The sequence below is a fragment of the Mus musculus genome, chromosome 3 (assembly GCF_000001635.26).
Source record: "Mus musculus strain C57BL/6J chromosome 3, GRCm38.p6 C57BL/6J".
In the NCBI taxonomy this organism is placed as follows: Eukaryota; Metazoa; Chordata; class Mammalia; order Rodentia; family Muridae; genus Mus; species Mus musculus.
This window is the reverse complement of record NC_000069.6, coordinates 88,178,057-88,247,541: the sequence shown is the minus strand read 5'-3', so window position 1 is coordinate 88,247,541 and position 69,485 is coordinate 88,178,057. Positions and strand designations below refer to the sequence as shown.

Here is a 69,485-nt window from a genome sequence, read left to right as displayed (position 1 = left end):
TGGGGCCTACTTCGGGCTGTTCCTCTCATGGGTCCTCTACAGATCCCAGCTGGAGAAGAGCAGGCATCGCCAGAGCTCTGTCTACAACTCTGACCTCTTTGCCATGATCGGTGAGGCCTGCTGGGGAGACGTGGTGGGGGCTACAGAGCACCCTGCCTTAGCAAGGTCTTCTGGCACTGCCAGGCATGCTTTGGGTCCTTCTAACTTGTGTCCTGAGGGCCTGAGATCTGTGCTCATCTCTGCCCCTAACTTATGACCCAGTACTGGGGTACACATATGTCCATACCAGGCCCTGGGGTTTTCCCAAGTTCACCTCAGTCCTACTTGAAACTTTCTTGGGCTACGCAGCCCATGTGTTTGGAGCTATTCCTCACCCCTGCAAAGTCCTTCCTCTTCCGTGGCCCTGCCGGTGCTTGACCCTGCTTCTCCTCATAGCCCCCAAGCCCCCACATTGTCAGGCAGAAAGTCGGGGCCCTGGATCACCCCCAGGGAACAGTAGGGCCTGTTTCCCCCAGGTCCCACCTCTGCTGGCCTCTGGCCTCTCTGCTCTCCCAGCCTGCCATCCGCAGCTCATGCTTCTTTGGGGGTGTTGAATTTGGCCTTTAGTTCCTGCTCTTGCATAAGCAAGGCTGGCTCGATTTCCTTGCCCACATTAGGCTCACTGGGAAACAGCTGAACCCTCCTTGCCCTTGGCAACCCTTCACACAGGATACTTCCAGGTAAAGGGGTCGGGAAGGGGATGGAGGGCTCAGGTGGTCTGAAGCCTGAGAACTGAGCATGAGACACTGCGGTGAATGTCCTCTTCCTGAGGCAGCATAAGGACTTTGAGTCAAGGTGAAGGACACAGGTCACACACACAAGCTCCTGCCCTGCTGGCCCACCCTGCCGAGTCTCTGCTTCTTCTTCCTACTCTGAGATTAGTGCTGGAAGACTTAAAGTAGGACCTGGAGGTGGTGGCGCACACCTTTAATCCCAGCACCTGGGAGGCAGGCGGCTCTCTGAGTTCGAGGCCAGCCTGGTCTACAGAGTGAGTTCCAGGATAGCCAGGGCTACACAGAGAAATCCTGTCTTGAGAAACAAAACACAAACAAACACACACAGAGACTTGAAAGCAGGGATCTGCTTCTTGCCCCAGTGCAGAGTCTCCTGCACCCCAGCCCAGACTCCTGAGGCCTGTAGGGGCCACCTTCTCTAGAAGGTAGCTGAGTTGGTACAGCCCCCCCCCAATATATGAGTGCCCACAGCTGCTGTCTGTTAACAGCCTCTGTCTGGCTCCCCTTCTTTTTCTGGTTTAGAGAGGTGGTATGCTGGGGATGAAAGCTAGAGTGTGGTGTGTGCTAGGTATGCACTGTTCTATTGAGCTCTGCTCTAGGCTCTTCTTGAGCAGTTAGGTCTGCTGGGCCATGAAGCAGACATTTAGGGACATTAACTCTCTCAACTCTCACCATAGGAACTGGTGCGCAAACAGGCTGCTTAGTAGTGACGGACCTGTAGTGCAGCGCCCCCTGGTGGCAGGGCCACTCACTACCAGATGCTCACCGTGGCTACCCACTTGTTTAGGGACCATCTTCCTGTGGGTTTTCTGGCCCAGCTTCAACTCCGCGCCGACAGCGCTGGGGGATGGGCAGCATCGGACCGTGGTCAACACATACTATTCACTCACCGCAAGCACCCTCAGTACTTTCGCCTTGTCAGCCCTTGTCAGTGGAGATGGACGACTGGACATGGTATGGGGAAGTGGGTGAAGAGCCTGACCAAGGGAAGGGATACCCAGGGGCAAGCACTGAACCGCTATCTGCAAGCGGGGGAGTGGAATTAGATCAGGAGCAGAGAGTATATGAAAGCTGGCGAGTCGGTGGCTAGGTGATGGAAGGATCTAGAAGCACTAGGTGCCACTGTAAATGAGTATGGCTGGGATGTGTGGGTGTGATGGTCTTATAAGATACCTTGGCGGTTTTTTCCTTTAAGGTCCACGTCCAGAACGCAGCACTGGCTGGAGGTGTTGTGGTGGGGACATCAAGTGAGATGATGCTGACACCCTTTGGGGCGCTGGCAGCTGGCTTCCTGGCTGGGACTGTCTCCACACTGGGGTATAAGTTCTTTACGGTATGGTTGCTTTTCAAGACTGGGACTAAATATGGGAGGGAAGGAGCCTGGACCAGTGACTCAGGATTCCCAGACCTTCTGCTACTTCTCCACCAGGTTCTGGATACGGATAGATAGATTGATTATCCACTCTGTTTATCCAAGCCTGACTCTCCACCCTATCTTCCAGCCTATCCTTGAATCCAGATTTAAACTGCAAGACACATGTGGTGTTCACAACCTCCATGGGATGCCAGGGGTCCTGGGGGCCATCCTGGGAGTCGTAGTGGCTGCACTGGCCACCCACGAAGCTTATGGAGATGGGTGAGTCCTCCCTCATTCTCTCCAAAGTGACCTCTCTTCTTCCTCGAGAGCCAAGGGGAAAAAGAGCCTCTCCACCTGTTCCCATCCACCCATTTGGCCATTCACCTACCAGTATGGTGAGAACCGAGGGCCTGCTGTGGCCTGACCTCCTGGTCAGGGCCATGGATGGCCATAAAGTAAACAATTTCAAGAGCACTGAGCATTCCTTCAGGACCAGCAAGAGGTAATGACCTCTGGGGTCTACATCTCACACTGTGAGCCAGGAGTAGGGCAGGCAAAAGAGACCTTTGACTGGGTTCTGACAGGTATGTGGAGGTGGCTGGCTTAGGACAGGAGAGCACTTGAAGTGAACCTGACTGAGCAAAGGCCTGGGTGAGAGACGCTGGGGATCCCTGCACACCCTCTGGCTGCCCACAGGCACGAGTGACACAGGACACCCTGGCTGCCTGTTTCACATCCATCATTCCCTGTCTGGTCTCCCTTCAGCCTGCAGAGTGTGTTTCCACTCATAGCCAAGGGTCAGCGGAGTGCCACGTCTCAGGCCGTGTATCAGCTCTTCGGAATGTTTGTCACACTGGTGTTTGCCTCTGTGGGTGGCAGCCTTGGAGGTGAGTGGCTTTAGCTGGGCAAGGATGTCAGGTAAGAGCCCCAAGGAGGGGTACCCAGGAGGAAGGGCAAGGGATGCTTGCCCTTCCTGTAGGCTCACTTCCACCAAGATTCTCTCAGAACACCTGCCTGTGTCAGTGACTGGGCAGCATGGCCTCAGAGTGAGGAGGTACTGGTCTAAGGTCACACCGGCCACTGGGAAGGAAGGCTCCTCTCTGGGCTGTGTGCTGACGTTCTTGTGTTGCTCCCCTATGCCACTAGAGGGCAGTCTAACCCCAGCTGCTGGGAAGAGGCCAGGTTCTCCCCCACACCCCACCTCACCCCCAAATCTCCTCTGGGCAGCAGCAGACAGAAAGAAGGAGGCCTAGCTCACCCTGGAGTTCAAAGCCTTTCACAGAAGCTGTCTGCTCACTGGCCCTAGGTCAGGCATCCCCTCCTGATATCTGGCCTTAAGAACAAAACCTGATGCTGTAACATCCCTTCCCACTCACACCCACCCTCATCCTGAAACTCTCTATGGTCTAGTTCCCCGGGTCATGCTTCATGTGATCACTGTCCCTTAGGCCTTTCCCATGTGGAAGGCCACAAGAAAATGAGCATCTCTACTTCACAATTGAATCACGATACAGCTGCAGACATGAGCAAATTCTCTCACTTCTACCGGCTGGTGTCTTTGTGGGTAACTTGAGGGGTGGAGCCACCTTGCAGGACTTTCCCTTCTCAGAAAGGTGGACTCGCAGACCTTGGCTATCTGGAGTTCACCATAAGCTTATCAACCTGTGGCCCTAGGTGACAACCTCCCCCCCACCCCCCTGGGCAGGGACCAAGGGCCCTTACACACCCTTCCCTGTGGCTACCAGGGCTCCTGCTGCGGCTCCCCTTTCTGGACTCCCCTCCAGACTCCCAATGCTTCGAGGACCAGGTTTACTGGGAGGTGAGACACCGATACAGTTTGTCCCCCTTGACACTCCCTCTCTGCTCCCTTGCCTTGCCTTGGGCTACCACTTGCCTCTTTCCTTGTTTATGGGCTCCTTCTCAAGATCCCTGGAACTTTTCTTCATCCCTCCCTGCTTTGCAGGTACCTGGAGAGCAGGAGACTGAGACCCAGAGGCCTCTGAGGGGTGGGGAGTCAGACACCCGGGCCTAATTGCTGCCAGCGTGAGACTGTTCTCAGAGAAGACAATGGCTCCTGCCAAGAGAGCCTTCTCTGCCTTTGTTACTGTTGTGCCTGGAAGCCTGCCGCCCCTAGGCAGATCCCCATTAGCTGTGGCCAGAAAAGGCCAAAGCCAGCCTAGGTGACTGCCACCCCATTGACCAGTGTTACTCTGTTCCAGTGTCACCCAAGCCAGCTCCACTCTGGGTGGGAAGCTGGGTGATAAACAATGTATCACCAAGGACTCTGACACCTGTGTGCGCCTCTCCCTTTCACTGCTGAGGCCAAAATCTTGTGACAATCAAAGACCTTAGTGTTGACAAACCCTCTTTGGGTCCACAGAACTCCACATTCTACTGTATATGTCCCAACTAGTCCCATCCTCTCCAGGGAGAGGCATTATTGTCCAGAATGTCTGTGTCCACTTCAGCCATCTGATGCTGTCCCCAAATCCTTCCCTCAGCTGGCTTTCCAGTGCTGGGAAGAATAGGAAGAAGCCCAAAAGGAGCGTCTAAAGGGTGGTCTGCCACAAAACCTCAGCAGTTCAGCACCTGATGCCAGTTCATGGCCGGGTCCTGACGATGGCCAGGGTCATGTGGTTCTGGGACTGTGGATGAGGAAGGCAGCTGGGCGCGCGTTGAGCTGACTCATTTGAGCACAAGAGGGCGCTCTAAACCAACAGACGATGCCACCTCTATGCCTTGCCCAGGTCCTTGCCACCTAACCTTCCTAGCCGCCTCCATGTGGGTCCACAGGCATCCGTGCAAAAATCCGTTCAGGTGATGCCAGAAACTTCATATCTCATCCCACTCTTGGCGACTTCATCCCTTCGGCAGGTGGGAGCCCTTTCTGCCAAGAGCTGAGCACAACAACAGACACTTCTGCCTCCAAACTAAGGCCCCTCTGCGGGAGGAACCCAGAAAGTAAGGACACATCCTGGGCTCCACTTGCCCAGTGTGTACCTGGGCTCCCCCGTGCAGCTGGAGGTGGTGGAGAGAAAAGCTCTCTAGGGAGCTATAGTCACTTGTTCTACAGCCCTCTCCCCTCCGTACTTCCCTGCCCATTGCTGGCTGGGCTATGTAGGCTGGAGGATCCCAGGATTGAAGCACAAGGCTCCCAGTCACTGTGGAGAAGTAGTTGGGAGAGTTGGGACCCAGCTCTGGATGGGTGATGGACAGCCAGCTGGCTTGGCCTGCCCCCAGCTGTTCTGGTGAAGGAGAGCTGTGAAAATTCCTTCACTCATGGTACCGAGATGTTCAGGCTGGCCCTCCCTGCTGCTGGTTCATTTTGAACTGCAACCAAGCCTCTTCTTCAGGCAAAAAAAAAAAAAAAAAAAAAAAAAAAAAAAAAAGGCTCTTCCAACACTGGGAGAAGCCATCTCAATCCAGGGAGGCTTCCCCATTTTCCTTACATGCAGGGGCACACGATGGGTCCTGCAGAGTATGCTGTTTCATCCTTTGTGGTTTCCAGTGACGGTTTGATAATGCAGGAAAGATGGGTCCCTCTTTCAGGAGCCTCAGCCTCGTCATCACTGGTCCCCCTCATGGTGGGCTATCTATTCGGGATGGGTCAACAGGGTGACAGGGGGAAGCCAGGGACAGGGGCATGTCATCCCTCAGGACAATGAGGCCTCTGCCTCTCAGGACCAGCCCCTCTGATCAGCATGCTATCACTCTCAATGAAGAACAAGGGTATCCTTGCCTGCTCACGAACTCTGTCCAGCCCCAGTGCCTGAGCCCTGGGAACGATAATGACATAATGACGTATCCTCACCTCCTGCCTGCTTCTGGAAACTAGATTGAGGCGGTGCAGAAAGTCCCCTCAGAAGTGCCGTACTCTGGATTGGCACACTGTATATGTACTACGAAAGTTAAGTGTCCAAGAACACGGAGCAGGAGGCCGGGACCTTAGGATGTTCTAACAGCTATCCTCTTTGGTCTGGGTGGGAGACTACCTGGCCCGGAGGAACCTTCGACGGGCCGTGAGCATTGGGATTCGCGTCACGGCTCAGGCCGCTCCTTGGAGGAATTAGACACGGCGCGGCATCCGAGGTGCGGCCCAGTGGCTGCCGTCGCCCTCCCTCCCCCGGCGGCTTTGTCTGGCGAGCTGCGCCCACCGCCCGGCGCCCCCGTGCGCAGCCAACAAAGCAGGCTACTGTCCCCGGGCCATATGCAAATGCTCCAGGCGGCCAGCGTCCCGCCGCCGGCTTCCAGCCTGAAAGGGTCGGCCGGGCAGGGGGCGGCCGTGCTCCCGGGATAGAGCACCATTGTCTGTGCCGTCCGTGGCGAGAAGACCTGCACCGGCTTCGGGAGCTTCAGCTTTGGGGTCAGACCGAGTAGGCACGCACTGACCCCTGACCCCCACTCCCGACGCAGCGTATGCCTCTGAGTCATCGTGGCTGGGGTTCAAAACCAGCAGCCGTGGATTCTAGATGCTCACCCCTTAACCCATCTCTGCCCTCCTGCCTGTCCTTCCTTACATCACACTGATCTAGGGGAGTCTGGTAGATGCTTCTGGGGCCAATTCTCTTCCAGAGCACAGAGCAAAGTACTCGAGATGTCCTTAAAACAGAGCAAGTTACAAGGCAAGATGCCATGTTGGGTCGTCTGTGATAAGTGAGCTCCGGGACCACACGGGACTCCTTCTTGCCAGCCACCACGTTAGCAGGCCATTTTTACTGAAGGAACCATCAGCAAAGGCAAAACAGGTAACACCCAGTGACACTGGGGGTGAGAGAAAGAAGCCTGTGGCCCTCTAATCAGGGCAGTGGTTCGGCCAAAGAGGGATGTCCCAGAGAGCAGCCAGAGTGTCCGCTATGGGGACCCAGCCCTAACTCCAGGTCCCAGACACAGGCTTCCTGAGGCAGGCAGGGCCAGAGTTCACCTTTTTTCAAGTTCCTACCAAAGACTTACTTAGGTGAGAGGCACTCACCTAAGGGACACTCTGAAGAGTCTTAGAGTCTGCAGCACTGATACTTGTTAGTAGTTTCAGGCAAAAATTATTCTGAAAAATCTCAAAGTGACAAAAGATGCCTCTGAGCCATCGTGGCTGGGGTTCAAATCAACAGCCACCAATGCTCGCCCCCTTAGCCCATCTCTGGCCTCCTGCCTTTCCCTCCTCGAATCACATTGATCCAGGGGAGCCCGGGAGATCCTTCTGGGGTATCAAACTGTTCATCCCAGCTTTTAGGAGGTAAAGGCTGGTGGATCTCTGTGAGTTCTGGGCCAGCCTAGTCCACATAGTGAGTTCCAGGAAAGCTAGGGCTACAGAAAGAAACCCTGTCTCAAACAAACAAACAAACAAACAAACAAAATAAAACAAAAAAAAACAAAAGAAAAGAAAAAAGAGAAAAAAATGGAGAAGAAAGAAAAAGAAAGAAAGGAAGAAAGAAAAGAGAAAGTGCCAGGTGTGGTGGCATACACCTGTAATCTCAGGACCTGGCAGGTTGAGGCTAGCCCCAGTCTGGACTACAAAGGATGTTTCAGGACAACCTGAGATACAAGATTCTGTCAAATAAAAAAGAGAAGCATCTAGGATTTCCACAGCAGTGAGTGGACTGGCTGCTACTGCTGAGAGGTGGGGGAAGGCACTGGTCTCCCAGGACATCTTTGAAGGGGGAAGCAGCCCCGGTACTGGAACTTAGGCTGTTCCTTCCTGTCTTGCCTATTTTTGGGGTAGCATTTGAGACACTTCAGAATGGGTGAGAAGTTGGCCAGGAGAGCAGGGTAGAGGCTGTAGCATTTCCTGGTGCCAAGGAAGAAGGCGAGCTCTGCCTTCCTAGCACCTTGGAAACCAGTCCCTCTGTCCAGGTCTCTGACCCATCTCAAACATCTCCAGTGTTAGCCTCGTGGAGGCTGCTTCGGGGGCCCTCACCAGCTACCTCTGGAAGAGACCAGAAGCACAGAGCACACTGTTCCCCCCCCACCACCACCAGGGCCCGACGCCATAGGTGCTTATAGATGCTCTGCTTGCTTGCACAGCCCCAGAGGGTGCCAGGGTGGTTTCTAATGCCCTCTGGCTTGCATCTCCAGGGCTTTCTGGGCAGGACCCGAGGAGGACCCTCTTGGCTCTGAGGCTGAGGGGAAGGAAGCAGCCTTTGTTGGGAAGCCATCCTCTGGGTCCTAAGCCTTACTTTCCCACCCTGCTCTTGGCAGGAGAGCGCTCAGCAGGAGAAGCCCCCCTCCGGCCCCGCCCCAGCACCCCTCCTTCTCAGCTCAGCACCATCCATCTCCGTCTCCCCAGAGCAAGGAATGTGCTTCAGGACACTGTGGGACTTGTTCCCAATCCCTTCTAGCTCATTTCACCCGAGCTTTTACAAACTGGCCTCCATCCCATGGCTGCTGTCTGGGTTCTGCTTCTAAAGAAGCAGACAGAGGCCCCTCCTCCCCACCATTTCTCATGCTTTACTTTGCCCCAACACCGGAGGAGGCTGTATCATGGAGGGTCAAGGAACCCTGGGGTGGGGCAGGGTCCCCCCAGACCCCAGCTCTACTCAGACACCCAGCGCTATGGTGATGTCTGCCTATGTTATGACCCAGGCTACAGGCCATTCATCTCGCCTAGCCTTCCTGCACACCCCAGTCCCAGCAGGGAGCTTCTTGTTGGCAGTTGCTAACCAGAACCACGAAGCATGGGCCTTAGTGGTGCCCAATTGCTAGTGTACACCCATTACCTGCCCTTTGGCAAGGTGCTGAGCAAGGGGTGCTGCCCACCTGCATCTGGGGAACCACTGCGCTCTCTCTCTCTCTCTCTCTCTCTCTCTCTCTCTCTCTCTCTCTCTCTCTCTCTCGGACTTGCTAGCTGAAGGTTGGCAGGTACAGAGGCTTGGAAGGCATTTAGTAGTGAGCTTTCCTTAGAAGTGGAAGGGTCAAGCTGCATTTCCAGACGCCCCATCCCCACCCCAATCCAGGGAGGCCAGCGTATGAATGTGAGCTGGCCTCATGCTAGGGTCTTTCTTCTTTAGCATAGGCAGTGGGTCAAGATGCTGTATGCAGAGACTGGTTTTCCAGGAGCTTCAGTGTGTATCCTATTGTATCTCTCTGCTCTGGGCAACTGTGTAACTCCATGTGCTGTCTGGTCGGGAGTATGCTTGCTTTCTTCTCTGGCAGATACATGTTTGAATGTTCACCATGGGTTTTCAGCGCCTGGCCTAAGGAGGGCACTGAGATGTCAGTGGGACAGCAAGATAGATTGTAACAGGACTGGGTAACACACTTTTGATTGCAACAGTTACCTGATAATCACCAAGCCGCCACCAGGTGGCCAGAAGAGTGTAATAGGGAGACTCAGAAATGTATGCTGGTCATCTCTTCCAAGGGACTGTCCTTCCTGTCTTCAGAAAGAATGAGTCCTGCCTGCTCTGTGGGCCTCCTCATCTGTATTTGTGAATCCCCGTGCTCACATTCCACGAAGTGACTTCACTGTGTTCTGCAAGGCAGAGACCATGACTCAGTGCAAACAGCGGCTCTTCCTGAGAAACCCTTCCTTGACCTCCGGCCTCTGGCTAGTCAGAAAAGAGTGGCTCCGTTTGCCTTGGGAAAGGGCAGAGAGCCTGCCTGCCCTCAGCTGGAACCAGGGGGCGTGGGAGAGGCTGAGCCCTCCGGGATCTTTTGGAGGAGCACAGGGCACCTGCTCCCAGGGAGCCTGTCTGGGCTTCCACGAGGGACCCGCTGACCTCTGCACCTCTCTACTCCCCCTGTGGAGGTGCAGGGCAGTGCAGGCTAGCCTGAGAAGGAGCTGCCAGCTCACACCTGCTTGCCTCACTCTTCTCTTCTGGCCAACTGAACATAACTAGGGGGTCTTGATTCCCTGCAGCTGTGAAGAGAGGATCCACCCAGGGTCTCCCCCAACCCAGGGAAAAGTCCTGAAAACAAGCTCTGGCAAAAATCTTCGAGGAGGAGAGACCTGTTAGAAGGCCTTTAATCCTTTAATCCCTCAGATGGGCCTTGAGACGCTAATGGCTTTCCTAATTATTCTCTCCTATTTTCCCATAGCTGTGAGGACTTCTCTCTGAGGACTTTTGAGCGGAGAAAAATTCTGAGTGAGGAGTGTGGAATGAATGGCGTTCCCCCACCAAATCAGTTCTGAGCCTCCAAGTGGCTGAAGAGGTGGGGGAAGGGCCAGGACCGCCCCAGCTGGGGTGTTAGGCTTCCCATGGCTGACACCCGGGTACAAGGCACAGTGGCAGGCTTGGGACAATGGGGCAGTTGGGGTCTGCCTAAGAGAGCCAGGTGTGGGACTGGGGTTCCCTCAATGTGAATGGCCCATTATCCAGCCAGAGGATGGGAGCTGAGGGCCTTTTGTGTCCTTCTCCCTATAATCACCCTGGTGGTGGTGAGGAGGGTCTCTTTGTGTCCCCTCTTCCCTGTAATCACCCTGGGAGGGAAGTGACGGTGAGGAGTGTCCTTAAACCTTCCTTAGAGAACAGTTGGCCATTCAGGCCCTTGGCCCTCCTTGTCTCCAGCAGTCCAGGATTCAGGGGTTTCTTTATATTGGGGTTCAGAAGCAGCAGACATGGCCAAGATCTGGGTTCAGACCCCTCCCCTTCACTGTGGCCTTCTTTGTAAGACAGCCCACCTTCCCAGCTACCACCCTACCTTGGGCACCTAGGGTCCTTGTCTGACCTCTTCAGTTATGGCTCCCAAGGGCTCAGCCCTGCCTGGGAGCAGCCTGACCCTCGTCTCTGGCCTCTGCTTTGCTTTAGTGAACACTCTCCTACAACCCCCCTGTGGGATAAGGCATCAGCTCCCGTTTCCCCAGCAGCTAGGAGACTTCTCAAGTACACTGAGTGAGGCAGGCCGGAGAACCTCCAGACACACGCAAGTCATTTACAGTGCCTTTGTCCTGTCCCTTCACCCTTCTCCAGATGACTGCCAAGACCCCTTCCTGGGATCCCTTGAGCTAGGCTGTAATCACACCTCTTGGAAAGGAGACAGACTCAGAATGTGCTTAGAAACACCAGAGGGAGGAAGAGGGGTCCAAAGGCAGCCAGGCTGGCCGCTGCTGATGCTAACCAGTAGATAAGTGGGAACATGGAGGCTCCCCACACAATTCTGTTTTCCCTGTGACTTGCCAAAATTTTCCTCAAGAAAAAGTTAGGTAAAATCCAATTTTTCTTATGTACCTCTCTTTAAACTGCAGCTCACCAGTCCTGTCGGCCCTCCCCTTTTCTCCCCATCCCTGCCCCCCCTTTCCTTCCCACCCCTGCCCTCCCTGCCTTCCCCTCCCCTGTACTGTTTTCATGGGTGTTCTCTGCCTATGTCATTTTGATCCTCATCAGCCTCTCCCAAAGGTCAGAGGTCATGGGTTCTGGTGGCACAATCCTGGACTAGCCATTAGCCCCCCACCTGCCACTCCAGGGGATTAGGGCAGGCCTGGCTGGCTGGAGGCTTTTGCAGAATTGCTTCAGAACAGGGAAGGTGCTGTCTTCACATTCCTGGCCTGCCTGTGTGCTCCATAAACCCTTGGAGCCATAGCTGGAGGGTCCTTCCCCATGGTTCCGCCTGGGCTAAGCCCCTAAGTGTCCCATTCTGCACCACTTCTAACTTTGTCAGGCATCAGCAGCCATTGAGTCCTGTCGCCCTGTTGGGGGTGGGGCTGGGGGGACTGGTTGTGAGGGCTGTTACCACAAGGCCCCTTTATTCCCAGCAAGACTAATGGTGACAAGTTTCTACCCTAAATCAGCCCACATTGTGGGGTTGCTCCTGATTAATAACAATCCTAAGAGCCACCAGTTGTGAATCCTCAATTCCTGTCCTGCACTGGACCAAGTTGTTCACAGACTTTAGCTTAGTTTGTTCCTTAGAGGCTCTGAGAAATAGCTACTGTTTCTGTTCCCATTTTTCAGATGAGAAAGGTAAGGTGATTCCCCAGAGAGCCTTTGTCTTCAGCTCAGTTGTGTAAACAGAGGAAGGGAAGGGTGCAGCATGTCTTGAATGGATGCCTTCGGTGGGTGCTACAGCAGCATGCTTCCCTCTGCAAGGCCTTGCTCCCCTAGCTCCCGAGGCCGGGGCTCACACACCCCTCTAGTGGTGGCAGAGGGACTGCTATTGCCTGCCACACAGGCAGGTACAGGTTGGTTCTTTAGAGACCTGGGGAGAACCAGGTGCCCACCCACAGTGCCAGCTACAGAGGTTGTTGTGGGGACAATCCTGAAAGCTTACAGGAAGATATGGGAAGGCCTGTGACCACAAGACAGATGCATGGTGATGAATGAGAGGGGCAGGGGGAAAGAAGGGCGAGAAACACTGTGTTCCCTACCCCTCCTCCTCCAAACCAGGGCACTAAGGGAGTCTTCCTCCTCCCTTGCTCCTCTCTCCTCCTCCTTCTCTTCCTCCTCCTTCTCCTCTCTTCTTTTTCTTTCTCTTCTTTTCTTTTTCCTTTTTTTTTTTTGTAGGAGAACAAGTGTAAATGTATTAAGAAACAGTGAGTAAGAACTGAGCATGGGAAGGGCTCCAAGAGAAGAGCTTTTTACCGGACCTCTCTGGTTCCTTGCAAGTCTGAGGGTCTCTGATATCCTGACCTTCACAGCCAAACACTATTCTTCCATCCCCGCTTAAAAAAAATTTTTTTTTTGTTTACTTATCTTGAAAGTCAGGGTCTCACTATGTAGCCTTGGTTGACCTGGATCTCCCTAGGTAAACCAGACCTCAAACTCACATAGCTCTACCCGCCTCTGCTTTCTGACTGCTGGGATGAAAGGCATGTGCAACCAACCCCAGAGCACCTTCCTTAATTTTAAAAATAAAAATCAGCTGGGCATGGTGGCACACACTATTCATCCCAGTGCTTGGGAACTCCATGAGTTCAAGGCCAGCCTGGTGTACAGAGAGAGTCCCAGGACAGAGAAACGTCGTCTCACAAAACCCAAATAAATAAAATAAAAAATAATATTTTAAATTAAACTGAGATGAGTACAAATACGGCACTGGGTTCTATGCCCAGGACAAGGAAAAAACTATTTCTGAATAAACACTTATTTCATGCGGACCAGAAGAGGCTCCCACACCTTCCCCCCACAGGGCTCTCAGAGTTCCTGCCCCCAGGCCTCTTACTTATAAAAGTAAACAGTCACCCGTGACCAGGTCACCCATGACACGAGGCAGCCACTGATGCTCAACTCTCAGGGGAACCCAGCAGGCAAAGAGAAGACTCTACATGAGTCACCGAAGTGGTTGTCACATGACTGTTAGTGGGCAGAGGTGACTGTCTAAGGAGAGGGCACGGTGTGTGCACAGGCTTGGAGAGGGGGCATGGCCGGCCGTGTCTCCGGGACTGTGCTATTCTTTTGGAATGTGAGCAAGGGGGAAGCAAGCAGGCTGGCTGAGCTAGAACCCTACAGCCAGGGGCTTCTGGGGTACAGTCAGCTGCAGACTGAACTCTCTCAGCACTGATAGAGAAGGTTGGAAGACCTGTCCCTTCCTAGGAAGATGGAAGGGTCTGAAAGGAGCCAGTCCTGATCAGAAAGACCCTGGTATCTACAAGGAGTCCCTCAACCTTTACTGTGTGTTTGGGAGAGTTGATAAACTGATGAAAGCTTAGTACAATACCGACATTGAGTGTGTGCCCAGTTAATGCTGCAGAGATCATGATCTCTCCCCTGGCTCCATACCTACTTGGTGGGGACCTAGGCATCCTTCTGCACAGGCTGTATCTTCTCCCGTGGTTTCCCTGGGTAGGCACAAGGCAGGGGCAGAGCACATGAACTCGAGGTTCTGTACTTGAGCACAAGAGTTTGATTCCCTTCAAGAGAGGAAAAAGACCTTCCTGACTGGCCCCTCGTTTCTGCACCTTCTCACTTACCTCCCTTGTAAAACACCCGGACTCATTAGAGATCTACAGCCAGGCCTGGCTCACACCCTGCTAAAGGCAGCAAGCAATTAGATCGTTAGCACGGGGCCCCAGCCCACCTGCTCCAGCCCGACCACTTTGTTTTAACTCTAATCCCTTAATCTCCCTCCATGGCAGGCTGGCTCTGGGTTTTTTTGCCCTGCAGAGCCCCTTCCCTCTCTTTCTCTCCCTTTCTTCCCCCCAATTAGGAGCCCTTCTCTTTCACAGAGAGCCTATCTCAGCTAAAGGCCTCCCCGCCTATGAGAAATAAAATGCTGGGCTGTCTCTGGTCTTGAAATGACTCCCAGTAACCATTTGACTCTCCCTAGAAGTCTTTGCACAGAGGAAGCTGCCACCCTGTGACCTGGCCTGGGTACAATGGCTAGGATGTCTACAATAGGATGTCTTTCCTTTGTCTCTTCTTGATCCAGTTTCTCAGAGTTCTCTGGAACTCTCTTCCCTTGGTCCTTTCATAATGACTTCTACATTCCTTCCAACTCACCCACACTGCCTGGGCCAGAAGCCACCAAGACCTGTCATAATGGAATTTAGGCCAGAGCCCTGATTGGATAGATACCTTCTACTAGTAGCCCCATGTTGATTCCCTGTTCTCGGGCCCTAGGGCCTTTAGCCACAGAGAGGTCAGGAGAACCTCAAGGGTTTTTTTTTTTTTTTTTTTTTTTTTTGTCCTTGGAGCTTCGAGCAGAGCAGAATTATGGGGAGGGTTAAGGTGACCCAGAATATATGCCTGTCAGAAGGTTTCCTGGGAAAGGTCTGTTACTATCCAGGTTACAGGCCTTGTTTGTACCCAGATTCACAATCAGTGCTGAGGACAGCGCAGGGGGGGAAGGCCCTGTTCCTCGTGCCTTCTCTAAGGTCTGTGGGCTGAGGGGAGAGCCGGGCACCAATGCCCAGCTGCTGTCCGGCGTTCCCACAGGTCTGGTGCCAGTGTGTGAATGAGGAAGTGTGGGAGGTGGGACTCCCCACCATCTTTTGGCTGGGATCACAGCCAAACCCCTGAGGCCCCAGGAAATGATAGAAGTGGGGGAGCAGCCACGAGGGGAGGTGGGGGTTGCCTGGCACCTCCCAGGAAGGAGAGTCCAGCGAGTCTGGCATGGGCCAAGCCTCCTGCAAGATGAATGGATGACAAGGGCCCTCTCTTCCCCAGGGCCTCTCCACAAAGGCCTTGGCTACACCATTGAATGGTGGGGGGTGGGGTGGGGGTGGAAAAGGGAACTCGGGCCACCCGAGGAAAAGTGAGATTTTTCCAAAGGCCTCTACACTCCTAGGAGAAGCCCTGGGCTCAGGCCCAACTTGGCTTAAATCAGCTGAAAGAAGAGGCAACTTTCTTAGCATTTCTGGGTCTCAGTTTCCCCAGGCCCTGGTGTTCTCTCCCCTCTTGATGTCTCTGCCCCTATCCCCTGACGGAAGTCCTAAGACCTATGCAGGAACTGTCATTCCAACCTGCCCACCATAGCCTAAGTTGTTGCAAATCAGTGGCCAGGGACTTGCTATTTGGGATCTATGTGACCTGCAGGAGCCCCAGGCCTGTCTGTGAAGGGTCTGAGGTCAGGAGCCAGTGACCTGTGAGGGACCAGGATGGCACTAGATCAGCACAGCTGCTCTCTGGGGCCCTTTCCTCTGCTAGCCTGTGTGTCCAAGAGCTTTCTGCCCGTCTGTGAACTTAGAGCCTGGGTTGTTCTTTCACGGTTCCGTAGGGCATGGTTTGGTCTCACCTATTCAGAAACCTCTCTATATTCTCTTCCATCTCTAGTTCCTCCCCAGACTGATTAGTTTTTTCCTTTGGTCAGTCCTTCCTGAAGTCTAACCTTTTATTTGTAAGTTGCCCCTCCCTAGGGGCTAGCCTTTTTCCCAAGCTACCCTGCAGCTGGAACCCAAAGGGAAAGGGAGGGGGTGACAGGCTCTATGGTAACCCAGAGAAGAGAATGCCTTCTCTCCTCATCTGCATATAGACAGACTCATCTGCATACAGACAGACTCATCTGCATATGCTCAGTGGGACTCTGAGAGCATATAAGTGAGGGCCTGCCTGGTTCCTCCCACTTCAGTCAGTCTGTGGAATCCCTTTTTAGGGAAGAACTCCTCCCTGCCCTCTTGCCCTCCTGACCCCAACTGGGTCTGGCTAGGTCTTTCAGTTACTAAAAGGCAGCTCACCCCCTGCCTCTGCTTGCTGCCACCCCAAACCCTTTCCTGGTTGGGCGGAGACCAGCACACCCACCAGATTCTCTACAGATCCCATGGGCTTCCTAAGGAGCTGCTAGTGCAAGCATGGGATTGGCTCAGGGCTGACCACTACTTCCCACCCCCATGTCCCTGAAGATTGATGCTCCAGCCTAGTAGGGGGAGGGGGTGGCAGCTTTCACTTGCTCACACAGGGACCTGCCCTTGGGACCCCAGTGCTCACAAGCTTGCTGGACCAGTAGCATCCATAGCCCTGGTCAGATCCCAGGCTCTGTCCTTTTGGGGAACGCTAGGGCTCATGGGGCTTTCCTGATGCTGAGGAACTGAGGACCCTGAGGCTGGTCCTTTCCCTCCACAGCCTCAGTTCCTCTGGAAAATGAGGGCACTTTTTGATTTGCTGAACCATGCAGGGCCTGAGCGTGCAAGGTAGACTCTCCACCCCCGAGCAGGTTGAGGTTGCGGCTGCTCCGGAGCAGTCAATGTCCGGTGTGTGTCTGTGAAGGAATGCTGCGGAGAAGCACTGCAGTGTTGGGTGTGAGTGCCCAGATGCGTGCGGATTGTTCCTGGAGGGCTTGGGGCTAAGGGCTGCCTCTTGGGAGGGAGGGTAGATGGTGGTGGATACCCCCTTTTGCTTTCTAGGTCGTAGCAATCACGCCACGTGTGATCCTGTATTTTCTGTGTTTAGACAAATTCTGGGATTCCAACTGAAGTTTCAAGGAGGTGTTCAGACAGGAAGAACTCTGGGTGAGGGCAAGAGAGCTCGAAGAGGGGGAGTCTGGGCTCTGCTCCTGCTCCCAGCAACGCGTTCAGGAGCACAGCGTTGGATGTGGGTGTTACAGGGGAAATGAGGTCAAGAGCACAATTGCTTGCTGTGGCTCTTCCGTGCTCCCTTGAGCTGTGTCAGGTTTATGGCTGACAAGTCTTGCCTGTTGTCTGACTTGCTAGCCCTATTCCTTTCCTTCTGTGTCATGGAGAGGCTAGAGAGAATGGTAGTGTGTAGCCTGCAGGACAGCGGTGTTCCTCATCTATGGACTGTCAGACCAGGAAGCCATTTCTGAGAAAAAGCCTCTACTGAGAGAGGCAGCAACCCCTGCCCCTTGACTGAAGAACAGTCCCGCTCTGGCTCTTGCCTTGTGCTCCCCTGGAGACGGAGTGATCCTATTGCTCTGATGATCTCGGAATCCCATGATTAATGGAGTTCCCATGAAGCTGGAGGCTAGCAGACAGGGTGGGGAGAGCACACTGTCCTCGGACCACGCTGGCCATGCAGGTAGGCTTTAGGGAGCCCTGCCTGGTGTGACTATGTTGTTCAGTAGTGGTGTTCTAGTATGGAGAACCCAGCACGCCCCCGACCCTGCCTGGCACACCCAAGGCAACACTGATGCACAGTATGCAATGTTCTTTATTGGAGATGGGGTGGGTCTCAGGGACCCAGATAAGAGACAACAGGGGAAATAGAGGGGTCAGGCTGGACAACTTGCTGGAAGTAGCTGGGCGGTGGGGGTGGTAAGGTTTTCTCTCCATGGCTTTGGGGAGAAGCTGTCAGGCTGAACCTCCACCTCTGTTCACTTCTGCTGGCCGGAGCCAGCCCGTTGGCAGTCTGCGAACACACTCTGCATGGCGGGGGTGCTCAGGATGACGTCAGGTCTTCTTTTTGGTCTGTAAAGAGAAATTGTCAAGTGTGGGGAAAAGGCCTGTTATCCCAGCATAGGGGAATCATAGGAGGAGTGCTCTGAGTTCAAGGCCAGCCTGAACCACACAACAGGACTTTATTTCAAGACACCACACACACACACACACACACACACACACACACACACACGATCTCTCAGATACACACTCAAACATGTATGCACGCTTATACTCACAAGATAACATACTCAAACATATATACACAATATGCACACTGACATTCAACACATACTTATGAATAAAAGTACTCTGGAGATCTGTTAGGAGTAGACAGAAGAAAAGTTACCTGTGGTCCAGAAAGGGTGTGTGTCCCCTCCACCAGCAGACAAGGAGCCAAGGCTAAGCATCTCCCCTGGGCCATCCCAGAGCACAGAGGGCAGGATGTCAGGATGAGGCTTAGATCTGTGGCAGGAGCCCAGGAAACTTGGCTAGGAAGGCGGATGCGTGCTGGACAGCCGTCTGGGAGCATTTGCCTTCTGCAGCCTGGCTAGCCGCTTCCCCAGTCCTGCCTTCAGCCCCTGGAGACTGCTAGAGCTTTCCTTGGAGACTTGCTGTGCTGCTGGGTCTGTTCCCTGAGCTCTGGCCCTCCACTGTGCTGGAATCTGGTCCACAGGAAATCAGCACTGGGAGGGAGGGAAGCCTGTGTGGAGCACAGAACAAGAAGCAGCCCATGACTCTAGGGAGCAGACAGAGATTTTGGGGGACCTCTGATTGCTCTTATGGAGCTGGAGACAGGATCATTTGGGTTTCAGCCAGGGCAGATAAACTGAGACAAAAGCCTGTGGTAGCCAAGTCAAGGCCAGTGCTAAGAAACACAGGTAGCCATGACCTGCAGCTTGAGAAACCTTCGAAGTTCCTGTACCAAGCTTCTCTTCAGCCTTACTGTCTAAGAGAACTCCAGAAGGAAGAGGGGATCCCAGCCACATCCCTGGACCACCCAACTCTACTCACGGTCACCTTCCTGTGCCTAGGCTCTCCTCGCCTTTTTCTCCTCAGCTTCTCTTCCTCCACCTTTGCCAGGCCTTAACCTTGACTGGAGGGAGTGGGCTGAGAAGCCTGTGTGTTCGATCAGTCTGCTGAAAGATCACTCTCTCTAAGATAAAGATTGCATTATTAACTTAGGTTCTTCCCAGGCTTGGTTCCCAGGGTCACCTGCAGGCCCTCAGAGTGCTCCTCCATCCTCAAAGTCTATCTCCTGGCTCCCTCCATATCACACACACACACACACACACACACACACACACACACACACACACACACACACACAAGCACTTGCTCGGTCAGGTAGTCCCACGCCCAAGCTGGCTGAACCTGAATGGATTCATAGGAGACACTGGTGTGTTTAGGGTCTGTTGTGACTCAGGGTAGGGCCTACTCTGGCTGAGGAGGAGTTTTCCATTTGACAGGGCCAGCCAGGATCTCCTAGCAACAGTAAAGTGGCAGGGGGCTGGGAAGAGGGGCGGGAACAATGATATCATAAATTACCCAGCCTTCCCACCCAGCCCCCTCTTAAGCAGGGTCCTTTCCCTCTCCACCTGCTTCTCAACCAGCTGGCCCCCTCAGCACCAACGCGCTCTTCCAACCACGGCAGCCATTCCCCACCTTCTGCTGTGTGATAGAGGAAACTGGGACTCTCAGGGACCAGTTGGAGCCTTCCCAGGAGTCCTGAATATTCCACCAACCAACCTAGAGAATGACCTCTCCGTAGTTAGACTCTCTCTGTCTCCTCTAGGGCACCGACAGGGAGTAAGGAAATAAGGAAAGGAAATCCCCAAACATTGGGAGACACTGAATGGAAGTCCCCATGTCTTTTTAAAAAATATATTACATTTTCGGGGGGTGGTGCACAGGCCATGGTCTCTGTGTGGAGGTCAGAGGACAACTTTTGGAAATCATTTTTTTCCTTCCATATGTGGGTAGAGGATATTAACTTAGGTTGTCAGGCTTAGAGGCAAGTGAATCTATCCACTGAGCCAATCTCACCGTCCTCGACCCCCAAGTCTTGAAGGGGCATTTAAACTTCATACCAAGTCAATTGGGTCTTCATCTCCATTTCCCTTCTTCTAGGGTCAGGAGCTGTTTTAAAACGACTAAAGCTGGGTGGTCGCTCCCTCCTCGCCTCCTCTCCTCTCAGCCAAGGCAGGCTAACAGTTGGTGTGACAGCTCCGCCCATCTTCACTCTCCTGGTTGGGGAAAGCTCCCAAGACAGGAATGAGAAAAAAAAAAAAAAACCAAAAAACCTTAAAAAAAAAAAAAAAAACCAACCAAAAAAACCAGTGGGACTTCCTGATGGAGTGAAGAAAAGTCTGTCAGAAGCAGGAAACAGGATCAGATCCCCCACCCCCTCACCCCTTCCCCCACCCTAGCCCTGAGCCACAGTCCCAACCCAGAAACAGGATCTGAACTCCTTCAACTCTATCTCACTGATTCTTTCTTAGACGCAGAGTACAGAGAGCATAGCATGGAGCCGGACCTAGTGGCCTATTTTGACTGTTGCCATTTTATGTTTCTTGGAGATAGAGCCCAGGATGTCCTGGAACTCATAACACACCCCGAGCAGGCCTCAAAATTGTAGTGGCTCATCTGCCTCAGCCTCCAGAGGGCTGGGATTACGCGCACGCGCCACCAAACACAGTCTGCGCAGTACTGGGGGTAGAACCCATGGCCCTGTGCATGCTAGAGAAGCACTCTACCAAATGAGCTAGCCATGCTGATTAATTCATTAGCCTTTTTTTTGTTTGAGATGGGGTTTCACTATGTAGCCCTAGCTGGCCTGAAACTTGCTATGTGGACCAGGCTGGTATTGAACTCATAAAGATCCTCCTACCTCTGTCTCTCAAGGGCTGGGAATAAAAACATGGGTCATCATACCCAAAAATTTGGTTTGTTTTTGAGACCAGGGCCTTACTCTCTGCCTCAAAGTCACCGCCCTTCTGGCCAGACGTCCATGTGCTGGGACTCCAGTGTCAGCCCTCCTGCTTGGTTTGCCTGGCCTTGTTCCAAAACTGGATACTGAGATGAATTTTTTTTGAGACTTTTTTTTTTTAAATAGTCCTGGCTGTCCCAGAACTTGCTCTATAGATCAGGCTCGCCTCAAACTCACAGAGACCCACCTGCCTCTGCTTCCTGAGTGTTGGGTTTAAAGGTGTGTGCCACTACTGCCTGGCTCTGATATGAAAAATTGAGGATCTGTTTTCTGTCCCTCAGGAGCCCCACAGGAAAAGTCAGAGAGACGGTAGTGCCCTGAGTACCAAGATGGCAGCCAATTGTCATAGCAACAGCCGAAGGAGTCTGGTTGGCTGTGGGGGCGGAGCTGGTATGCCAGCTGGTGCCAGATGGACAGCCCAGCAGAAGGCAGCCCTAGCAGGTGAAACGCCAGCGCACACACGCTCTCTCCCATATGCCAGCCTCAGCCTGGTCCTTCCCTCCCGTCCTGGAGGCCCTGGTACTGCTGGCAGGGGGCTAAAGCCAATGTCATTTGTCCCCTGACTCTTGCTTGCACAACAAGAGACAACCATGTCATGACAAAAGATCTCCCTGTTCAGAGTCTCCCTGGACCACGGGCTCAGGGATCCCAACAGATCCAAAAGTAGCTCACTGCTGACCTCGCTGAGGGCCGGAGAGTCGGAGGCTGGAAGACTGTGGGACAGGCCTTGGAGTTCCTCAAGCAGCTCACCCAACATTCCATAGAGCCTGGCTTATGCTGCTCTGGAGAAAAGGGAGAGAGGGAAGGAACATGGTCAGCTGCAGGCAATGTGGGCGATAGCCTCAGCAGAATGTAGCACTAATACCAACCAGATGCCCTATAAGACCTTAGACCTGAGACCCAGACAGCTCCAGTCACTAGACAAGAGCCTAGCGTGACTCTGCTCTCCCCAGCTGCTATCCCAAAGCCCAGGCTTCTGGGAAACTGTCCCTCCAGTTCTAGCCACCTCCTCTTACTGGGTCCCTCAGCATTCAGCACTGGACACTGGACATTCGCACACCACCCTACGAAGGGCTATAAGGTCAGGGCCCAAAGGCACTAATAACTCGCCTCCCCACTCCTCCAACTAGCAAGTGAGGGGAGCCAGAATCTTACCCTGTCCAGTCTGCCCAGCCCTGACCCTGTCTTTTGTTCTCCTCCCTGTAGACTGAGCCGTCGACAGTCACTTTACTGTTTAAAGCGGTCCAAACCCAAAGCGGCAATGAGGGAGGTGGTCTCTGCCCACTGCTGATCAACAGGAAGAGACCGTGAATTGAGGCCACCAAGAACTTGTGCTGAAGAAGATGGAGAGCAGAGTGCTTGAAACAGTGACCCCCTTCCTCCCGAGACACCTTTTTGCTTCTGGTCAGTGGTTTCTCTCCTTCCCAATACAGTCCTCAGTGTAAGAGGTTCCCTGTGGTACTTGCTCGGGCCCAGTGAGACCAGACCCATAACCTGGGAGGGCATGTGTGGGCTGAAAAAGGAGATGCTAGAAGGTGCAGGGGGCACAGCTGGAAGAATAGGAGGTGGGCAGAGGCTGAGCCTAGACCTGGCGGCCTGACTGGGCAGTGGGCAGGAGCCTGGCCTGGAACCAGCTCTATATAGCCTCTGTGGGAGTTCTAGCCAGGCTTAGAGTCTTTCTTTTGATGTGGACCTGCTGGAAGTCTGAGGCCACCTCCAGCCCTACCCCCAATGCCCTGAAGGCCCTGAGAGCTAAGTCCCCTCACCTGACAGCCACTGCCAAGGCCTCTTACAGAGAAGCCTTTGTGTAAAGCTTGGCATGTTGCTTACATTGCAGCCTCGGGACCAGCACGCACACGGCTCTTCTCCCTACCTCAGTTGCTCTCACAGAATCCCCTCAGACTAAGCCCTGGATCTCTCTCCTTGCTCTCATTATCCCCTTTCTTCTTCTAGAAAGTTTCTAAGTAGAACTTCCTCTCTGTCTCCATTCTAGTACCAATTGGCCTTGCAGTACTTAACTTCTTCAAACCTTTTTGCTTCTAATGTGAGAAGCCAGTAGGTTGCATACACGTGAGCCTCCTACACATTACGAAGCACCACCCAGCCGGGTGCCACGTCCTAGCATCTCTGAGCTAACTCATGGCTGACTTCCTTAAACCCCAGGCCATTAAGCCAGTTTCTCTGCTTCAGCATCTAAGGCTCCACTTCTTTGGAGGGTCAGGCAAGTCCCCACATATACCATGTTCTTTCTTACTTCCTTGATATTTCCCCTACCCAACCCCCTGAATACCTTGAGTCACTTCCTCCAGGAAAAGTGTCCTCCAGAAAGCCACTGGGCTTCTTGCAGGGAAACCACGGGCCTAGGGTGGGTTGTGTCTGCTTTCCCACCAGAACGCTCCCTCTGCAAGGCCATGGGTGTCTCCTCCAGCCAGGCACATAAACCAAGCATTCAAGGAACCTGCTAAGCATCAACATACAGATGTAAGAAAAAGCGCGAGCTGGCACAAGGCGGGAAGGGCAGGGTTTGATGATACTGTCTTGGACACAGGACTAGTTCAGACGGTGCTCAGGATTTGAACCTGGGGCTGGAGAGATGGCTAAGGGGTTAAGAACACTTTTTGAGGGGATTCAATGCTTTCTTCTCATTTCCACAGGCACCAGGCATACATGTGGTCCACATAGATACACGGAGGCACTTATAGATATGCAAACCTGAAAATTAAAAGCTTGAACCTGGGGGCCCACAAGTTTAGAGGAAAGAAAACCAGAGTGTGCACAGCCCACACCAGTGAGCATCTCTGCTGCCTAAGGAGGAGTCCCTCCCGAGCTTTGCCACCCCAGAGGTTAGACAAGCAGGTGCCTTCCCACTGTCCTTTGCAATGGGGCCTGAGCATATGACCATTTCAGGCTCTAGGCTCTGGTCTGGGAACCAATGGCAGGACATTGGGCAGTGGATAAGGTGTAACTCTGTGGGGGTTTATTTGATTTTCTTTTTGAGGCAGGGTTTCTCTGTGTATCCCTGGCTGTCCTGGAACTCATATTGTAGACCAGGCTGGCCTCGAAATCACAGAGCTCCACCTGCCTCTGCCTCCTGAGTGGTGGGATTAAAGTTGTGCACCACCACTGCTTTGCTCACTCTAGTTATAAATAGATCAATGTTAAGAAAACAAGGGAGCTGGGTGGTGGTGGTGGTGGTGGTGGTGGTTCACACCTTTAGTCCCAGCACTCGTGGGGAGGTGGAGGGGGCCAGGGGGCAGAGGCAGGTGGATCTTTGAGCTCAAGGCCTGGTCTATAGAGTGAGTGTCTACCTTTAGCAGAGGTTGAAGTTACAAAAGTGACTAAGAGGGGATTTCAGAAGTGCTGTCACTTCTGTGTGAAGCTGGCTGATCCAGAGAACTGAGTGGATGAAACCAAGAACAAGTTGTTTAGGATATAACACAAGAAGCCAGGTCAGTGCAGAGGTTGGGGAGATCAAATAAGCATGAAATTATGCACAGAGGGCAAAGAAGGATAGCCCAGTCGAGAGCTGTGAATGGCCTTAGAGAAGGCACAGTTTCATAAGCGTTATGAAGATAGTAATGGTCGGCTGGGCCAGAGAATATACTGCTAGAATACATGGTTTTCCACAGTCCTGAGACCTCCAGCTGGCAGATGATCCCGCCTGACCATACCTTACTCTGTCTGTCTCCTGCTGGTCTTTCCAACTTGATTCTTCCGCACCTTCGACATCACCCATAGCCTTGAGTCCTCTGGGATCTGTACACAGGGATGAGGCTTCTACTACCCTGCTTAGATGCTGAACCCTAGAACTCTTCTGGGAGACCCCCCCCCATCCGCCTCCCTTTCTAATCCCACTGATAGTGATATTCAGGTCTGTTCTTGGTCAGCTGGGAAACCCTTCCTTCTGTTGTCATTCTCCTTCGTGCCCACCACCCTGCCTGGCACTCAGCCCACATCTCTCAGAAGCGGCCATTTTATAAACACTAGCTACCTAAGATGGCGGCTTCCCTCTTCCCTTCCTATGTTTCCATTCTCACAGCCTCACATCCTACCCAGCTTTCTTTCTGAAGCCTGATTCCAACAAGGTGGGGGGCCCCCTGACTGAAGAGCCAAGGCCGGAGGAAGCAAGACAAAAAAAAGGACAGAAAAGGCAGACCCTTGGCACCTCTCTTTGGCATTTCAGTCCAACTCGGGGAGAGAGGGCGGAGGGAAGAAAGAAAGTAGTATGAGTTTTATTTCCATCCTCTTCCTGCCTCCCCCCCAGCTCTCCCCCCACACTTTGATGAAAACAAAATCTCTCCCTTTTTCTCTTCTCCACCCCCCCACCTCTTTTTTTTCCTGGCTTCTACCATGAGCCTCCTGCAATGCAAATGAACTGTATTATGCAAATATATGCAAATAAGGCTTAACGAGCGGAAGGAGGGGGCAGAATGCCTAATGAGTAATGGCGAGGGTACAGATGGAGGGTGTCAGGAATGGCTCCCTCCTCCTTGCAGTTCCCACAGCCTGGAGGTTTGCTAAAGGTAGCAGGTGTCTATTTCTGGGAAAAAGCAGAAGGCCGGGGTCCCAACATAGCCCACTGCTTCAGTTGGGGAGTCCTAGGATGGCGTTGGCTGTAGTGAAGGACGTGAGTGCTTGAGGAGAGAGGGGTTAACTAGAAGGGATGGATGCCCCCTCTACATGCCTGAATACTGAACGTACCAGTCTCACTGCCCTATGGGTCTTTGGCGCCGGGTACTGAGGATGGTGCAGACACAAGAATGGCATGGCTGTGCATTAGAGAGGAGGATTCTCAAGGGAAGATTCCCAGGCAGACCCAGGTTTCTCCTAGAGGTGGGGGTGAGAGCTATCTTTTTGTGTGCTTTGGGGTTGGGGGTTGGGGTGGTTGCTATGGCAACATAGCGTAGAACACCCACCTCCCCAACATTCAGCCCCAGAGGACTTAGGGGCTGGGAGTGGATAATGGATTGACACCCCTGATGCCCCTGCCACCTGGCACTGCCAGCCGGAGATGGCAGTGTCAAATGTGAGAGAGTGGTCCCTTTGTCTCTAGACTCATGGTGTAGGGGGAGCAAGCGTGGGCACACAGAAGGGCCTTTCCCAGGCCCCAGTCCAGTCTGCATGCCTCCTGCTGGCCTCCAGAGACTCCTGGGGCCATCCACTGGCCTCTATACCCTGGCAGATGGTGGCTCCCTTGCCTTTTTGCTAGGTAAGCCTTCCCCATGCCTTCTTCAGGACTTTCCCTTCAAAGCCTTCTCAGACGGTGAGAGCAGTCAGTTCCACCTTTCCCTGGTTCTTAGGGATACTTCACATTCCCAGACATGTATCCTGCCCTTTTGTGTGTAACATCTCATGTAAATCTCCTGCCAGAATTGGGCAAGGAGGTTCATAAAGGGGAATCAGTGCAGAAAAGGCTAGGCTGGATTCAGGAGTTCACTCACCAGCTTTGTCCCTTTCTGGGTTATATATGATGCCAAAGGCTTGTTTCAGCTTCAGTTGATCTGAACATTCTATGTCTCACATGACTTATATAGGATCCTTCCTACCACTGCTCCCGTCCGAGCCCAGTAATCCTGGGGCAGCCATGCCTCATCAGATCTGGAATGTAGTGCAGGATGTCTGCCTGGAATAGACAAAACCACCATTTTCCTACAGGGGTCAGCAGGCTCACTCACCGCTGGGAGCTGTCCGTGGTGCTGGATACCATGTTCCTCATGTCCTCAGAGAGTGGGCGGGAGGGTGGAGCACCCACCCGCCCCCAGGGGAGAAGCTGGAGGGAAGAGAAGCAGAAACATTTGGATACAGTAAGGAAAGGGAAAAGAGGATTTTGAAGGAAGTCTCCTGCTCCTGGAAGGGAGGGTGCTGGAGTCTATGAATCCTGCACTCCCCACCCTTAGTCCCAGGATGTTCAGGGGACTCAGATGAGCTCAGCTCTCCACTGGATCCATTTGGAAAAGCCACAGGCTCCTGTGAGCCTGAGCCAGTGCTTTTGGCCTTAGGGAAGAGCAAGACTGAGGTCAAAGATGGACCTTTAAATTCCATTCTAAATACTAAGGGCTCTTCAAGTAATTTAGTAATAAAGATGAACAAGGGCATTATAGATAGATCAGGGACTTGGGAAGGTGAGATTGTTGTCCTGAGCACAGACAGGAGAGTGTATCTGTTGGTACAGACTCCAAAGCTTCATTTCCTCTCTGAGTTTTTTTGGGGGCTGGGCCAAGCCCAAACATCTGTATGGGGGTGAAGGGCGGCTTTGGTGTGTAACCAAGCCTAGAAGCACTGGCTCCGCAGGATGTATGTGGATAAGAAGAGGTGCTTGAACTGCTGGAGGAAGGGAAGGACAGGGAAGAGAGGCTTAGTCTGGTGTCAGGCTTGCCTCTTCTGGGCTGTGGAAACTCACCCCAGACAAGACAATGATGTGCAGTGTCCCCACAGGGTACCCTTGCATGGTCACAGAGCATGGGTGCCACGACCTGCGGGTATGCGACTCCCCTCAACCAGAGGGTCCCAGGGAGGCAGCCGTGGAAGGCAAACAGCGACAATGGTCCCTTTCAGTGTCCAGACTCCAGCCCTTCAGTCCAATTAGTAGGCACCGCAAACAGCAATTCAAGCGCCTTCAGCCGCTGTCATAACAAGCTCAGAGCTGCCTTAATGGGGGATTAGGGCAGGAGGAGGGGTGTCACTCTAGCCTTGGCAAAGCCTGGGTGGCAAGGAGCCTCCCTTTTTTCTCACCTCTGTCTTCAGTTAAAAGCACGCTCAACCTTCCTTTCATAACCCTATTCCCCCTTCTCCTCAAATCCCAAATGTTTGTTCTCCCAGTTTGTCTTCTCCTCCCCGGCAGTCATTTGAAACCACCATTAACCTAAATTCACTCACCTCCTGGGGGGAGTTGGCCCATCTTGCCTGTTGGTACAATCTCCCCATCTCCTCTTTTGTGGGGTCTTTTAAAAATTATTTTCTTAGGCAAGATCTCAGTGTGAACAAGCTGACCTTGATGTCTGGACCCTCCCGCCTCAGCCTCCTGAGTATTGAGGTTATAGGCATGACCCACTAAGCCCAGCTCCTGCTTCTAGAAACTCTAAAATCTAGATATTGAATGGCAAAGGGTTCTGACTATCACTTACACATTATGCAACCTGCCACACATGTTCTTAGAAGAAAGAACACAAAGCCAGGCGTGACTGTAAGCATTGGAGGATTGAGGCAGGAGGATCACCATCAGTTAGAGGCCAGCCCTGGCTACTTTGAGGGTTCTAGGTCAATCTGAGTTAAAAGTGAAACTGTGTCCCAAGAAATCTGATGCAGAGAGGTGTGGGTGCAGGATGACTATGAATAGTGACCCGCAGACCCCAGCTCTTCCCTCGGCAGGCTCACCAAGGGGACCCTCCTCAATCCTTCTTTAAAGGGTTACAGTTACTTGGTTACAAACACCCCAAAGGGTAGCCTTCAATCCTCTGCAGTGAAGGAATGCCTCCCTGTGGGTGTCACCACATGGTGTGTAGAGCATCCTTTGCTACACAGAACAACATGGGAAACTCACTCAGATGTAATGTGTAAGTGACATGCCTGAGACCAGGATTCCAAAAAAAACCTAGTTCCTTTTCTTAGATTTTGTCCTTCCTTCCTTCCTTCCTTCCTTCCTTCCTTCCTTCCTTCCTCCCTCCCTCCCTCTCTCTCTCTCTCTCTCTTTCTCTTTCTTTCTTTCTTTCTTTCTTTCTTTCTTTCTTTCTTTCTTTCTTTCTTTCTTTCTTTCTCTTAAGAGCAGGGTCTCACTATGTAGGTCTTGCTGTCCTGAAACTCACAGAGATCTACCTGCCTCTGTCTCAAAAGTCTGGGACTAAAGGCATGCATCAATCCACCATGCCTGGCTCAATAAGACCTTTTCAATGCCTAGAAGGGGTGGGGGTATTGTCTCTGGGTTGGATTCATGCAAAACTGGAGTGAAATATTTGTAAGAAAGTTGCCTTCAGCTGCGTATACTGAGAGCCCTGCAAAAGGACATAGGGCAAGGGCTTGAAAAACGTGGGTCACAGAAACAGCTGAGGGGCTGGAAAGATGCTCAGTGGTTAAGAACACTGGCTGTACTGATCCAGTTTTCAATTCTCAACATCTACAAACATCCGTGACCCCAGTTCTAGGGCGATCCAGCATCCTCTTCTTGCCTTGGAGGGCATTACTATATGGTGCATAGACATATGCAGGCAAAACACACCCGCAGAGACAGACATCTTTGAAACCAGATGTGAAATTGGTTTCCAGTAAGTCTGGTGTGTGTAGCAGACTGAAGAATAGAAATGGCAGTTTTTAAACAAAGGAGACTTCTCAAGTGGACAAAACATGAACTCAGACCAAAGGAGCTCTCCTACACAGTTTAGCTGGGTAGGGAGGGTGCTATATGATATAAAGAGGGGAAGTTCAGCACTTGGGAGGCTGAAGCAGGAGAATTGTCATCAGTTCCACGGAAGCCTGGGCAACACTTTCTAAAAAAAAAAAAGGAGAGATCCATGGAGATATCTCTGGATAAAGGTCTTTGCCACCAAACCTGACATTTGATTTCCATCTCCTGAACCCACAGGGTTAAAGGAGTGAACAGGCTCTCTCATAATTTGTCCTCTGACTTACAAATATATAACCACAGACACAAAATAAATAATTAAAACAAAGGAGAGGAGGGGGAGGAGGACGGGGAGGAGGAGGAGGAGGAGGAGGAGGAGGAGGAGGAGGAGGAGGAGGAGACTTTGGTATCACTGTGATGTCTGCATTTAATAAACCCCAGCTCTTTTCTGTGGTTTTGCCTGGCCACATTCTAGCATCCCCAGTGTCCCAGCTGAGTTTCCTAGCACAGCACACATCCTTATACCAATCCACACAGGCTGCCTCCCTCTCTTCACCCTTAGGCACATGGACTTCACAAAGGGCACCTGCTGCCCTGCTGAGTACCGTACACATACACAGTCAGTGTGCATCTAAAGAAGACATGAACCCTTAGCAGCCTAACCTCCTAGCCTCTATTCCTCCTTTTCCTAAAGCCTTCTACTCTCTTTTGAAGAGCCTGTGATCCAATGTGCTCATGGGAAACAATAATATAAAACTACTGTGGTTAGCAACTGAGACTCTAAGTGTTCCTGGGAATATGTGGTGTGTGTGTGTGTGTGTGTGTGTGTGTGTGTGTGTGTGTGTGTGTGTGTTTAGGGGGACTCTAGGATGCCCAAGAACTTGCTGTGTAGACAAGGATGACTTTGAATTCTTGATCCTTCGTCCTCTACTTTGCAACTGCTCAGATTATAGGCCTGTGCTATGATAGAGGGCTGTGTAGCCCTGGCTGTCCTGGAATTTACAGTGAAGACACTATACAGGAAACATTAAAGATGGTAATGATAAGGAAGCTTATTTTATTGATGCCCCTCCTCTGCCCATGCAAATTCCCAATAACAGAGAGGCTTCCCTTCTTTCTACTTTCCCAGTTGGCTCCCTTGGGGTGGGGAGTGTCACTTTCTCCAAGACAGAGTAAATGGAAGGAGCTTTGAGTGTCAAGCCAGTGAGTAATGTCAGCTGCTCACTTGTGCCTGTGTAACATGGGATCACATGGCATCTCTCAAGCAGCGGAAAAAGAAAACAGGCTGTGGCCAGACCATTAGTTCCAGCCTAGACCCAGCCTCTTTTCTCCTTGACTTAAGCTTCATCCCCACCACCCCTACCAAAACAAAACAAATTCCAAGCTTCTGGAATTTAAGAGGCCACTCGACTCTCCCTCCCCTAACTGCTAAAGAAGACACACACAGGCAATAGATTCCCTGAAGTCCCAGAATTTGAATTTGGATTCTCTAATATTTCCCCCCATGTAATACAAAATTGAATCATTATCTTCTAACTGTAAAATCAGGTCCCGGGAGGAAATTTTAAATTTATAAGAACCAGCGGAGTCTGGGTGATGACATTTTGCCCAGTTTTCTGCCTCTTATTAGTCGGTACAGCCCAGGTCTCCAAGTGCCAGCTGGTCAAGTTCGGCTGAGGGCCATGAGAGCAGAGGGGATTCCTAGCTCTGGCCATGTTTGTTAGACCATCTTCTCAGCTGTAGAAACCCTCTTTCACTAAAATATTTAGGTCAGGCAAGATAAATAGATTCTTTTTACAGGAGCCCAAATTAATCTCTCTAATTCTTTGCGTTCTCTGGGCAGCACAGCTACACATTCCTTTGTGTTTGAGCTCCACAGAGCTCCTTGAGGCCATTTGTTCCTTTGGGACACGATTTCCAAGAGTGAGGTTAGGACCGAAAGGTGGGATGCTCTAAAGCCCCCCACCCCAACTCTACACCTTTAGCCACTAATGACAAAGCAGCCAGAGAGAGTTCAGTTAGACTTAGCTCTGGTCCTGAAGGCCAAAGTGAAAGCAAAGAACCTGCGCCCCAGGGTCCCAGAATTCCTGTGGGGTAAAAAGGTCTCTGGCCACTCTGGCCCTTGCCCTTGTGGTTACTTTGTTTCTGCATCGCCATTCTCCCTAATAAGTTCGATGTGTGTGTTGGTTTTTAAGCCTTCCCCGCTCCTAGACCTGTTCCCACCTGGGCAATCTTGACTCCCAGTAAAGCTGAAGGGCTTCAGGGAAACCACCAAAGCAAAAACCAGCTTTCTAGAGACATCCTACGAACCTCGAACTCCACCAGTCGCTTCGAAGAGCCAGAGGGAAGCTGCTCACACCAGCCACCCGCTCCCGGGATGCGTCGAGACCGGGAGAGGGATGCTTGCACTTTCCCCCCAACCCTTCAGCCAAGGGCTCTGTCTCTCCCGGGAGCGGCTTCTCCGGACTGAGGCCCAGACTGCTCCATTTTGACCAGGCCTCCAGAGGCGACCCCAGAGCGGCTTCTTGCTTTCTTCCCAGGTGAGCAGGTTGCGGGTGGGGATCGCGAGGTGGCTCGGGCTGAGCAACCTTTGAAGGCGACGAGTCCCCCTCCCCCCAGCCCTCCAGCCTCCAGGCACGCCTGGCACGGCTCTCCCTCCTGCAGCTCGGCCACTACCAGCGTTCCAGGCCCTCTGCGCAGTGTATGGGGTTATTTTTACTTTCGGTTATCTAGCTTTATGAAGACTCCACACCACTCATACAGCTAGATAACCAAAGATAACAACCAACCCCGCCTCCTGGCCGCCTCCTCCTCTTCCACGCAGCCTCCCGGCCACCGCCTGGACCTCCGTAGTCTCGAGTCGCTCGACGGCGGATGGGGGACGCGCGTGGTGTGGAGGCGAAAAGATGGGATCCAGGACCTCACGCACTATCACGACGAGACCTCAGAAAGGCGAGGAAAAGATGCTACCGCCGACGGTTCTGAGGTCGGGAATCTAGGCTGAAACCAAGCGGCCCCAAGCCTGACCGCCCATTTCCCACTCCCTCCTCCGTGCAGAAGCAGGGTTCCGCCGGTGCTAGTGGAAAGGCTCCAGGGCCTTCGTGCCATCCGGGAAGACCGCAGAAGCCTAGGCCGAGGCCTCCCCAACCTCCCACGGTGTCCACACCCTTCTCTGGAAGGTCGAGTGTGAGCTCCGCGGGGTGCGGCAGAGCCGAGCTCGCAGAGCTGCTCCGAGCTACCGACTGCAGGGGAGCGGCCGCGAAGCCCCGGACGGGAACCCCAGCACTGGGGAACCCCGAGGCCCAGAGGGAAGCCTGTGGCTGGCGGCGGGGTGGAGGGTGATCTAGAGACTCCCCAGCGACTCTCCCAAGGGCAAAGACCCCACCCAGAGAGAATCGGGCGAGCAGTCAGGACGTGGGGCTGCGGGTTAGGGCAAAGGGTGACCAGGCAGGTGCTCCGAGCCCTGGACCTACGGAACCGCGCGGGAGCCGGTTTTGTGCAAAACGCAGCCGAAATCATTCAGAGATGTGAAATATGCCACTGGGGGTCTGAGTGAGAGATGCCCTTAGTGGCTGGAGGGGGCTATCTGGACTGAACCCACTGGAAGGAGGTCCAGGGACCGTGCAGAGGGTGTAGAGCTCCGTGGTCGCAGGTGGCGGACGCGCGCGCTGGACTCTGAGGCGCTTTCCCCACCTCGTGCCCCACGCGGGTCAGGCCACTTACATCAAACCCAGGATGCCCAGTGGTAGTGTCCTGCGCGGTCTTCAGGCGCGTTCCTACCCAGGCAGCGCCACGGACGTGGGTCAAGGATGCCGGGGCTTGCCAGGTAATGGGGCCGAGCGAGAGCCAGCAGGGTGGAGCAGGGTCTCGAGTCCCAGCTCTCTCCTCAGCCTTGGCCGCTGCTCTGGCGGGGGCGCTCTCAGGCTCCGGACTTTTCATTCATCCCTTCACACTCCTTCCTCAGGTCAGCCCCTGATTGGCTATACCTGGTCTGACGTCACTGTCTCGTTTCTTCCCCCCCTCCCCCCCAGCCTTTCCATGCCCGACCCCCTCCCTCCCCAGGCCAGTCCAAGACGTGCAATTGGGGTGCCCCTCCCCCAGAGAATGGGATCCAATGTCTTTATGCCAATCCTTAGTCTTTTGCTGCCTCATCTACAACCCGCCTGCCACGTCTATAATCCATTGCCAATTGCGGTTCTGATGGCCACCTTCGCTCTTCTTGTCGATCTTACATTTTCCTTTTGGGCTCTACGGTACATTGCACCAAGACCAGCACGCAAAAATAGAAAATAAATAGGGCAAAATTCCCTCAAAGAGAAGAGATCTGTAATCTCAGCACCAGGAGGTTGAGGCAGGGATGCGGACTGGAGACTCTATCTCTGACCCCCTCCCACCTCACCCCACCGTTAGAGTCTTTTTGAGTTCTAATTCCTCCCAAACTGTGATCCTAATATTTAGGAGAGGCAAGGGTCTCTTTTGTTCAAGGTTTTCAACTCAAACCCTCACTGAAGGGAAGACTGTGCAGTTTGAGTCTCCTGCTATGAGACAATGGGCGAGCAAAGGGGGCCCTCTTTTCTGCATTTCAGGGGAATGTTCCTTGACCCTATCTGCAGATAACCACAGAATCCTAGCTGCTTTTGAGACTCAGAATTTGGCCAAGTCCTGGAGACCTTTAATAGGTCTTTCCCTCTACCCATGTTCCTCCAGGCTCCCAGGCATGCAGTGCCAGCTCTGGGTTCGGTTCCCCAAGGAAGATGCCTTTCAGGCAAAGCTCTGTCCCCGTCCTCAACTTCCTCCACCTGGCTCTCAATCCAGTCCAGCCAGAAAGGTCCTTTTCTCCACCAAAGAAGCAGAAGCAGAAAAGCACCGGGGAGTAGCCAGTTGCTGTTGGGCAACATCTGGGTTCTAGGTACATCGAAATTCTCAGAGCAACCATGGGCCCCAGGAGCTGCTCTGTGTGCCAGTGAGCGGTCCCTTCATCCTCCTACTTATCCTCTGCTGGGTCCCTTCTATAAAACTGGCTGAGATGCCTAAATCCTGCTGGTCAGATTAAACCAGCCAGTTCCTGTAACCAGGGACCCCTAAACACGGAGTCACCAGCAGTCCATTTAGGGGACTATCACTTTAACCATTGGGTCTGTCTATCTGCTAGTCCCATGAATAGCCCAAAACAAAGCCAGACCTGTGGACTGCTTATCTTGCTTAGATGGAAGGTGGTGGCTAATAGGTTTAACTTAGTGCTTCTCACCCAAAACGGAGTATGTCTGAATGTTCATTGCTATTAATGCTGGCTGCATGGCTGTGGGTGGGGCCAGCTTGAGATGAGATAAAACCCACAAGATGTTTCCCTACCAGAAGGATGATAGCAAGCAAATAGCCTTATCTCTCCATGTCTTGGGGCATTCTCAGGACCAGGTTTAGCCAGAATTTATTTATTTATTTACTTATTTATTTATTTATCTGTCTATTTATTTATTTATTTTGAATCTCCCTCTCTTTTCTTTTTTTCTTTTCTTTCTTTTATTTTCTTTTCAAACCTCTATGTTGTTTTTTTCTCTCTATGTTGTTTTAATGCTCTTTTCTGAGAGAGGCTTGTTAATTAATTTAAGTACTGAGGGTTAAGCCCAGGGCCTCTTATAGGCCAGGCAAGCCCCACTACCCCAGACCTCTTTTACTGCCCCTAAGCCCTACCTCTTTCACTTTTTATTCTGTGACAGTCTCGCTAAGCTGCTCAGGCTAGCCTTGAACTTATTTTAGCACAGACCAGCTTTGAAATTTTGATCTTCTTGCCTCCAGCCTCCCAAGTGCTGAGATTACAAGCCTGTATGCACCACCAAAACCAGCTGGGGGAGAGGTGTTCTAGAAGCTTTGGCAGCTTGGATGATTTGCCAGAACTAAGCCATGTCCAATGGTGGGGCAGAGAAAAGGGCACACCCTAAACTGTCTCCTTCACTCCCCTACAGCTCAGAATGGTGTGCCCAGAGGGCTTGGGAGCTCCTGGAGCTCCAGTACACCTGCAGAAAAAGGGGTTTCTTCCCCCCAAATGTTCTCTAGGCAACTTTCCCTCTGGGCATGGTGCTAAATACAATTCCTAGATCAACCCTGGTAAAGCCCTTGACTACATTTCTCCACCATGCCTACAAGCCTGTGACCCGTTCTCTGCATGCTCCCTCATGCCCTTCATGCCACCTTGTGCCCTTTCAAGGATGCCTGACATACATGTGACATGCACACTAAACTCCTCCCCACATGCTGACCTAGCTTCCTAAGAGCATTGGTTTGCTCTTCCCACAAAACTGCTTTCAAACCCCTGAAGTACCTTTGTCCTCTCCTCCCTTCCCAACACCAAAAAGTTTGGAGGTCAGAGCCAGCCTTGGAAAAGAGAGCCCTAGCTGCTAGTAAGATGTTTCCCTTCCGTCTCACCAAGTTTTACCATTCCCAGCCCTCTACAGGAACCCCCTGCCCTGGAGTCCTGCAAGCCTTGAGGTAGGAGGCAGCTGAGCCAGTCAAACTTTTCCTCTCAGGCACTGCTGTATTTTTGTTGGGAAGGAGAGAATACACAAAGATTTCCTTGTCCGATGTACACTCCCACCCCATATTCCTAATGGCCAAATTCAGGCTCAACTGGACTTTCTCAAAAATTAACCTTAAGGAAGAAATGAACACACTTTGCTGGGTGCTAAAAAATTGTTCCCCACACAGCAGATACAGAATAAAGTCCTGCCACCTTTTATATTGAATTTGAGCTTTTTAGGGGCAGTTCAGTTTAACAGCATCCAAATCAAGAAGATAACCCACAAAAGAACAGCCCACTGCATGTTAGAATGCCCTCCTCTGTCCAGTTGCCAGGGAAGCAAATTTTGTCTGGGTTCACAGGACAAGCTGGCACCCCCATTGATCCTTTAGGGGTGCAGGTGAATGACACCTTTGCCCCAGTGTAAATGGGACCTCACTATGCACAGAGAGAAGCAGAGGACCTTCTGCTCCTTTTAACTGGAATCAGTGTGAGTATAAATTACGTTCTTCCAGTTTAAAATAAGAAACTCCTTCAAAAGTAGTCCTCAAAGACAAGTTTTTTTTTTTCCTTTTTTCTTTCTGACGTATTGTATTCTTCCTTCACAAACCAAAACAGTAGGGAAGGTTTATGCAGAATCTTTGAGAAATGTATTTGTGTCAGAGGAGACAACAGAGAACAGCAATGGATGCAGCAAGTCTGCAGGACTCAGGGCTGGGCACAAGCGCCCAGAGGGCTGGATTGGCTCACCAGCCTCAGTCTCCTAAGGAGCAGAGCCCTTTCTGTCTCCTCCAGCACAAAGCAGTCTACTCTCTGGTGGCCTGTGGCTCTCACTGTGACTACTTCTTGGGAGGACATTTCAACTCTTTGTGCTAATAGGGGTCTGTGGGTGTTCCAGGAGCCTTCATCCTTTGGGGGTTCCTGGGATCAAACCCAGGGCTCAATACATACTAGGCAAACACCTAAGCCTTGAGGCACAGCTACAACCAAAGCCAATGTCCCCTCTCAATACAGCTGCCCACCTATTGTCTCTGAGTCTGAAGGGCCTACAGAGACAGAAGCACAGGCTCAGTTATGCTGTCTGGACTGGACCTTTTGAGACTCTATGTAAACTTTGGCAGTAAAGCACTTTCCTGAAATAGTAAAGTAGTGCATAAGGGATTAATGCTTAGAAAGTATAATAAAAACATAGTTTTCCCTTGTTTGCAAGGTGGATTTGCCTTAAAGATACACTCAGAGCTTTATCTGGGGGTGTGCTTATCTCTGCAACAGAATTACTGTGCTACTAATTACTGTGGCTACTATTAAACAGTATTCTGTCACTGAATGCCTGCAATGTGTATAGCATTGGGACAAATAAAAGTAACAGCAGTTAGCAATGCACTGATGAGGTTAGGATGCCTGGAGACTCCATTTAGAGGAGGTGGCCCCTGAGACACACCCTTCCTGGAAGTGGGAGCATTTTCAGCCTTCCCAGCTCCTCCTGGTCTGCTCCCCATGGACTCACATGCCTATTGCCCCAGTCCTACATTGTAGGGAAATGAGACATGGTGACTAAGATGGCCAGGGGTCAGCTTAGTCATCCATGTTTCCCATAAGCTCTTCTCTGGTCAAAAGCGCGAGTGTGTAAAGCACACCCATACTCAATCACAGGCATGCACTCTCACACCCATAAACTCAGACACATTCAGTGGTAAATTCATGGACAAGGCAAGTAGCATTATCTCCCAATGCTAAAGGTGCTCATGTACCCACTCAGCGACTTAAAGACCCAGCTCCCCCCACCCCATCCATCCCAATCTATACTGCTCTCCTGGCTCACCTGACACCCCCTTAGCTATCTCTGTCCCTTTCTCAAACCTTTCTCAACCACTTCCCCAGAGTCAAAGACCCCCATCTCGTCCCCAGGGAGCTGTGGAAGAAGAGGGAGGGCGCTTTCCTCTCTGCACCGAACCAGACACAGGGTGGCCTTTTGTCCCCAGGCTATGTTGTTTGCATTGCTTCTTAGCTTTGACAATGCAGTTCTTACTACAAAATGGACCAAAATCAAAGCCTAGAAGAGACAGCGAGTGGGGTGGAGAGCTGGGGTGGAACAGGACTAGCTTCCCTTTTCCCCTCCCCCACCCACACCACCATCAAAGCAAGGAAGGAAATAAATACCCCAAAGCCAGAGATGCCGGCCACCTACGATGACATCCGGACAAACGGAACACGGAGGCTGCTTCTGGATGGATGGCTGCTTCTGTGGAGGGAAGGATACAGAGGTTAGGGCTTGGTCCTCTTCCCTCCATCAGCAGTCTCTCTCCAGAATTCTCCCATTGCTCCCCAGTTTGATCCTCAGGGCTCAAGCCTGCCCAGCTAGCTCAACAAAAGACTGGTCAGATACCCTGCCAGGTCTCTCAATTAGTTCTGGATGGTGACTCTGGTCTCACTGCCTTGACCTCACCACCACGCCTCCACACCTCCACCCAATCCTCAAGGCCCAGTGCCTGAGGTGAACCCACCTGGAGGACTCTCTCACAGCAAGCTAAAGCCAACTACCCTCTCCTCACAGATTTCTTGGGCTATCACAGTGCATGCATAGGTGGAATGGAGAACCTGGGCCAGGGCTATCTTTCTGTCTGCCCTATAAACTGTTAAGTGCTGTGTGCATCAAAGATATTCTCAATTGTAGCTAGGCCTGGTGGGACACACCTGTAATGCCGGCATTCCATAAACTGAGGCAAGAGGATCAAAAAAGTTCAATACCTCACCTTAAAAATCAATAATGATGGATACTATGATCTCTGCAATCGCATTTCCTCCCTTCCTTCCCCTGCCCACTCCTGTCTTTAAATCCTTGCATCTTTCAGGATCCAAAAAGACATGCCGTGGGTATCAGTGCTCTTCTCTTCATGTACACAAAAGGCGTGAATACAAAGCACTGCCTATTATTTAATGTTCGGTGAGGGTTCCACACACATTTCACAGTGTTTTTCTAATTTTTTATATTCAGATTAAATTTAGGGTTTGGGGAACAACATAGGTAACTCCTAAAAACACTCTAATGAAATTCCACGTTGATTATTTTATTATTTAAGTCAGGGAGAAATTAAATGCAGAAGAATTTGGGGGCAGGGGGAGCTGAGGAGTAGAAATGGGCCTTCCACCCAAGCTGGCTTTCTAGGAGTGTTCTGCAAACCTCTTCCCCACTTCCCACACTCAGTGCTCAAATGGCCCAGCTCCTTTGCAGCCCCAGCCCCACGACACCACCCCTTCATTGGTTGTGGGGGGGCCCCAGTCTGAAACTATTATCAAAGAGGACCCTCCTCTCCCATCAACTGACCTGAGAGAAGACAGGTGCTACAGCAGGGGGGAGCCTCCCACTTCTTTGACCTGATTCAAAGAGAGCTCAGGGGTCCCTATTGCTGCCCAGACACCCCAGACTCACAGTGCCCAGGGCAACTGTAAGAAGCCAACCCAGTGTACGTGGGACATGTGTGTGCAAATGAATGGCCGCTGACAGCCTCAGCCCCTCCTAGGAACCTAACCTCTGGGGCACCAGCACTGGTCTTTTCTGTTCCAATCTCTCCTGTTCCACATAATTACAGACTGTGTGCCAAAATTACAGTGTAGGTGGGGACTCAGGGCAGGAGAGTGGTGGCCTCTTCCTTGCATCCTGGTACTCTTTTAAAAAATTAAAACAAAAAACAAAATCCACTCCAAGACAGAGCAACCATGTTAGGGTAAATGTGAAGGAAGCTGAATCAGAGGTCCCCCAGCCCGAGTCTGCCCCTCGCTCCCTTTCCACTCGTGGGAACACAGTGAAGGAGAATGAAATTAATATAAATTCTGTAAAATGGTTCCCACCCACTCCCAATTCTCGTTTCCACTTTCCTAGAAACATGGGATGTTTCCCCTCACCCCAAAGTCCCCCCAGACTTGCTCTTCTCCTAAACCCCAGTCTCTGGGACAGAGAGGAATAAGGCAGACCAGGGGAGAGGCCCAAGAGTCCCGAGTCAGAGCCATTTCCCTCTTCCCTGGTGTCGGCTCTCCTTCCAGCCTCCCTCCGCTGCATTAAGATGTTGGCCATGTCTGGGGGAGCGAAGGGAGGGGCGGATTAATAGGATCAGTAGCACTGTGACCCTCCCCACCCTCCCACCCCCAATCTCATTGACTAATTTACTGAGCTCTGGGCTGACAGGGGCTGGGTAAGGGAGAGGGATCAGGGGCCTCTGGCCTGGGGCAGAGCCCTTGCTTCCAGCTCCCGATGGATGCTCTGGGTGCCCGGGAGGCAGGAGTGAAACCCGGTGGGCAAGAGGCCAATTCCACGCACGCACGTCTCCTTGTCGCCTGCTTCCTTTTTATGGACCCCCCCCCCCCAGTCTTTACCAGCTTTCCTTTCTGTGGTACTAGCCTCCATTAGCCAGGAGGAAGGTTAGGTTTGGATGTCTTGACTCGTTTTCCTAGGGTATCACCCTTCAAGCCCAGCCCAGATGCCTGCCAGGGCTCGGTCCCTCCCTGGACCCCAGTGTCTACTTACCTTGCCTCTGTGCCGCACGGAGAGGCCACTCGCCGCAGCTACCGCCCGCTGGTCTCTCCTAGCTCTTCTCTTCTCGTGGAGTGGAGGATGCGGCTCCAGTACCGCTGACGTAGCATCTCTTATCCATTCAGGAATTTCGTTTGCTTCTTTCTTTCTCTTGCTGCTCTCCCTGAAAAGCCAGGAAAAAGGGGAACGCTGCCCCTATCTGGGACCATGCCCACCACCAAAATAACAGTCTGTCCGTCCAGCCAGAGACGCCTCCTCCTCCTCCCTTCTCAAGCCTGGGGTGTGTGTGTGTGTGTGTGTGTGTGTGTGTGTGTGTGTGTGTGTCTTTGTCATCCCCACTGCTTTCTGCTGCCTTTTCTAACCCAATGCAGGAAGAAGGGGCCAGGGGACACTATTGTTCCTCCAGGCCACCCTTGTCCCCAAGGAAGCAGGGGAAGAGAATGAATGACAGAAGTACTCTTGTCCCTGTCCCCAGGCTTCTTTGAGTTTTAATTCACTTTTGAACTTGAGGCTGTGATTGAATGTGTGTGGGGCGTGTGGAGAGTGGAGCTGATGGAGACTTGTAGAAGACACCCTTTGCCACTTGAGGGTGGGGTGCTCAGTCCCTCCTTCCCCAAAGCTCCCCAGGCACCTAGCCCAACCAACTGGATTAATCACAAATTTAGATCTTGGTTGTGAAGGAATAAGCGGCCACTGGGAGATAAAGGCTGAGACCTGGACTAGGGACAGGGGCCACCAGTTCTTGGATGTCTAGACAGGAGGGGTGGAACCACAGGCTCAAAGTGGGAGATAAATTATCTTGTTCTTAGAGAACGATTTGGAGGTTGGTTTCCAGGGCTAGGGTTTAATATTTGGTGGAAGGTGAGGCCCCAGCGGTACAATGGTCGGGGGGCTCTTGTCTTTCACCCCCCACTCACAGCCCCTCCCCTTCTCTCCCTCCCACTCTTCCTGGCCTGCATGGGAACTCTGTCTGAGCTCAAAGTGACAGACAGCAGGCCTGCATGCTAATGAAGTTTGTCTCAAGTTCATTGTCAGAGCCCCCCCTCCCCACGGCCCCTTTCCTTCTCTCTCATACACAAATCTCCCTCCAACTTTTGTCCCACAGATCTGGAGGCCACTTGAGTCTCTGCTGGCTGGCTCCCCTCTCTCCCCCTCCCCCACTGCTTTCAGTCCCCCTTCTCCTCACTACTTTCCTCAAATGGGGAGTGTATGAGGGGCTTTCTTCTCCAGGGCCTTCCCAGGCACCTTCTGGCCCAGGCATCCCTAAGCCCCAAGTCTGAGGACTGAAGTGTCAGAGTTTTCCGACAGTAGCCCTTCCCCATCCCATAGTAGAAAGCTGCCCCCCTTCTGAGCCCCCTACCCCCCAACTCCCAGCCCTGTCTGGACCCAGTCTCCCCATTCCAGTCCAGCAGCCCCTCCCCCACCCCCATTATGATTACTTCCCTCTCCCTTGATTACATCTGCTTCACTAGCTCAGAAATAAAGATCCTTTGAGACTAATTTTGCACCCCCACCTCTCCCCTCCCCTTTCCTCTAGCCCAGGCTCCCGTTAGCTCCTTTCTCACCGGCTGGGAGACATTGAGTTCCTTGTCTAGGGAGCTGGGGGGTTGATAGGAGGGGGTGCCAATGGAATGGGGGGGTCTCTCCAACTACAGGAGGACGTGTCCAGCAATCCAAACCTGTCCTTTTGTTCCCACAATCCCTTCATACTGTCGCCACCCTCCAGAGCTTGCCTTTCCCCCAGTAACCAGGGGACAGGGAAAGAAGGGGAGGAGGACCCTGAACCCACCCCACCCTCAATTCCAGGGAAAGAAGAAGAGAAAAGGGGGAAATTTAAATCCCCCCTCATTAGCCAGAAAGGAAGCAAAAGGGGATAATTATAATTAAAAGCAGACAGCTGTGGATCCCGCCTTTTATGTTGCTCCAAGCCTCCGCCCCTTTTCTCCCATCACCCAGAAATCAGGCCCCCTGTGCATCCTGGCCCTCGTTCCTGCTGAAGTGGGACTCATGCTGTGGGGGACAGACTTAGGGACAGGCCATTCCACTTCCTTTTCCCGGATGGCACTTTCTGGAAAATCTTATTAGGCCCAGGAAATATTGCCTTCCTCTTCCTGACTCATATAGTAACCTGTACCTCAAAAGGTGTATCTATGGGAGGTGGAGGTTTTCAGATGGGAGAGAGTAACTAGTAGTGTGGGGAAATCTTTGCTTTTCTGGAAAGTAGCCATCATATCAACAACAGTATTGATACTAAGAAGGAACCCAGGATATTTTCTCATTCCTTCTTGCTTGGACTTGCCTTAAAGCATCAGAAGGGACTGCTGAGAGCCAGAAGAGAGCCTGCGATAACAAAGAGGACTATTGGGCTAGATAGAGCACAGGCACAGGAATACATATGGATGCCTGATCATTTTGGGGGTGGAGTTGCCAGGCCTATCTCTGCTATCATATGTATTTATAGAACTTGAGCTTAGGCCAGAACAGCAGGGTAATTGTAGCATCATTAGCATATATGCAAATCAGGCAACCTATATACACTGAATGGAGGCAAATTATTATTTATTCTCTTTCCTTTCTCCTTCCCTGGTATAAGCTCTGGTTCCTCTTGTAGCTGCACACCAGCAATTGTCTGACATTATAAGAGGGGCTGTAGCCTTGGGGGGGCTGAGGTAGGAAAGAGGGGGGAGGGAGGGGAACAGAAAATGATGAAAGCCAGCAAGGTTTTACTCATTTTATTCTGGAAGAGTAGGGGAAGAATCAGCGTGGGGACTGAATGAACAAAGAGGTGAGCAAAGACAGAGGCAAAGAGGTTCCCAGGGGGTGAGAAACTGAGCCCAGAGAGCCCAGAGTGGCACCTTCCCACTTCCACCACATGCAGAAGGAGCCTCTAAGTCCTAAGGGGAGAAGGCCAAGATCTGTGGATCTGGGCTGAGCTGAGGAATACACCTCCACACCCACCGCAGGCCCTTTTACTCCTAGTAAGTGGCCTCGATGCCCCAACAGCAGCTTCTGGTGGCTTCATTCACAGTGTCATACATTCACAGTCTCCAAGGCTGACCTTAGACTAGCCTTTCTTATCAGCACTGGGGAGAAGCGCTCTCTGCTCCAGTTGGAGCTTCAGCCCGGGCTCTCTCTTCTCAGCTCACAGTTCCTCAGTCTACATGGAGGTACCCAGTAACCCCCTCTTCACATTCTAGCCGGACTTCGGACTTCACACCTCCTGGAGTGAGGTACTGGGCAGCTCCAGGTTTTCTTGATCTCTCTGTGTTATTTCTAGGACTCACTGGGCTGGACCAGACTTGTCTTCCTCTGCCTCCTGGGCAGGATGCTGCTGTCCCTGGATGGCTGTAGCACATCCTAGGTGGCACCTTCCCACTTCCATCATGCTCAGAAGGAGCCTCTAACTCCTAAGGGGGTTTCTCTTCAATCCCAAAGCGCTTTACAATTTCTTTCCTATTATGTTTATTTTTCTATAGTGGGGGTTGCCACTTGCCTGCACGTGGTCAGAGAACAGCTTTGGGGACCAGACCATGTTCTTCCATCCAGTGACCCCAGGGACTGAACTCAGGTCTCCAGGCTTGAGCAGCAAGCACTTTACCCTCCAAGCCCTCTCTGGGGCCCCCCCAAAACTCTTTTCTTTTGACATCCCTAGAGATATCTCTGCCAATCCCCTCCTCCCTCTCCCTCTCCTTGTCCATCCGTCCATCTGGCATCTACAAAGCTCTTGCCAATGAAGTCACACTCTACAAAGGCAACGCTGGAGGGGGGGGGGTCACTGAAATTAGGGCAGGGTCTGAAATGTCCCTGAGAGAAATACATATGAATATTCAAAGAAGCAGGAGCCATATAAATAAATACACAACGAAAGGAAACAACCTCAGGGTTTTATTTCGATGTCTATGCAGAAAAAAAAAAAGACAAAAAAACAAACAACAACAAAAAATCCCCTACGTTTCATACAGGGTTTGTTACTCAAGACTCCACAGCTACCTTGAGCATCTTTATTGGCCTTCACTCCTGCATCCAGCCAGTTTCTTTGTGGCTATGTTTAGTGAGAGAGCTGAGGAGGCAGAAGCGGGAGGATGGCAGAACAGAGTCAGAAAGACAAACTTCCAGTGGAAGAGGGGGATGCTGCGAGGCACAGGAGCCCAGTGGAGGTCACAGCAGCTGCGGAGACTGTCAGCCAGCTCCCACAGGGCAGAGCTGGGATGGGGTCCTTTCTTCTGCGTTGTCCTTCCTTCTGTTCAGTCAGGGAACTGGAGAGCAGATTCGAAATGTCACCAAGCATGTTCTGTACTTTACTAATCTGGAGTCACTATTCAAGTGACTTACCCAAGGACGCCTTTCCCACACAGGCACCACACGGGAGGGACAGCTACCTTATATGCGATATCTTTCTCTGTGTATACTTTCCTATCTCTGTAGCTCTCCCATGTGATGATTAAACCACAACCCCCCTGGAGCTGTGTATGCAAGGAAATGTCCTGTGCCCTCATCTTCTCCCCCACTGCTCCTCTGAACACTGAGATTGGACATCACACTACTGGCCTTCTGCAGGATCTTTGTGTACCTGTGTACCTGGGACCAGTTTGTATACATTTTTTTAGTCTGTATACATTAGCCAGGCATGTCTAGCTACCACTCTCTCTCACATTTGGAACCTGAGCCCTAGAGGTACAGCCCTTCACCCCCAAAGTCTCTCTCTAACCCGCCCAAATGCCTTCAGTTGGTGGCTTGTATTATCTCTACAAGAACCAATGATAAACTGTCATAACCACGAATCTTCCAAGGCACCAGTCTCTTCCAGGCTGGAGGCAAAGCTAGTATGTCAGCTTGTTATGGCTACTCAGAAGCAGGAGAGGGGTGTCCTGTTCTTTATCTCTCTGTCTATGTGTCAGGATCGATACATCTGTACATATTATTTCTAGAACTGTATGCATCTCTTGTATTCACATAAAAAGATCTCCATGTGAGAACTCATGTGGTCAGACACTAGCTCCGTGTTTGATACAGGCAGGATAGAGTTCCTCTTGGCAGGCAAATGGAATGGCTGTTGGGTTGACTGTCTTTCTTGGTGCAGATTTTTTTAGGTATAATATTCACTTCTGAGACTTGGGGACTCTTCTACTCCAACCTCAGTCCCAGTTTTGGCAGAGGAAATTAATCTGAGTGGGTAGATGTAGGTGCTCTGTCCCTTTCCCTACCAAGTTCTGCTCCCAGTGTCACCCTGACCACTAAGTTACCGCTGAACTGGAAACGTGCCCCCTTCCTGGGTGTGAGCAAATAGGTTTATCTGTCCCCAGCTCACTTATATTCTCAGTGCACAGCCTGTGTATGCTGATGGATATATGCATCGTGAGTGAGTGTACAGCCAGGTTCTGTGTGTGCAGTTTGGGGCACATTCTGATCAGAGATGTGTATGTGTCACGCATGGAAAGTTGGCTTTGAGTTGGCTATAGAGCTCCCATGTAACTAAGGCAAGGGCTTGTGGACCTAAAGACACCCCTACCTCCACACTGAGGACCCCTCAGTCTCTGTTCTGAGATAGGCCAGAGCAGGCAGGACTAGCCTTCAGGCCCCTCTGTGTGCCCCCCTCCTGACTCTCTTGTCCCCAACCCCAGATGTGGTTCAGTCTTCCAAGTTCATTAAAGTCCACGTAAAGGAACAGTGCATGCTGTGGACGGGCCACAGGTGCTCTGCGTGGAAGAGTGAAGTGTGGGAGCACCGAGCTCGAGTGTCTGTGGCCGTGAGAGGTGGTCCATCGCTGACCTGCTCTTTCCTGCTACTCCCAGAGGATGCTGCAGTATGTGGTACCTAGGTCTCCGAAAGAGTCCTGACCCTGAAGTGGGGAGGAGAGAAAAATCTAAGAGCCCTGGCGAGGGAGCAAGGGGATGAAAGAGATGAGACAGAGATTTGGGGGAGACACCCGGAAACAGACTGAAAAAAAAAATCCAAAACAAACAAACAAAAACAAAACCCAGAACATCTACCTGGAAAGAAATAAAACATTAAAACAAGAGACAGTAATGCTAAATGAAGCAAGAAGAAAGACTATCAAAGACGTTAGAACTCCACGCAGGAAGCCCGGCAGGGAGGGGTAGAGAGGACAGGCGACACACCTGCGAGCCTCTTGGGGCTCGGCGGGAGCCGGATGAGCCTGGCTCTCTCGCTCGCTCGCTCGCTCTACCCCAGACCTCGCTCAGACGAAGAGCGCCAATCGCCGCCCCAGTCCACCGCGCTGCGGGGCGCAGGGAAGGCCGGCCGAAGGCTTGAACCCTCGGCCGGCTGCGTGGAGTCCCGCGATGTCCCGGCGATGACAGGGTGGCTTGGCCCCAGGAAAAAGACGCGGGGCCGGGAGCGCCGCCACTCCCGCGCTTTCGTCTCCAGCGGCCCGGTTCTCCCGGACGCTGCGCCCCCCGCGGCGGGTCCGTCTGCACCCCAAGACTAGGGCTGGGCGAGCGGATCCCGGGACTGGCTCTGCGAGCTTGCCCGGGGTCCGAAATCGCCGACAGCGTCCCGGGCCCGGCAGGTCGATCTCCGGCCGCGCGGAGAGATCTGGCCCGCAGGCGAGCAACCAGGACTGTAGTGTTGGGTCATTTCATTTTCCTCGAACCCCGAGCAACTCTTCGGGCCCTCAGGGTCTTTGCTGCGCCCGCGGCGGGCTCGTGGCCACTCTCCCAGGGTCTGGGCAGAGGTTCCCGCAGCCCTGCCCGGAAGAAAGCAATGAATAAATGCGGCTCGCGGGCTAGTTCACGGAAGACCAAGCCTAAGCTGATGGGTCAGTGGACCTGTTCCCAGAAAGTTCTGGACCTCGTCAAAACGGCGGATGTTAGCGCGGGTGGGTGTGGGTCACCCCTTGCTGCTGCTGGGAGCTCAGGGGGACCCAAGGGCGCCGGGCAGGTGACTGGGTGGGAAAGGCACGGACTGGCGCGCTGGGTGGCTCAGACCCTTTCCTAAGGGGACAAAACGGAGGGAGAAAGCGGCTTCCAGGGATGGTGGCAGAAGACTCCAGAGCCTGCTGGCTGAGCTCTTTTCACTCGCTCAGGAATGTAGTGTGGCTTTTCCGTTCGGTATAGCTGGCGTGTGTAGGGTTGGGTGAATTGACTGTCCCTTCCTTGCCACCCCTCCTCCCGATCTGTACCCCGCTTCTGAATTGGTCAACTTCTCCCAGAGAAATAGATACACGGCATTCTCTCTCTCTCTCTCTCTCTCTCTCTCCCTCTCTCTCTCTCTCTAAATGATATGAAACAAAACAATTCACAGTACACTGAAATAGCCTGACATAAAAAGATATCTCTGCCTGAGCTATCTCTTAGAATTGACACTCTCTAAAAAAAAAAAAAAAAAAAAAAATGAGAGGGTATTTTTGTTTGTCTTTCTTCAGAGCTGTGCTGGGGCAGACTTGCTAGGCAAGCACTCTGCATGTGAGCCACAGGCCCAACCCAGCCTGATGTACCTTCTACTTGAAATTGAGTTACTTTTTATGTTCACTACCAGCAGCAGCAAGAATACTATGTTGACAGTTTTGCTTGTTGCTTTGGCTAGCCTTGAACTCACAGCAATCCTCCTGGCTCAATAATTTGTATTTCTTAATAATTTGTAGTTTCTTTCCTCCTCCTCCTCCTCCTTCTCCCCCCCCCTCTCTCTCTCTGGTGTGTGTGTTTCGGGGGACTTCGGGTATTGACCCTATGCACATGGTAAGCAAGCACTGTACCACTGAACTATATTCCTAGCCTCCACCTTCCTTAGTTGTGAATTTATTTTCAGAGAACTGGGAAGATGCTACATATTTTGATTGTGCTTTTTTTTTTTTTGATAATGTCCATATAGCCCAGGCATGCCTCAAATTCCTTATATAGTCATGATGGTTAACCTTCAACTTTTCATCCTCCTGCCTCTACCTTCCGAATGCTGGAATTACAGGAACAGGGCATTGTGTTTAGCTCTATGCTTTTATTTTTAATAGTCAAAATAAAATATATAAGTGTAATTAAATTCATTCAGATCCCTGTCCAGGAACAGATGAAACAATAAACTGGGACGTGTAGAGCAGATGTGGTGGTGTATGCTTGCACTGGAGAGGCAGGCACAGGAAGGTAGTTAACAAATTTGAGGACAGCCTGCTTTAAATAGCACATTCTAGGCTTAAAGGACATAGGGAGACCTTGTCTTAAATAAACAAAATAAATAAAAGTTTGGAAAATAACTTAAATGCTGAAATAAATAAACAAGATGTTGTTCAGTAAATTCAGAAAATCTAGACTTGTTTATCAATATGAATAGATATTACGGCATAGTGTTGGATGAAAGGGTTAAAACTGGACGCGCTTAAGTAACACCATTGCACTGGTATGGGTTATGACACATGGGCATATGGAGTGGGGGCGAGGCAGAAGAGGACGGCAGGGCGGTTGCTGAGCTTGTCTTCAAGTTCTCAGTAGCCTGGATGACTTCAGGTAAGTCACCCAGCCGACTCCAGGCCTTCCAGTGCCCCCTCACTCAGTAAGTGCCTGGTCCCAATGAAATTCTATAATCCAGCTTTCTCTGTAGACTGCAAGAAGTCAACTGAAATGGGGCCCACAGACAGCTTGTGTGGGTTAGCCTTCCTCAGGACCCACAGTTCCACCACGCTTAGGTCTGTTTAGAGAGGAGCCCTTCCAGGCTGGAGCCCCGCCCTTCTCCTCCTGCTCCCCGGTCCCAGGCCCCAGGAGCCAATGCTCTCCACCCCCCCCCCACCCCCCAGGACTGCTGGATAGTCCTTAAGTGTGAGGCAGGAGGACATGGGCTTGGGCTACAAAATGCTCTGGAGGACGTGGACTTTGAATTCAAAGAATTTTCTTTTCGTCTAAGGCAAGAGATGCAGCGGCATTCTCTTCCCTTCCACCCCCACCCCCAGACCCTGGGCTGCTAGAGATGACTGGATGGAGGACCAGAAGAAAAGTGAGGCTAAAGGGCCGGGAAGAGTCTAAAGAAGCCCCCTCCCAAGATCTCCAGTGCAGGATTCCGCCGCTCCCAGAGGGGTCCATTCTAACAAGGTGCCTCTCGGCCTGCCCCTCCCTCCCCAGGAGCTGAAGCCGCCAAAGGTTCTGGAATATAATGGATCATTTTCCAATTTACCAGGGTCTTAGAGATTACGCCGCTAATCCCATCAAAGACCATCTGCTTACATTGTCCCTCCTGAGCCAAAATAAATAGACCCTTTACTCCCTCCACTTCAGCTCCTCTGGGGTATTTGTACCAAGAGAATAGAAAAGGCCCACCCCACCCTCCCCACCCCCCATCTGAGCCCTGGACAGAAAGGCAGAAAACAAACTTAGCTTGTCTGAGGTGTGAAAGGTCACTTAGGCTCCTGACCTGCCTTCTTCCCAGAGAGCCTTCCCTGATGGGAATGGAGAGAGGGGCGGGCCAGGGCTCTCGGGGTCTCTCAGGGTCAGCCCCCTGTGGAGGTATGGGGCAGGCTATTCAGTACCTCACTGTCCTGCTGTCTTTGCCTTGAGGCCTAGACCAGGCCCAACTCTGGTCTCCTTTTAGTCATTTTACATTTTTCCCACCTGAGACTACTGGGACATAATTACTGAAATCTGGCTTTCATCAGTCCCTTAGTAGAATTATGGGGAGCGGGATATGAAAATCCACTAAACACGAACTTTGTTCTTATCTCTGAGCATTTATTCTGTGGTTCTTCTCTGCTTGATTCCTCACTGCTTAGTACTCTTTCTAGAAGGATTTGGTAAACCAGAGGGAAGGTTAGGGACAATTTTTCAGTCAGTCTCCTGGGGAGTGGACTACTGGACTTAGGAGGATAGATGTGCAAGCTGGGCTTGGGAAATGAGATCCTAACAGTGTATACAGACAGGCAGTGAGTGGGGCAGGAATAGGAGTAAGGCAGGTGTGCCAGCTAGAGGCATCAGAGAGGAGGGAGCCTCGACTGAGAAAATGCCTGCATAAGATCTGGCTGTGGGCAGACCTGGAGGGGTTTTCTTAATTAGTGATTAACTGGGGAGGGCCAGCCTGGGGGGGGGGGTTTGCCACCAGGGACTGGTGGCTCTGGGTTCTGTAAGGAAGCAGGGTGAGCCTGAGGGGCAGGTCAGTCGGTCCTCCATGGCTCTGCATCAGCTCCAGCCTCCAGCTTCCTGCCCTGTGTGAGTTCCTGCCCTGACTTCTTTCGCTGATAGACTACGATGTGGAAGTATACACCAAATAAACCTTTCTCCCCAGCTTGCTTTTGTCATGGTGTTGCAGCACGGCAGTAGAAACCCTAAGGCAGTAGGTAAAGTGCTTGTCAGAAACCTAAGGAACTGAATGTGGGTCCCAGCAGGATGGAAAAGCTAACAAAACTAGTGGCACACATCTGTCGTCCAAGCACTGGGCTGCTGAGGCAGGAGGATGCTGGGATTTGTGACCAGCCAGTTGAGCTCAAACGGGTAGGCAGGTGGGCTCTAGGTTCACAGAGAAACCTTTCAAACACAAAAAGAGGAAAGCAAAAGAGGAAGACACTTCCATCAACCTCTGGCCTCCATGTGCATACACACATATTCACACACTTGCACCACCATGCACACACATACATTCACATCACCATGCACATACATTCACACACTTGAATCACCATGCACACCCCCCACACACACACACACCCACACACACACACTCATACCACCATGCATACATAGTCACAGTCACATCACCATGCACACAGACTTACACATTTTCACCACCAGGCACACACAGTCACACACTCACATTACCATGCACACACACTCACATACCTGCACCACCATGCACACACACTCACAAACTGACAGAGAGATTAAAAAATAATAATAAAAAGATAGTGATTGCCGGGCAGTGCTGTTGCACGCCTTTAATCCCAGCACTTGGGAGGCAGAGGCAGGTGAATTTCTGAGTTCAAGGCCAGCCTGGTCTACAGAGTGAGTTCCAGGACAGCCAGAGCTTCACAGAGAAACCCTGTCTTGAAAAAACCAAAACCAAAAACAAGAACAAGAACAAACAAACAAACAAAAAACAAAACACACACACAAAAACAAAACAAAACAAAAAAACCCCAAACCTAAACAAACCAAAAAAAGATAGTGATTGCTGTGGGAAAGAAACATAAAACAGGACATGATAGAGGAAGTGGGTCTTACAGAGAAGGTGGCTCAGATGTGGAGGAGGGTAGAGTTCTAAGTCAAGCCAGTGGAGCGTGGGCCACATTCCAAGAGCACCGACCACATCCCAGGAGCACCAGCCACATCCCAGGAGCACCAGCCACATCCCAGGAGCACCAGCCACATCCCAGGAGCACCAGCCACATCCCAGGAGCACCAGCCACATCCCAGGAGCAGCCCTCTCCACATTACTCCTCAACCCAGAGTGTTCCCTTCTTGGTTAATCCTTCAGCCATTATTGCTAGATGCTCTCTTCCCTGTTCAAGGACTTGAAGGGGGACAGTCTGCAGAAGCCAGTCTTCCCAGCTCTGCCAAACAACTGCTGATTTGGAGTGACACTCATGAATGAATGACTGATCCCCACAAGGGGACCATGCTTCTTTTTATAAAAACAGCCAAGGTGCAGGACAGAGAAAGCAAAATGGCTCTTCTCCTTCCAGCAGGGAATTTGGTCACAGTAACCTTTGCCTTCTGACTCCCATTTCCTTTTAAAGCAGAGATCAAACCTGCCCCTTTCCCCCAGGGCTGCTGCGTCATTGCCTGAGACCTGGTGTGCTGCAGAGATGAGGCAGACAATGAGCCCAGGCAGATGTTAGGAGGCATCCATCCACTTAAGAGACTTAATAAAAAAACTGGAGACTTTGCCTTCAGAGACAAAAGATGGACTCCTAGTTCCTAAGTTGATTTATTTGACAAATGGTTGTTGGGTACTTCCATGTATAAGGCAATAAGGGACAAAAAGTGGGTTGGGGACATGTCGTAACTAAAGAGTGAGAACTCTTTACATCAATTACTGCTCAGAAAACACAGGGAGGCTGGGCAGTGGTGGCGCACGCCTTTAATCCCAGCACTTGGGAGATAGAGGTAGGCAGATTTCTGAGTTCAAGGCCAGACTTGTCTACAGAATGAGTTCCAGGACAGCCAGGGCTTCACAGAGAAACCCTGTCTTGAAAAACAAAACAAAAGGGAAAGGGAAAGGGAAAGGGAAAGGGAAAGGGAAAGGGAAAGGGAAAGGGAAAGGGAAAGGGAAAGGGAAAGGGAAAGGGAAAGAAGGGAAGGGAAAGGGAAAGAAGGGAAGGGAAAGGGAAAGGAAGGGAAGGGAAGGGAAGGGAAGGGAAGGGAAGGGAAGGGAAGGGAAGGAAAGGAAAGGAAAGGAAAGGAAAGGAAAGGAAAGGAAAGGAAAGGAAAGGAAAGGAAAGGAAAGATAGGGAGAAGGTGTCTGTGGGGAAATTCCAGCCTGTCTGTAATCCTAGCACATGGGAGGCTATGAAATACAGACAACAGTTGGAGCAAGGTGGAACCAGGATGGCTTTGTCACAGATGTATGAGCTGTGTTGTCTCTGGGTGTGACAGAACACATAAGGCATGAGGGACAGCAGGCAGTATGAAAGACCGTTTAATGATGTGTGTCCCAATATCTCAGATATCTATGTACCCGTTAGCCTATTATGAGCCACCCTTGTCATGTGAGTGCTTAATGATGCTGCTGAGGTGATCCTTGGCTTGGTAAATGACCTTATCTAGACCAGGTGACAAGTGCTGCTGAGACCAGCTCCATCTACAGCAGGAGGCTGACTGCTGAGACTGCCCAGGAGGACAACCAAACAAGTGGGGCCCTTGCTATATTTAAGAGGCATGGGGCAGTAGGTAGCAGGCTGCTTCACCTCAGCTGATGCAGATCCATCATTGGCTTCATAGACTAGGATTTGTGGTGAATGCTAAATGAGATGACGTGACCTTGCCAAGTGCCTCACATATGGGAGGAATACTTTAGATTACTCTTGAAAAAAAAAAAAGGATGTCTTCTGACGTGAGGAATTGTGGGGAAGAAATGAATCAGAGATCTAGTGTCTGTCTTTAGTTGTTATATGGCTGCCCAGACAGAAGAGGGTTGGATTTATCTAATGGTATGGGAGACTCTATGACTAGAAATGGGAAGGAGGTAGGGTAGGGTAGGGTAGGGTAGGGTAGGGTAGGGTAGGGTAGGGTATGCAGAATAGCATGCAAGCATGGTGCACTTCTGGGATCCCAGCCCCAGAGGGTGGAGTCTATGGGAATGTCAGTTCAACATCACCCTCTGTGCTGGTTAGAAAATTTTCTGTCATCTTGACATAGATCATGTTATCTGGGAAGAGGGAACCTCAATAGAGGAAAGACCTCCATTAGATTGGCCTGAAGGTAGGTCTGTGTAGCATCATCTTGATTGATGACTGATATGGGAGGGCCTAGCCCAGTGTGGGCTGTACCACCCCAGGGAGGTGGTTCTGGGATATATATGAAGGCAAACTGAGAGAGCCACAGGGAGCAAGCCAGTAAGAGCATTTCGCTATGGTTCCTGCTTCAGTTCCTGCTTCCAGATTCCTGTTTTGAGTTCCTGTCCTGATTTCTTTCAGTGACAGATTGTGATGGGGATGGTATAAGCCAAATAAACTCTTTCTTCCCCCAAGTCTCTTTCAGCCATGGTGTTTAACAAACAATAGAAAACAGGCTAGGATATTGTGGTGGTCTGAATAAGATTGCCCCCCCCCATAGGTTCATAGAGGTGTGGCCTTATTGGAGGAGATGTGGCTTTGTTGGAGGAAGTGTGCCACTGGGGGTTGGCTTCAAGGTTTCAAAAGCTCATGCCGGGCCCAGTCTTAATCTCTCTGTGTTTGTGTAAATCAGGATATAGTTCTCAGCTACTTCTCCAACACTATGCCTGCCTGCCACCATGCTCCCCGCTATCATAAGAATGCATCTCAGAGATGGGAAGCAAGCTCCCAATCGAATGCTTCCTTTTGTAAGAATTGCCTTGGTCATGGTCTCCTCACAGCAACAGATCAGGGGCTAAGATAGACATCCTCAAAGGCCAGCCTATCTATCTCAAAACACAACAAACAAACAAAAACCACAGAAGCCACCATAAATGGCCAACTAATGTCTGAAGAAGGAATTTCCAATGATGTCTAGTTCTTTAGCTGTAGCATGCCGGCAGGTACCATGCTCCTTCGTTCACTCCTCTATCAAGTGGTTAATTCAGGGTCAAGCACATAGTAGGGGTCTTAGAAAAGTCTGTAGAATGGCTGGCTGGCTGGGGCAGGAAAGATGAGTCCACCATAGTGTCCCAAAGCCCACAGACACTGAAGCCAAAGAGTGGTGTTGTGTTGTGACTCAGAAGGCACAGGTGGCTGGATCAGTCCCCTGCTGCTGTCTATAGCCAAGTGTGGCTTTTCAGACTTCCCTGGCCATGACAGACTTACTCAGTGGCATCTGGCTTCTCTTCTATAGCAAAGCCCACTGTATGATGGCAAGGTAAAACGAAGTTCCCTGGAGAACATGGCTAGAGAAGCTGTGGCCTATCTATATGAAGAAATTAGAAGAGGGGCTCTAAGGTGCCTGCCCTGAGGCAGAGTTGGCAAGGAAACACTTCCTCAGGGAGACACTGTCGGATTTTTTTAAACTTCTGCTGCTCATTCTGCCCCATCAGCGTAATTTAGGGATTCTATCTAAATGACTTCTAATTCCTATTTCTCATGCAAGGTCTGAGTTCCCCACTTGAGAGCTCAAGAACGTTAATTTCAAAGGTTCTGCGGTATTTGGTTCCGCTAGGTTTTTCTCCCCACTGGCAGCCATGGTGTCGAACCACTGGAGTGGAGTGGAAGACCCACTGTGGGAAGGGAATCTGGGCTCAATCAAAGTTTCAGGGAACATAAATGAGGCATGCCTTAGGGCATCTCTGGACCAGCCTGGTAGAAGCCTTGGTTTCCTCTTCTGTTGCTTTGTGCTGCCACCTAGTGTACAAAAACTGAAATAGCGTCCCCTAGGGAGGGTCCACATCCCAATATTCCACACATTCATTCACTCACATGCTCGGTCAGAAGTAACTTAAATAATTCTTGAGAGAGATCTCACGTAGCTGAGGCTGTCCTAGAGCTTACCATGTAGTTAACGATGATCTTGAACTCCAAACTCTCTGCCTCCACCTGCTAAGTATTGGGATTGCAGGCATAGGCCATCACTCCCAACGTCATCCATTATCTTATTTACCAACTTACTCAACCTTTCAGAAAAAAAATACTGAGCTTTCCCTCTGGTCATGTGAGGCATTCCATGACTCCAGATATTTCTGTCACTGCCTGCTGCTGTCTTCCCATTCTTGAGAGCACTGTGGAAAGAGCATCTAGCCTTAGAGTGTCCCGATCCCTTGTGTTATGTATGCTCCATGCTCATTTCCTCTTGTTTACAGAAGCTGAGACAAGGCCTGAGATCCCTTCCAGCCCCAGGCACAGGCATGAGTGTCCACTAACCAGACACAGGTAGGAGGGAGGGCTCAGGGTGAGACCTCATGAGCACTTCTGGGTACTCACTTTATGAGTTCACGAAGTGGTTTTGTTTGATTGGTATCTGCCTATCCATTTATTTACAGTTTGTCTGCTTGAGACAGGGTCTCACTCTGTAATCCAGACTGGCCTGGATCCAGTGATGTATCTCACTGGCCATAAGCTCCTGCCAATGCTGCCGTAGTTTCCTAAGTGCTACATCAGAGGTGTGCAGCTTAACTAAGCCTTACGTGAAAGGAGCACACCCTTCCTAGGGAAAGCAGGGGAGTCGGCACCCCTCGTTCAGTGGGCTCTGCAAGCTGATGGGGCAGTACTGGGGAAGCAGATGGAGGGCAGAAAGATGCTGATGCTGTCATACCAAGATAGAGCATCACAAGCTGTTCTCTCCAGAGAGACAACAGGTGTCCAGAAGACCGAGGCTGGCTTTTTGTCATGGGGCAGTTGAACTGTGGGACATATGCTCCTCCTGGTGGCCAAGACTACAGAAGTGTCCTCTGGTAAGATGGGTGTGTGGGGATGTGTGAGCCCAGTGAGGTAGAGACTGGGAAACACCAACACGGGCTTCAGGAAAGCAGACAGGCTGGACTGAGGGGGAAGTAAATAAAACCCACTTCCTGTTTCTGCACTTCTAAGAACTTACAAACTCCTTGGCTAACCGACCATTTTTCTAACAGCTTTATCTGTTTCATATTTAATACTTTCTACTCTATGAAGTCCTTGCAGACTCCACGAGGCCAAGCATGCTATAGAGTCCTACAGGAAGCCACGGGGAGCTAGGGGTTTTATCCAAGGACTCGTAACATGGATGACTGGGTTAACCAAGCACTGGGGGGCTGAAGTGATGGCTCAGTGCTTGAGAACATTGGCTGTTCTTCCAGCGCCCACGCAGCAACTCCAGTTCCAGGGGAATCTGACACCCTTTTCAGGTCCCCAAAAGTACCAAGCACACAAGTGGTGCCCAGACATATGTGTGGGTAAAACAAGCATAAAATTTTAACACATAAATTAGTAGTCAAATTTAGTAAATATTACTTAGTAAAATTAAAATTTTAAAGCATGGGCAAGAGGGCTGGAGAGATAGCTCAGTGGTTAAGAGCACCGACTACTCTTCTGAAGGTCCTGAGTTCAAATCCCAGCAACCACATGCTGGCTCACAACCATCCATAATGAGATCTGACACCCTCTTCTGGTGCATCTGAAGACAGCTACAGTGTCCTTAGATATAATAATAAATAAATCTAAAAAAAAAAAAAGAAAAAAAAGGCATGAGCAAGAGTTATTAACATCAGAATCCCAAAGAAAAAGTACCCTCTTTTTATAGGGGTATCTCTAATATATTCCAGTGCCCTCAGAATGTCTACCTGCAAATATGCAATTAGTTCAGAAACATAGCACCATGGTTCACCTTACAGAGCCCAAATGCAGACGTTAGCAGATTAGTTAGAACTGGCGAATCTTTCCCTGACTAATTAAAATCTGTCATGCTAAGAGGTAGGCACCACACATAGCTACATTTTTATCCCATGCTCGGCTGTGTTGGAGTCCAGGACCCTGTACACATCAATCACCCAGATCAGTTCCCCTCCAGGGGGCTGTGGGTCCTGAGGAGAGAATATCCTTGGTTCAAATGTAACTCAGAAGTCGTCTTTGTCCTCTGAGAAGGTAGGAGACTATGAAGAAAGACAAACGTTTACAGAATAACCCAGTGATAATATACGGTAAAGGAAGGTGGACGATCCAAGGGGCCTTAACAGGCAGTTTATGGAAAGGGGGAATCTGAACTGGACTTTGTGTGCAGGTGGGATTTTTTTCTTTAGCCTTCATTTATTTGTTTGTCCGAAATAACGGGGCTGATAAAACAGCTCATCAGCTAAGAGCACTGGTTGCTCTTACAAAGGACCTGGGTTTGATTCCCAGCACCCACGTGTGGCTTACAACCATCTGTAATCCAATTCCAGGGGACAAGGCACCTGCTTCTGGCCTTGGTGGGCATGTGCATATATGTGGCACACAGACATATGTGCAGGCAAACATCCATACACATAAAAGTAAATTATAACATTAGGAGCCATGTGTGGTGGTACACACCTTTAATTCTGCCTTTAATCCCAGAACGCAAGAGGCAGGGGTAAGCGAATCTTGATGAGTTTAAGGCCATCCTTGTCTACATAGTTTCAGGTTAGTCACAGCTACATAGTAAGACCCTGCCTTTAAAAAAAAACAAAATTATAATATGTATTTACTTACCGTGAACATGTGTGTACACCCATATGCCACTTCATGCATGTAGTGGTCAGAGGACAAGCTGAGGGAGCCAGTTCTCTGCTCTCAGCATGTGGGTTTAGGGACAGAACTTAGGTTGTCAGGCTTAGAGGTCTTCCCTGGCTAGGCAAGGCTTCATCAGTCCTTGCAGGTAGGATTTCAACAGATTTGTCTGAAGTAGAGGAAGAATGCCTTAAAGAAGGAAGCAGTGTCAAGAACAGAAGGACGGGGCTTGCTAAAGATGCTGTTTTCAGCCAAATGGGTGAAAGAGTCACAAAGACACTGTAGGATGCATGGCTGAATGTGACAGGCACTCACCACTGGGCTACACCAAAGCCAGAGACTGACATTAGAAGATGGTAGACATGGTCAGGAGGTAAGCCTGGAGTGCTCTGGCTTTAGACTAAAAGCTTGGAACCTCATTCCTCAACAGGAGCCCTTTAGGACTGTGATGCTTTGAAAGAGGTGGCTCAAACTGGCTCAGGCGTTGGAATGCTTGGTTCCTAGAGTTGACTGTTTAGGAAGGATCAGGAGGTGTGGCCTTGTGGTAGGAGGTGTGTCACTCAGGGTGGGTGTCTAAGTTCAGGATTTATTGCTGTAGTCACCATGACCAAGGCAACTCTTTTTGTTTGTTTGTTTGTTTGTTTGTTTGTTTTGTTTTTCGAGACATGGTTTCTCTGTGTAGCCCTGGCTGTCCTGGAACTCACTCTGTAGACCAGGCTGGTCTCGAACTTAGAAATCTGCCTGCCTCTGCCTCCCAAGTGCTGGGACTAAAGGTGTGCACTGCCGCCACCACCACCACCCAGCTCCAAGGCAACTCTTATAAAGGACAACATTTAATGGGGATGGCTAACAGGTTCAGAGGTTCAGTCCATTATCATCAAGGTGGGAGCATGGCAGCATCCAGGCAGGCATGTGGCTGGAAGGGCTGAGAGGCCCACCTCTTGTTCTGAAGGCAGCTAAGAGAAGACTGGCTTCCAGGCAGTTAGGACGAGGGTATTAAAGCCCACTCCCACAGTGACACACCCACTCCAACAAGGACCATATTTATTCCAACATGGCCACACCTACTAATAATGCCACCCCCCTGGGCCAAGCATATTCAAACCATCAGAGTGGATTTTGAGGTTTCAAAACTCCATGATACTCTCAGTCTGCCCCCCTGCCCCCCATTCTCTGTCTCCTGTCTGAAGAGCAGGATATGAGTTCTCAGCTACTGTTCCAGTGCCATGCCCACCTGCCTGCCACCGTGCTTCCCACTGTGAGGCTCATGGGCTAACACTCTGAAACTGTAAGCCACTCCTCGATTAAATGCTTTCTTTTATGAGCTACCTTGGTCATAGTGTCTCTTCACAGCAATAGAACAGTAACTAGACAGACATACTAACAAAGAGTGACATTGTGATATTCATTTACTGTTTTCTCTTTCCAGTGAGTGTGCGTGTGCGTGTGCGTGTGCGTGTGCGTGTTGGAGGACAGAGGTCAATCAATACCGGGAATCTTCCTCTAATTGCTCTCAACATGACTTTTTGAGACAGGATCTATCACTGAACCTGAAGGTTGAGTTTCAGCTAGACTGGCCAGTGAGCCTCAGAGATCCCCATGCTCCCAGCCCTGGGTTACAAATACCTGCTGCCATGACTGCCTTTTATGTAGGTACTGGTTATCAAAAAAACCCTCTAGTTTTCATAGTTATACAAGTACTCTTCCCACTGAGCTATCACCCCAGCCTATTTTTAAATATGTGTGTGTGTGTGTGTGTGTGTGTGTGTGTGTGTGTGTGTGTGTGTGTGTATTTCTAGCTTTCTCACTATATATGTGTGCTGGGTCGTTGACATAAGCTAAAGTCATCTGAGAGGAGGGGACCTCCATTAAGAAAAGCTTCCAGAAGATGGAGTTGGAGGCAGGCCTGTAAGACATTTTGTGGATTAGTTACTGACTAATCTGGAACAGGGCCCAGTCCACGGTGGGTGGGGTAATTTATGGGCTGGTGGTCCTACAGGCTGGGGTTCTACAGGAAGGCACACTAAGTAAGCCACGGAGAACAAGCCAGTAAGAAGCGCCCCTCCATGGCCTCTGCATCAGCCTCCAGGTTCCTCCCTGTTTGAGTCCCTGTCCTGACTTCCTTTGATAATGGACAGCAATGTGGAACTATAAGCTAAATAAACTCTTTGTTTCCTACTTGCTATTGGTCATGGTGTTTCATCGTAGCAATAGAAATCCTGAGTAAGACAATGTGTATATATTATCAGAGATTTTTTAAAAATGTGGTGTGTGTGTGTGTGTGTGTGTGTGTGTGTGTGTGTGTGTATGCATGTGAGTTCAGTGCCTACAGAGGTCAGGAAACGGTGTCAGATCTCCTGGAGCTGGAGATGTTGTGGACTATTCAACATGGGTGCTAGGAACTGAATTTGTAGAGACAAGACCAGAAAGTACTCTTACCCACCAAGTTGTCTCACCAGCCCCGTTTGGCTTTGTTTTCATTGTTTTCAGAGACAGTCTCAATCTGTAGCCCATGCTTGCCTCAAACTCCCAACCCTGCTTCAGTTCCCCAGTGCTGGGGTTATAGGTATGATCCACCACGTGAAGAAAGAGTGATGCTTAAAAACCATGCTTTAACGCCTTTTCAGTTTAAGCATGGCTGGCTCACCAGTGAGGGGAGTGGTGCTGTGACTCTGCATGTATCAGTTGTTTATTGCTTTTATCAGAAAAATCCCTTGCACCCTTGGATCAAGTGAGCAGAGAGAACACTTTGTTCACTGTGACTCTGTATGAAGTGCACCGTGCCTTTTGACAGAGACTGGCTGGCACAGAGTCATGAGTGGGGCCTGTTTTCTTCACAAGAACTTCAAAAGGCAGGCTGGAGAGATGGCTCAGCAGTTAAGAACACTGACTGATCTTTCAGAAGTCCTGAGTTCAATTCCCGCAACTCCCAGCAACCACATGGTGGCTCACAACCAGTCTGTAATGGGATCTGATGCCCTCTTCTGGCACATAGGTGTACACGCAGATAGAGCACTCCTACATTAAAAAAAAAATCTAAACAAATAAATTAAAAAACAAAACAAGATGGGCAGTGGTAGGCCATGCCTTTAATCCCAGCACTTGGGAGGCAGAGGCAGGTAGATCTCTGAGTTTGAGGCCAGCCTGGTCTACAGAGTGAGTTCAAGGACAGCCAGGGCTACACAGAGAAACCCTGTCTTGAACAAACAAAGCAAACAAACAAAAAACCCAAAACAAATCCCCCGAAAAAACAAAAACAACAACAAAAAAACCTTTCAGAATTGACCCCAATAGAAAAACCACCCTCCTGAAGGAATAAAGCAACTCTCAGGGCAGAGGTCAGGGTCTCACGAGGGGATCAAGCATCTGCTGGAGAGAAAGCTCTGGGATAAGGAGAGGAGTGTCTACTAACTAATACATATTATATATTATATAACTAATATTAACATATATTACATATGATATATATTATATATACCCAATATATAATAAATATAGCTGAATACACACCTTTAATCCCAACACACAGGAGGCAGAGGCAGAGGCAAACTCTCTGAGTTCAAAGCCAGTCTCATCTATGCGACAAGGGCTACATACAGAGACCCTATCTCAAGAAAGACCAAAAAAAAAAAAAAAACCAAAACCCTAAAATTCACATAACTGAAGAGAAAAATAAAACCAAATATGCTTTAAATGGAAATCTTATTAATAATTAAGAAGTTTTGTAGTTTTCATGCAAAAATGACAGGGAAGCTGGTCTAAGGAACTACCCTGGATAGGTAGGGGAGGGACAGATTTGTAGAAAGCCTTGCAAAGAAAAGGGATTCCTGCAGAGATGGTTTGGTGGTTAATAGCACTGGCTGCTCTTGCAGAGGACCTGGGTTCAATTCCCAGCACCGACATTGATAACTTGAGTCCTGGGGCATCCAGTGTCCTTCTTTGATTTCCATGGGCACAAGATATTCATGTGATGTACAAGCACCCATGCAGACAAAACACTCATACCTATAAAAATCAAAATATTTCTTTAAAAAGATGTAGCAAAGTACTTATTGTGACAAAATAAATATGACATTAGGAAGTGAAAAGGGAATGCACAAAAGATGTTTGCTACTGCTCTGTAAATCTATTGTGACATATGCCTGCTTGTCTGCATGTGCACTGTGTGCATTTAGAAGACAGCATTAGATTCCACGGAACTGAGCTGGAGTTAGAGGCTGTTGTCAGCTGCCTGATGTGGGTCCTGGGTTCTCTGCAAGAGCAGCAAGTTCCTAACCACTGAGATTGTGCGTGTGTGTGCGTATGTGTGTGTGCGCGTGCGTGTGCGTGTGCGTGTGCGTGTGTGTGTGTGTGTGATTGGCATGTGTTAGGTCTAAGGATGATTCTGGATTGAGTTCTCTCCTTCCACTGTGTCTTAGGTTCCAGGAATGAAGCTTGGGTCATCGGGCTTGCAGAACAAATGCTTTTACCTGCTGAGCCATCTTCCTGCTCCTGTTCCTAGTCTTAAATCCTTGCCCATTACATGCACACTTCTGTGCACATTCACATCTGGAAAGAGGGATAGGCAGACACAATTTGAGCATCTAAGAAAGCAGTTAACTAGAATAAAGACTTTAGGAGAAACTGATGTCTTCAGTCCTGAAGGTCCTGTGCTCCTGTTGAATGTAACCAGTGAGTCTGTCTGAATATAACCCCACAGTGGCTGGGTACAAAGGTGTGACACTCTAGAGGGAGTGTCAGGCTCTACACAATGGACTTCGAGACACTGGAATTTAAGGTTTGCTTTAAAACCAGGAGCTGATGATACTACCCTGAAAAGGAGTAAAGAGAAGGCAGCCAAAGAACAGACGGCTGTCCAAAAGAGTTGTACTTCCTGTGGGCCAGTGTGTACCAGGTAGAGAAGACAGACACTAGCTAGACAGCAACAATCTTCTGCCCTCACCCTGTAGCAAAAAGCACTTTGGTACAACAACCTCTCCTGTGCCATCAACGCAGCACTTTCTGTCTCCTTTTTCTTTTCTTCTTTCTGTCCTTTCTGTCTTTTTTTTTTTTTTTAAGATAGGGTCTTTATGAGTAGCCCTACTGTCCTGAAACTCCCTCTGTAGACTATATTGACCTCAAATTCCAAGATCTGTCTGCCTCTGCCTCCTGAGAGCTGGGATTAAATTCTTGTGCCACCACACCTGGCTCTGCCTCCTTCTGAGGAAGGGAAGTGTGACCTCCACTGATTACTGACTTGCTCCCAGGCCCACGTACCATTCTTACCCAGCCCAGCTCCCCTGCCTAGGCATGCTACAGTGGATTGAGCCTTCCTGCCTCAATGGACAATTGAACATCTGTCCCACAGACGTGCCACAGTCCTATCTGATCTGAGTAACTCTTTAGTGAGATTCCCTCTTGTCCAGGGACTCACAGTTTTGTATCAAGTTGACTGCTGAAGCTAACCAGGACAGTTACCCATTTTAGGTCTGCCTGTTTTCCAGTGTTTTGTTTGATTGTTTGGATTTTGTGTGTGTGTGTGGCACAAATGCTGGAATTATATAGGTGTGCACCACCAGGCTCATTTTCCATTTTAAATAATATTTGTTTATATAGATTTATTTATTTTATGTATGTGAGTACACTGTCATTCTCTTCAGACACACACTAGAAGAGATCCCATTATAGATGGTTGTGAGCCACCATGTGGTTGCTGGGATTTGAACTCAGGACCTCTGGAAGAGCAGTCAGTGCTACTAACAGCAGAGTAATTTCTCCAGCCCCATTTTCTTTTTCTTCTTTTTTAAATAATCTGGAAATCCAAATTATTTGAAATATTTTATTTATTTTTAATTAAGTGTACGTGCATTTGTGTGTGGGTTTGTGTACATGAGTTAGAAGCTGCAGGTCAGAGGTGGGGTTACAGGTGTTTGTGAGCTGTTTGAAGTGGGGTGCTGGGAACAGAACTCAGGTCCTCTGAAAGAGCAGCATGCTCTCTTCACTGCCAGGCCATCTCTCAAGCCCCTGAAATATGATTTTTAAGTGTCAGATACCAATTTAGATAGAGTCCTTTTGCAGACAGGGTTTACTATGTGGTTGTGGCTGCCCTAGAACTCACTTTGTAGACCAGGCTAGCTTTAAAATCTGCCTGCCTTGGTGCTGGGTGCTGGGATTAAATGTGTGCACCTCTATGCCCCACTAAATTCTGACTGCCTTAGAACTCAGTGCCAAACACAGCACAGCTCTCAATCGGTGCCTACCGTCTCTGGCACAGAAGGCAAAGGAACAGGTACCAGGGGATGAGTGCAGAAGAACCGCTTACTGCAGGAACACCAGTACTGAGGACCAAGCTCAGCCTTCTGGGTCCTTCCAGCAATCAGGAATCCCAGCCCATGAGGAAGCACCTCACCAACTTCTCATACTTGCTCCTCTCTTAGCAGTCAGAACTCAGCAGGCAGCAGAGCATCATGGCACATGCACTTAATCCCAGCACATGGAGACAGGTGCTACTCGTAGAATCTCTCAGTTGAAGGCTAGCCTGGCCTAAATGCTAAGTTCCAGGACAGCCAGCGCTGCATAGAGAGATCTGTCTTAAAGAACAAACAAAAAAAGAACTCACTAAGCCATCCTACTTCCTAAAACCACTGCTCCATTGTTCTATATGCCCTGTAGGCATGTTCTAGAAAGCCTCTTACCTTTTCCTCCTTCTACAAAATTATGGTAATAAAGTAAATTGTATTTGCCACTTCTTTCCTTCTTTTCTCATTAATTGCCACCACTTGTCAACTCACTGCCATCCAAGGTCAGCTTCCACCTCTAAGAGGGAAATGGGTCTATTGCCAACTTCATTAATATTGTCCCAATCAATCCTTCACCTCAGAGATCAATACTGTTCCTTCTATATTTTAGTATTTCACTAAACTGGAAGAGGGGGCAGAAAGGGGGTGGGCAGCATGAGCCACTGACTCTCAAAGGCTGTTTTCAGGAGACCCTCAGTGATGCATTTCAACCTGACTCCCTGACATCTGTGAACACTAACTACCATGTCTTGTGGTGCCCTACCATGAGCAACATATCCTGAGAAGGCTGGGGCCTATGTAAGTGCCTTCCTGCACCATCTTGTGACAATCCAGACCCCCTTCTTTTGCCTTTTTAAAGATCTGTGTATGGGCTGGAGAGATGACTCAGTTTAGAGTGCTTGCTGCTCTTGGGAAGACCTGGGTTCCAACCCCAGCATCCACCCAGTGGTTCACAACTGTAGGAACAATTTTGGAGTCGCGGTTCCTTTGAAAACACAGAAATATTCTGGGAATGGGTTTTTGTTTTGATCCCAGGTGTGGGGATATGGGGTTGCTTTGGACTGACCACAGCAGGTACTATGATTTGCCTCGTGCTCTATAGGGGAGTACTTTTGCCAGCTGTAGTTTCTGCAAATTGTGTGTCATTTGGAAATCTGGGGACTTTTTAGAAGGTATATAAATGCTAGGGCCCTGATAGGTGAGTTGTTGGTTGTTAAGTAGTCATGGACAAAGAAGAAATAAGAAATTAGATATTCTGACAGCAAAGTTCAAACTTGCCCCAAGGAACTCAGTGCCCCCTTAATCAGCAGGAGGTAGTTTAAGAATGACATAGCTCCCTTTCCTTTCTGTCCCCTTTTCTCTCTATCTAGTGTGAGAGGGTTGAAAGGGTGGGAAAAAGGTGGAGAAGGGTGGAAGAAAGAAGAACCCACAAAGTAGTAAAAGACAACTCACAACCATCCCAACTCCAGTTCCAGGGGATCCAACACCCTCTTCCGACCTCCATGGGCACTGGGCACACATATGGAACACGTGTTCAGAAAAAACATCCAAACACATAAAACTAAATAAAGCTACTAAAAAAGGTTTGTGTGTGTGAGGCCCTCCTGCCACAGTGTTTGTAGAAATGCTTTATGAACCAAGTGCAGCACACGCAGGGCTCTTTTTGCCTAATAAACCTCATGCTGCTGCCACCGCCACCGCCTCCTTTCCTCCCTCTCCCTGGGCAGGATCCCCAGAACACCCGGCATGCTTGGCAAGCTCTCTGTCACTTGGCCACACCAACAGAGTTTTGGGAGCTTTCACAGACATCACACAGTGCAAGCAGGTCATGGTGGCACATAGTTTTCCAGGATGGAGAGGGCAGTGCATTGGATCAGCACCTGACTTTACACTGAACATCTTACACTATTTGTTTTATCATTTATTTATGTAAGTTTTTCTCTGGTTCTTATTTGTTCATTTTGAAACATTGGGAATTAAACACAGGCACTGACAGATGCTGGGTAAGCAGTCTACTATCCTCATTCTCTCTCTCTCTCTCTCTCTCTCTCTCTCTCTCTCTCTCTCTCTCTAATTTTATATGTATGGTTGCTTTGCATGTATGTCTATGCACCATATGCATGCAAAGTGCACTCAGAGGCCAGAAGAAGGTGTCAAAACCCCTGGGACTGGAGCTACAGATAGCTCTGGACTACCATGTGGGTGCTGAGGATTGTACCTGATACTCCAGAAGAGCAGCCGGTAGCCTTTTAACATTTAAGACATCTCTCCAGCTCTCTTCTTCCTAAAGGAAGACTTGCTATGTAGCTCGGATTGGCCTTGGACTCACTTTCTGCTGAGATGACAGGTGTGTGACACCTAACTCAGTGTGAGACTTTATTTTGAGGTAAGGTCTCAGACTGGCTGTGAGAGCTAACCTTTGTTGTCATTCACACAATGAGGGATCTTCAGCTGAAGAATTGCCACCAACAGATTGGCCTTTGGGATAGTTGGGGGCTGGGGGTGCAGCTAAACAACAGAATGCTTATCTAGCACAGCTAAGGCTGTGAGTTCTATTCCCAGCACCACAATAAACAGACACATTAACTAGGTAAGTTAAATAAAAGAAAGAAAGAAAGAGAGAGAGAGAGAGAGAGAGAAAGAAGGAAAGAAAGAATGTAACTAGGGCTGCAGAGATGACTCAGTAGTTAAAGCACTTACTGTTGTTCTAGAGGATCCCTGGGAGGGAACCCTAGCACACACATCAGGTGGGTCACAACTGCTTATAACTCCTGCTCTAGGGGGCCTCATGCAGTCTTCTGGCCTCCAGTGGGTACCTGAACATGTGTGGTATACATACACTTAATAAATCTCTTATTTTTTTTTAGATTTATCTATTTTGTGTGTTTGAATGTTCTGCCTGCATCGCATGTCTGTGCACCACTTCTGTGCCTGCTGTCCATGAAGATCAAAAAAGTGTCCGATCTTCTGGAACTGAAGTTGGAATGACTGAGTTATCATGTGGGTGCTCGGGGAACTGTGCCTGGGACTCCCAAAAGAACAAGTGCTTTTAACTGCTGAGCCATCTCTCCAGTCCCTAAATAAATCTTTAAAACGGCATAAAATACTAGCTGAAGGGATCAAGCCAGAACACAGTGTTTCTCCATTGTTTTCACTTCCGTTCCTTCATCCAGGTTCCTGCCTTTAGCTCCTGTCCTGACTTCTTCTGGCGAGGGATATTAACTTGTAAGTTAATAAACTTGTAAGTGAAATAAACCCTTTCCTTCCCAAGCTGCTTTTGGTTAGAATGCTTTATTACAATTTAGAAAGCAAACCAGTAGACTGGCCTTGGACTTGCTGTGCAGTCCAAGCCAGCTTTGAATTCACAATCCTTAGTGTCCCAAGCATTTTTGTCACTAGGCCCACCATTTAAATTATTCTTTATACATATAAAATGGATGCCAGAGTCCCAGCATTTAACCAGTAAGCAGGCTGATGCCAGCCGCACGCACCCTGCCTGTGCTCTTTTCCATCCCACCCTCCAACTCTGCTCAGGTAACTACCAACACACCCCACCTTTACCAGCCCTCGGCTCTGCCAATGCTTCTGTTATTTTGTTATATTTGAACTTCAACAACTTTAACTCTGCCTATGCTCTTCCATCCCTGGATGGCTCAGTATTTAAAAGCACTGACTGCCAGGCGTGGTGGCGCACGCCTTTAATCCCAGTACTTGGGAGGCAGAGGCAGGCGGATTTCTGAGTTCGAGGCCAGCCTCTACAAAGTGAGTTCCAGGACAGCCAGGGCTATACAGAGAAACCCTGTCTCGAAACCCCCCCCCCCCCAAAAAAAAGCACTGACTGCTCTTCCAGAGTTCCTGAGTTCAATTCCCACCAAACACATAGTGGCTCATAACCATCTGTAATGGGGTCTGATTCCTTCTTCTGGTGTGTCTGAAGACAGCTACAGTGTACTTATATAAATAAAATCTTAAAAAAAAAAAAAAAGAGTAATTATCCCAACTTGACACTAGGTCACTGCGAGCAACAGTCCCTAACAATATAGGACCCCTGGGTGGGGAGATAGGGCCTCTTGGCTGCTTCACCTGGACAGTGTTTTTTGGGACTCCAGCATCTTAAGCCTCAGCTTGGGATCTGTCTACACGATGTGGCGGCCACTGTAATCTGGGAACGGAACTCCTTCTAGGCAAGTGCTCTACCATTAAACTAAGCTATACCTCCATCCCAATAGAAGGGTTATGTGAGGACCTCTTGAGTGAAAGAGTATAAGACAAACTGTGAAACCTCTCTAAATAAATATTCTTACTACTGTAGCAAGGTGTCTGCACAGATTCAGGCCAATAGCTCTCAGGCTATTCGCACTATAATCTTACCGCCAGAAGACAGGAAAATAGAGCAAGGCGTGTCCAACCTGTGGCCCATTAAAGTGGACGGCATCTGTGACTACTTCTCCAAACAAAATCATTTGTGGCTCTTTTTTTTTTTTTTTTTTTTTTTTAGACCAGAGTCTCTTATATTTCGGGATAGCCTTGAACTTCTAATCCTATATGCACACACCAGGTCGAACTCCAGCAGAACTCCGGGCTCGGAGCTACATCCCCAGCCCCGCGATTTTTTTCTTTTTTAAATATTTATTTGTTTGTTTATTTATTTATTATATGTAACTACACCATTCATTTATTTATTTATTTATTTATTTATTTATTATATGTAACTACACTGCAGCTGTCTTCAGACACCCTGGACTGGCATCAGATCTCATTACAGATGGTTGTGAGCCACCATGTGGTTGCTGGGATTTGAACTCAGGACCTTCGGAAGAGCAATCAGTGCTCTTAACCACTGAGCCATCTCTCCAGCCCCCTTTTTTAAATAATTCAATCACGCAGTTTTTCGGCGTGGACTTTGTGGTTAACAGTTTTGACAATGACAAATCGTTGCATTCGCCTGTCGGATTCTCCTTCTGGAACGCCCAGGCAATGCCAGATCTTACGCAGTGCTGTCAATCTCAGTAAAATTGCCAAGGCTGAGGGTGCTAATTCTCAATTTGTGCAGGAAGTTGACGATGGGGGTTTTACGCATGCGCACCTCCTCAGAGCCCCAGAGAAACTGCCCAAAACTAGAGCTTCACGTAGTTTCACCCTTGCTGAACCTTCTGAGTACTACGCACGCATCTTGTGCAGGCAGCGGTTGGCCGGTGCTTCCATCACTCACCCGAAGGGCCAATGGAGTGAGCCTAGTTACCTACTTCCCCCTGAGTA

General features: G+C 50.4%; 1 protein-coding gene, 2 long non-coding RNA genes and 3 other non-coding genes across 11 annotated transcripts in view, besides 1 other annotated feature; 2 read left to right on the top strand and 4 right to left on the bottom strand.

Annotated features, from left to right (window-relative positions):
* The window catches only part of Rhbg (Rhesus blood group-associated B glycoprotein), an 11,866-nt gene extending 7,198 nt beyond the window's left edge, over positions 1–4,668 (top strand). The window contains exons 4-10 of one of the 2 annotated variants that reach the window (NM_021375.3): positions 1–110; positions 1,561–1,727; positions 1,969–2,106; positions 2,276–2,409; positions 2,896–3,017; positions 3,876–3,949; positions 4,094–4,668. The exon at positions 1–110 is cut by the window's left edge and continues 38 nt beyond it. In NM_021375.3, coding sequence (NP_067350.2) covers positions 1–110; positions 1,561–1,727; positions 1,969–2,106; positions 2,276–2,409; positions 2,896–3,017; positions 3,876–3,949; positions 4,094–4,162 — 814 coding nt within the window. In that variant the 3' untranslated portion in view covers positions 4,163–4,668. The remainder of the gene's footprint in view (positions 111–1,560; positions 1,728–1,968; positions 2,107–2,275; positions 2,410–2,895; positions 3,018–3,875; positions 3,950–4,093) is intronic. The other variant, XM_006501826.4, reaches the window with a different exon arrangement.
* Positions 8,167–9,310: an enhancer, noted in NCBI's record as "VISTA enhancer mm474". NCBI's record gives its function as "enhancer in: neural tube[4/5]" and the evidence as "EXISTENCE:transgenic organism evidence [ECO:0001131][PMID:17130149]".
* Positions 17,583–40,869, bottom strand: Gm3764 (predicted gene 3764). 5 transcript variants are annotated; one of them, NR_168088.1, is made up of 11 exons: positions 40,188–40,869; positions 37,826–37,907; positions 27,217–27,463; positions 26,258–26,586; positions 24,488–24,572; positions 23,107–23,274; positions 21,496–21,598; positions 19,918–20,176; positions 18,842–18,983; positions 18,177–18,530; positions 17,583–17,857 (listed from the first exon to the last, which is right to left on the bottom strand). It is a non-coding gene; the product is annotated as a predicted gene 3764 (long non-coding RNA). The 5 variants fall into 5 exon arrangements; NR_168089.1 differs by lacking the exon at positions 27,217–27,463 and having other exon boundaries at positions 26,492–26,586; NR_168091.1 differs by lacking the exons at positions 27,217–27,463; positions 37,826–37,907; positions 40,188–40,869 and adding an exon at positions 32,875–33,060 and having other exon boundaries at positions 18,848–18,983; positions 23,107–23,277; positions 26,258–26,439.
* On the bottom strand, positions 31,856–31,944 carry Mir9-1 (microRNA 9-1). Its single transcript, NR_029817.1, has one exon. It is a non-coding gene; the product is annotated as a microRNA 9-1 (primary transcript).
* Positions 31,872–31,929, top strand: Gm25641 (predicted gene, 25641). The gene has a single exon (NR_162800.1). It is a non-coding gene; the product is annotated as a predicted gene, 25641 (primary transcript).
* On the bottom strand, positions 32,285–32,371 carry Mir3093 (microRNA 3093). The gene has a single exon (NR_037276.1). It is a non-coding gene; the product is annotated as a microRNA 3093 (primary transcript).
* Positions 40,870–44,057: 3,188 nt separating the features above from the next.
* AW047730 lies at positions 44,058–49,268 on the bottom strand. The gene is made up of 2 exons (XR_001783872.2): positions 46,313–49,268; positions 44,058–44,449 (listed from the first exon to the last, which is right to left on the bottom strand). It is a non-coding gene; the product is annotated as an expressed sequence AW047730 (long non-coding RNA).
* Positions 49,269–69,485: the final 20,217 nt, after the last annotated feature.